At 39.6% G+C, this 70772-nt stretch overlaps 6 protein-coding genes and 1 long non-coding RNA gene across 13 annotated transcripts in view; 5 read left to right on the top strand and 2 right to left on the bottom strand.

Moving 5' to 3' along the window:
- Positions 1-2556, bottom strand: part of LOC121799855 — a 4014-nt gene extending 1458 nt beyond the window's left edge. The window contains exons 1-7 of one of the 5 annotated variants that reach the window (XR_006050378.1): positions 2003-2272; positions 1845-1910; positions 1484-1563; positions 1102-1182; positions 870-911; positions 730-771; positions 473-545 (exon numbers count right to left, since the gene is read on the bottom strand). This is a non-coding gene — a long non-coding RNA (uncharacterized LOC121799855). Of the gene's footprint in view, positions 1-472; positions 546-729; positions 772-869; positions 924-1101; positions 1183-1483; positions 1564-1844; positions 2273-2315 lie in introns of those variants that run through there. The other 4 variants (XR_006050381.1, XR_006050379.1, XR_006050377.1 and 1 more) reach the window with 4 other exon arrangements.
- A 6972-nt stretch (positions 2557-9528) lies between these two features.
- On the bottom strand, positions 9529-11382 carry LOC121798407 (stemmadenine O-acetyltransferase-like). The gene is made up of 2 exons (XM_042197394.1): positions 10905-11382; positions 9529-10543 (listed from the first exon to the last, which is right to left on the bottom strand). The coding sequence occupies exons 1-2, from the start codon at positions 11325-11327 to the stop codon at positions 9689-9691; spliced, it is 1278 nt and encodes a 425-aa protein (XP_042053328.1). The 5' UTR covers positions 11328-11382; the 3' UTR covers positions 9529-9688.
- Positions 11383-13409: 2027 nt separating this feature from the next.
- Positions 13410-14747, top strand: LOC121801112 (UDP-glycosyltransferase 75C1-like). Its single transcript, XM_042200570.1, has one exon. The coding sequence runs from the start codon at positions 13410-13412 to the stop codon at positions 14745-14747; it is 1338 nt and encodes a 445-aa protein (XP_042056504.1).
- A 24251-nt stretch (positions 14748-38998) lies between these two features.
- LOC121801110 (UDP-glycosyltransferase 75C1-like) lies at positions 38999-40531 on the top strand. Its single transcript, XM_042200569.1, has 2 exons — positions 38999-39064; positions 39566-40531. The coding sequence occupies exons 1-2, from the start codon at positions 38999-39001 to the stop codon at positions 40529-40531; spliced, it is 1032 nt and encodes a 343-aa protein (XP_042056503.1).
- A 4507-nt stretch (positions 40532-45038) lies between these two features.
- Positions 45039-57672, top strand: LOC121801109 (probable acyl-activating enzyme 16, chloroplastic). Its single transcript, XM_042200568.1, has 17 exons — positions 45039-45355; positions 46898-47089; positions 48380-48494; positions 48793-48880; positions 50999-51210; positions 51872-51990; positions 53057-53206; positions 53332-53399; positions 53907-54012; positions 55048-55206; positions 55305-55358; positions 55440-55547; positions 55791-55941; positions 56293-56372; positions 56535-56680; positions 57112-57169; positions 57251-57672. The coding sequence occupies exons 1-17, from the start codon at positions 45197-45199 to the stop codon at positions 57350-57352; spliced, it is 2067 nt and encodes a 688-aa protein (XP_042056502.1). The 5' UTR covers positions 45039-45196; the 3' UTR covers positions 57353-57672.
- Positions 57673-62456: 4784 nt separating this feature from the next.
- LOC121799853 (protein S-acyltransferase 11-like) lies at positions 62457-66200 on the top strand. Of its 2 annotated transcripts, none has more exons than XM_042199363.1 (5): positions 62457-62658; positions 63530-63779; positions 64420-64718; positions 65177-65675; positions 65855-66200. In XM_042199363.1, the coding sequence occupies exons 1-4, from the start codon at positions 62641-62643 to the stop codon at positions 65660-65662; spliced, it is 1053 nt and encodes a 350-aa protein (XP_042055297.1). In that variant the 5' UTR covers positions 62457-62640; the 3' UTR covers positions 65663-65675; positions 65855-66200. The 2 variants fall into 2 exon arrangements, with proteins under 2 accessions (XP_042055297.1, XP_042055296.1); XM_042199362.1 differs by having other exon boundaries at positions 62458-62658; positions 65177-65671.
- Positions 66201-66897: 697 nt separating this feature from the next.
- On the top strand, positions 66898-69758 carry LOC121799852 (pentatricopeptide repeat-containing protein At4g14050, mitochondrial-like). 2 transcript variants are annotated; one of them, XM_042199360.1, is made up of 2 exons: positions 66898-68815; positions 69224-69758. In XM_042199360.1, the coding sequence occupies exon 1, from the start codon at positions 66960-66962 to the stop codon at positions 68796-68798; it is 1839 nt and encodes a 612-aa protein (XP_042055294.1). In that variant the 5' UTR covers positions 66898-66959; the 3' UTR covers positions 68799-68815; positions 69224-69758. The 2 variants fall into 2 exon arrangements, with proteins under 2 accessions (XP_042055294.1, XP_042055293.1); XM_042199359.1 differs by having other exon boundaries at positions 68888-69758.
- Positions 69759-70772: the final 1014 nt, after the last annotated feature.

Genomic DNA, 70772 nt, shown 5'->3' with positions numbered 1-70772 from the left:
GAAGAATCAAATCAATGCTCACACGTAATTGTTTTTCCCTATTTATCCTAATGCATTGGTTACTTTTAGTTAGAAAACATATAAATAAAGACATTTGGGTTTTACTCTCTGCAAAAAAATCTCATTTCCTTTATATATTTACTGTTTTCTTTGCATTCTTTTCACTATAATTTCCTGTTTATTTTCCCTTTAAGGCTCCAGCACCTCAATTTCTGCATACAGTTGAGAAAACATGCAGAAGATGGATAGAACTTACCGAGGAGACTAAGAAGAAATCTTACTGCAGTTATACCAAGCTGATTAAATTTCTTTTTTACATCTGATAATTTCATTTGCTTTAGGAAAAAAACATCAGCTCTTTTTAAACATCTGTAATCATTAACACTTATTTATGATTTAAACGAAATCAGATGTTTATATGTATATATGTTTATTTTGTTTTTATTACAGAAATAATAAAAAAGTTAACTACCTGGTTATTCTTAAAGGGACAAGTTAGGTCACCTCACCATGACTGTTGGTATATCTCTCACGTATGCAGATTCCTGACAATTTGAAGGTAGTCCACAATTTAAAGTAATGCTGATGATTCAGTACAAGATTAAGTAGAGAAATAGAAATTGCTCATTAACTGCTCATTCAAGAAACAGAAATTGATCGTAAGATGACATTTATATGCAATCAAAAGAAATTGAATCTGTGATTTAGTATTTTTATTAAATCATTTACCCAGAGGTACATTTCTTGATTCACGTTCTCCATCAGCACTTCCTATAATCATAACATCACCAACAAAAGTTATCTCTAAGATGTGTGTGTGTGTGTGTGTGTGTGTGTGTGTGTGTTTATATATATAATGTACTATGTACCATCCTCTTGAGATTCTCGACTTGCTCTTGAATAAGCTGAAACTAAAATAAGAACTAATAATTAGTTAATAAGATGGATATTTATAATTATAAGTGATGTGGAAGAGAAATAGTATTCAGTTTCACTTTTCGAGCTCAGACTTTATTTAGCGAGAGCTCGATGTTGTGCTTGAGCTCTCGCAGCTCTTCGTAGCTCAGGAGGTTGAATCGACTATAAGGTAAGAGAAATTACTTCACCAATAAGAGTCTTCCCATTCCAGTCAACCTCGGCTGAATCAATCTCCAAACATGGACTTTGAGAATCAATCAAATTCTGTAACAAGCAAGTAGAAGTGAGATACTTCATGGACCTACTATGCACTAAGCTGTGTTCTCACACTGCAGGTCTTTCTATCTACTATTGAACCAGAGTGAGACTGTGTTATTTTTTAAGAAATATTAGCAGAGTCAATTAACACAATTACTAACTAGATTTTCATCTCATAACATGGGAAGGGCTATTAAGATCATAGCTCACTATGTTGACAAGAACTGCGGAGAATCAAAGAAGTACAATTAGGTAAAGGTCAATTTGAGTTTCTCTATTAGCACCAAATCCTGCTGAAAAAATGTACCTGTAGTGTACAGTTCCACCAATTCTCTGGAGTATTTCACTTATACCAGGATAGCCAGATCTATAAGCATCAGATAGTGGCTGCAAGGTATTTCAATACAAGATCATTTAGTATTTCTAGACTGTTTTACAATTGAAGTTTTTGAAAACAAATCAGAAAATGATTTAACAAAGAGAAGGATTGATAACATAAGAGAAAGTATTGCAACATTCTAGTATAACGCCATTTACTGGAGATGAAACTTCACTGCAGGAATGTGAGGCTACAAAATACAGAAATGGTGAGGAAATAAGCAGAGATATGTACGGCAACTTGGTAGGAAACAACCATGATCACTTCATAACACATTATCTAGACTTACACATTGATGGTGAAGCTAACTCCCTAGTTAAGTCGGAGCTACAAAGTAAGGCAGTAGAGAAATCGCCTAGGAAGAGTTAATAGACACTTGTTAAGGAAAGTGTGAAAAGAGAAGGAAAAGGAAGGTTTGAAGTAGGATTGGAGCCGGTGGACATTTACATGAATCCCAACATCAAGACGAAGATCGGGAACCAGGTGAGCTACAGGCTAATAAATGGGAAAGCGGCAATGTCATTGTTGGCTAATGATGACTTCCCGCAGAGAAGTGCTATTTACACAAAGTATCAAGTGTGGGAAACTCGCTAAAAGGTCGGAGAGATGGGCCGGAGGTTCTGCACTGCACTGATAGGAGCTGCTTTCCAGAATTTCACAGACACACAAACAATAAAAGCCCTAATTCAAACGAAATAAAATCCAGAGCACACATAAACAAACTAGTAAGCATTAAATTGAAAAATGAAAAAGTATATACTTAGGGTGTCCACTATAGGGGGCGGACAGCCCCCTCCCACCGCCGCCCCCCTTCTCGAACCGCCGCGCCGCCGCGTCAGCCGCGGCTACTGCAATAGACAGCCGCGGCTATAGCCCCACTCCTTCTCTCTCTGCCACCCTCAGCCGCGTCCTCGCCCCGCACGCGGCGATTCCGCGTCCGCCGTCCCTCCCCTCACCCGCCGCGTCCACCCCCGCGGCGGACACCCTTCCCACTATAAGCCGCCCCGCCATCGCCCCGCTCGCGGCTATAGCCGCGTCCACGTTATAGTGGACGCTCTAAGCACCTGAGTTGGAATCACCAATAAGAGAAATCGGCGAGTGAGAAAATAATAGAGAGAGAGAGTAATCGAGGCTTCTTCGCGACGTTCCGACACAAGCTTCGCCTGGGCATCTCCAGTGACTTTCGCCCATCAATAGCCCAGCTACAAACTCCTTCTGCCACATCATCAGCACTAAAAATCCTCCTGTCACATCATCAGGATAAGCAAATAGCCCAGCATATTGCCTAGCCACATCACCTCTAATTATATAAAACAAATAATTGACAATCACACAAAATACGGAATTAAATTTACGACACAGATACGGGAAAATCCAATTATTTTATTTAAATTTTAAAAAAAGTACATTTAAAAAAATTACATAATTAAAAAAAATAACGCCGTGCAATCCTCCGCGCCCACAACTCTTCAATTAAATCCTTTTGGAGTCGAATATGAGCATCCGTTTGGCGCATGTCGGCATGTGCTTGGAGTAGGCCGGCTTCATCGTGCGGGACCTCATTTCGTACGTTGGGGGCGGCTATGCCGTGGCTTGGACCGGCTTCATTATCGTCGTTGGCCCAACTAGTCAGTCGTACACCTTCATCTTCGACAATCATGTTGTGCATGATAATACAGACGTACATTATATCAGCAATGCAGTCGATATTAGTGTTGCCCACGGTTCACGAACCGGCGGTTCCGGTTCGGAACCGCCGGTTCCGGTTCGGTCGAAGGCGGAACCGGAACCGAACAGTGAGGCTATTTCACGGTTCCGGTTCCGGTTCGAAAACTGGCAGTTCCGGTTCCGGTTCGGAACCGGCGGTTTCGCGGTTCGGAACCGGCGGTTTCGCGGTTCAGTTGTATTTTTTTTTTTTTTTTGAAATTTGGATTTATACAACAAATTGGAACAAGACAATGTATAATTCAAATAGAAATATGGAATAATATTTTTTTTTTGTTTTATCAATTGAGAAAGAAAGACAACTTATAGAACTACGGGAACAAGTATAAAGTGTATAACAATGCTTAATAAGAGTAGCACTTGAGTAATTAAATGGAAGCACAATAGCACAAATGAGAAATTGGAGACAAAGAGAGAGAATTGTGAGATTGAAGAGAGAAACTCTTATTAACACAAGAGTAGGGTAAATGTAAATGAGGATAGAGGGGGGTATTTATAGATAAAAATGAGGGGGGAAATGGAAGAATTCGAATTTGAAATTTGAAAAAAAAAATTGAAAATTTCGGAAAACCGGTGGTTTTGGCGGAAAACCACCGGAACCGCCAAAACCGCCGGTTTCCGGGACAAAACCGCCGGTTCGGTCAACGAACCGTCTGCAAAAGCTGCGCCATTGTCGCCTCGTGTTCCGCGCCGCATCGAAAGCCACTGAACCGGCGGTTAACCGCCGGTTTTCACGGTTAACCGCCGGTTAACCGACGAAAAACCGGCGGTTCAGGCCGGTTTTGCCGCTGAAAAGCTGCCACCGGCGGCCCCATCCATGACACCTTGTTTTACGCGTCCGAACCGGCAGTTTTGCCGGTTAACCGGCGGTTCCGAACCGTCCGGAACCGGCGGTTCGGTGACGGTTCCGGTTCGAAAAATCTTGAACCGGAACCGGACCGCGGTTCCAAATGCGACGGTTCCGGTTCGAGAAAATTGTCACGATCCGGTTCGGAACCGGAACCGGTGGGCATCTCTAGTCGATATGCCACAAATGCGTTGGACCCCTAATTACCGCCCATCGAGACTGGAGCACACCAAATGCGCGCTCCACGTCCTTGCGCGCCGTCTCCTGGCGTTACGCAAAGTAGGCATTCCTCTCATCCGATGCGCATCTGATCGTCTTCACAAAGACGGGCCACCTAGGGTATATCCCACCGCCAAGTAGTAGCCCATATCATGCTGGGTCCCGTTGGCGACAAAACTGATGACCGGACCGACGCCCTGGCACTGCTCGTTGAAAAGGGGCGACGAGTTGAGGACGTTGAGGTCGTTGTTCGACCCGGCTATCCCAAAATACGCATGCCAAATCCATAGCCGGTAGTCAGCAATGGCCTCCAGGATCATCGTGGGATTCTTTCCCTTGTAGCCGGTCGTGTAGAACCCCTTCCAGGCAGCGGGACAGTTCTTCCACTCCCAATGCATACAATCTATGTTGCCTAACATACCCGGGAACCCATGCTTCTCCCCGTGCATCTGCATCAGATACTGGCAGTCTTCGCGAGTAGGGCTTCGAAGGTACTGATCACGGAAAATTTCAATCACGCCCTGACAGAAATACTTCATACATTCAAGGGCAGTCGACTAACCGATGTGGAGGTACTCATCCCACATGTCTCCCACGCCTCTGTAGGCCAACTGCCTGATTGCCGCAGTGCACTTTTGAATAGGTGTGTGGCCGGGTATGCTAGCCGCATCGTGCCTGAAGCGGAAATACAGATATCGCTGCTCCAAGGCGTTAACAATACGCATAAACAGGGCTCTGCTCATCCTAACACGGCGCCTGAAATGGTTGTCGTTGAACCGCGGCTCATGTGCGAAGTAGTCTGCGTATAGGCGCTGATGTGGACCTACGTGATCACGTTCAATCACTGTTCGGCGGTGGACAACTGGTCGTGGTCGAGGTACCGCCGGCTGCAAGACCCTCTGCAGCAGCCGATCAATCACATGGTTCGTATAGGCCTCTAACGCTTCGTTCATTCGACGATCGTACTCCTCATCATCCCCACCACTACCACCACTACTACCACCAACGTTGCTCAATTCCCGTTGTTGATCTTGTACAGAAATTAATATAGAGAGAGTACTCGTTAAAACAAGTGGTGCGAATGAAAATGACGTGCAAATCGCGTATATATAGTGTTTCAAAATTAAAAAAAAATTAAATTCGCTCGACGGTCCTGAGCCTACAATGGCGGCGAGCAGACCAGTGAGTGCATCGGCGAGCGCTCGCGAATCGGCCAGAGCTCGCCGATTTTTTAAGCCGAAATGCCGCTAGCCGGTTCCAATGGTTCGGCGAGCGGACCGGCGAGCTAGCCGGCTCGCTCGCCGCCATTGGAGATGCTCTTAGCACGAGATGATTGTCGGCGGAGAGCTCAGTGAAGCTGAGCAGTGATCGAAATTGAATGACGAAAAATTCTGCCATTAATTAAAATACACTAAAGTCCCAATTTGGTCCTTAACATATTGCGTTTTTTTTATTTTGGTCCAAAACATTATCTTTTGAATTATTTGGTCTCTCACATTTGAAATCGGATCACATTTAGTCCGAAATTGACGGATCCGTTAAAATGTAACAGTCAACGAAATTTAAATCAATTTTGACCGGGTTAAGAGTTATAATTATATTTTATTAATGGCTAATATCTAATTAACCTAAACTAAAAAATCTAAATTATAAATTAATTTAAAATAAAACAAAAATTCAAAAAAAAAAACTAAAAATGGATAATGCTCAGCGAAGAAATCGTGGCCTCAATCTGCCGGCGTCGATGTCGGAGACGTCTCTGCAGCTGAAGACGCTCTCATCCGTATCGCCGATTAAGCTCGCGTCGCCGCTGAAATCGAATATTGGTCGGTGTATCTTGTGGTGCAGTCCTCGCCCAAGTTCATTGTGGGTGTTGAATCTGGCTGGCCGAAGCGAACGAAGATCAGCGCATCCGGAGAGTACAATAGCAGTGTTGGTTCCGTGGAACTCCCCCCCTCCGAGGCAGAGTTCCCCACACCCACATCGTCGGCCCGCCGCCATCGCTCGGTTAGACAAAAGTCCGCGGCATGGATGTCGAGGGGAAGCACCAGCGGATCTGCCGAGGCCCAATCGACAGCACCCCCCAAAACGACCCCGAGAACCCCTCATTCGCCCGCATCGCGGCACATGAAACCTTGTTACGTGCGATGGTTGAATGGTGCCAAGCGACCGACCCCCATTACAAGCGGAAGCTTAAACCCCTCCTCAACAGTATGCGGCGCGATTTGGGGTTCGACGAGATGGTGATAGCGACAACGAGGGGCGGCGAGGGGACTGGCGACGGGGAATCCGAGGAGTGAGAAGCCAGTTTTTATTTTAATAAAAATGTACTTCTTTTTAGTAATTATGTATTTTTTTATTATGAAGTATTTTTTAAATAAAGTGGTTGCATTTTATCCGTATTCGCGTCGAAATTTTAATTCCGTAAATTGTTTAATTCCGGAAATTGTTTAATTTGTGAATTTGTGAATTTTTTTATTGTGGGAAGTCCGTCGGGAATTCCGCTGGAAATTCCGCCACTGTGCAGTGGGAAGTCCATATGACGTGACAGGAGATGTTTTTGGGAATTCCACAAAGGATTTCCGCGCCACTGCTGATGCTCTAAGAGAACATATACGCCTAGGCTTTAATAAATGATCCCTATAAATTTAAAGCAAGATGAGGGATAGGCTGAGGGTTCTTGTGCCTTGTCTAATTTCCCTAGGTTTAGCGTGCATCTTATGATTCTTATCTATGTACAACATTTGCAGCAGAAAAGTCTTCGCTATTGAGCATTGATATCACTAGTAAGAAGTTACACTGTTAAGGCCTTAATGTGTTAGAAAAACTGGATAAATATAGGTAGTGTACTCTGAATTTATTAGATTTGCAAGTCGAATAAAAAAAAAATCGGAAAACAGCTTATTAGCATGCTCGACTCAATAAAATAAATTAATTGTTCCACATATTATGAAATAAAATATAATGTATTAGATCAAATATAATCTATTTGACGCGTTGGAGCGTTAATATTGTGGCAAGGCCGAGACGAAGGTTGTGTCAAGGTCACCCGAGCTGTTTTTAAGTTTCGTGGGGGCGTGGGCTCAGTATTGGCTGTGATGTGAAAGAGGCCAGCAGATTGGGGTTGCCTCCAGTGAGAATGAGAAGAAGGAATGGAAATCCTTTAATATAAATAAACACATATCTATTCTTCTTAAATCATCTCTCTTTCCTCTCCAATTTTCATATCAAATCACCTCTTTTATTCTTCTACCAAAGTTAATCCATTCATGGATCCATTAGAGCAAATGGGTTGAATAATGGAAGAATCACTTGAAGAAGATCGACGTAGGGAGGCGGAGGAAGCCGCGCCGCCCCAAAGACGATCCCGGACTTACATCCATCGTAACCGGGAGGAAGCCGCTGCAAGGTTAGTACGCGACTACTTCTGTGATAACCCGGTATGGGGAGATACCTACTTCCGTCGCCGTTTCCGCATGCAGCTACCGCTATTTCTCCACATCGCAAATACATTGGCAGCCCGGGAAGAGTTCTTCCAAGAAGGGTTTGACGCCGTCGGCCGTCCCAGCCACACGACACTGCAGAAATGTACTGCAGCAATCCGTCAGCTTGCGACTGGACAAACGACGGATTTGTTCGACGAATACCTCCACATTGGAGAAAGCACTGGGAGAATGTGCTTGATGCAATTCTGCAAAGGCGTCCGGGTAACGTCAAGCACGACAGATTGTCAGTTTCTGCTCCACCTTAACGAAGAAGTGCACGGATTCCCCGGGATGCTTGGCAGCGTCGATTGCATGCATTGACAATGGACGAATTGCCCTGTGGCGTGGAGGGGGTCATACACGAGCGGACCCAAAGGCACCCACCCCACCGTTATACTCGAGGCCGTTGCCGACTACCGGCTATGGATTTGGCATGCGTACTTCGGGATCCCCGGATCGAACAACGACGTCAACGTGCTCAACCAATCCGACCTCTTTGCCGAAGTTTTGGATGGTAAAGCGCCGGCCATCAACTTCATCGCTAACAACCGGCTGTATAAAATGGGGTACTATCTTGCCGACGGCATTTACCCGAAGTAGCCAACCTTCGTGAATACGTTCAACAGGCAGGTGAACGAAAATCAGGCTCTTTTTGCGCAGAAGCAGGAGGTTGCTCGCAAGGATGTGCAGAGGGCGTTCGGGGTTCTCCAAGCGCGCTTCAACATTATCAAAGCCCCGGCTCGTACGTGGTTCATGGAGAGTATGGTCGACATCATGTATACGTGCATAATCTTGCACAACATGATTGTCACCGACGAAGGACCCGAGGCGGGAAATTGGTTCGACCCAGAAACCCCCGGAAGCTCTACCGCACGTAGTCCGCCTCGCAGTGGAGTGCATCCGTCTTTGCAAGATCGGTTGTCTATTCGGGCAAGGACACGTGATTCTACCGCCCACGTCCAACTCCAAGATGGTCTAATGGAGCACATTTGAGCAAAATTTGGCAACCGGTAGACGCACATGATCTTTCTTCTACTTCTTTGCGCTTTAAGATTTTGAATTTAGAGAGAGTGAGCGGAAGAAATTAAATTATGTATTTTTAAATTTTTTAGGATTTTTAATTATGTTTTTTTTTATTTTTTAAGAATTTTAAGTTGTAATTTTATTTTATTTAATGAAGTGTGTTTTTATTAATTGAATTTGTTGGAAATAAAAATAAAAAAATGAAATTGAATGAATAGTTAAGGGATGAGATAAGAGACGGATAAGAGATGGAGGGTTACATGTTCTGTCTCTTAGTTAAGAGATGGAGTGAAAAGTACAGTGGGGCCCATGAATAGTTAAGGGATGAGACGGTTAAGAGACGGATAAGAGACAATGTTGCAGATGGCCTAATGTCAATCAAATTGAATTCTAGTTTATCACGTTTATTTCATGCATTGTTTGACTATGAAGATGAACTAATTATGATTCATTCAGGTACATGGCTCGTAAATAAAGGATATGGCTCGAGTGCGAAGGTCGAATGACAGCTCACGGGATGCAAAAGAGGAAGCGCAATAAAACTCGTGCCGCGCCCAAATGACCTTTTATGAGTTGGAAGAAGTATTAGTTTCATAATAAAATGTAAATAAATTTGGTTAGTAAAATGTAGGGTCTACATATCATTGATACTAAAAGTAAACCGAGACTCCTAATTCAATCTCGATAATTTTTTTGCCAATTCAATCTTATATAATCTTGAACCAGTTTAATACTAATACCAAATAATAGAACGCCTTCACAAGCCATGACTACATTATAATTGGATTTTGCATCGGAAATTATGGAAAGTAAGCTATGTAGCCTAACAAATTACTAATTATTTAGGGAAATGAGTTTGATTTGTGCCCCAACCGCCTGCACCACCTCCGGCAGCATGGTGACTATTGCTTCAACATCATCTCCGCCGCTATTGACCAAAATCACCAAATTCTTGATCGGCATGGACGGCGTCGCGAACCGGCACGGCTGGCCCCACCCATAATCCACCTTGTACGTAGAGAACCCCCGCCAGCTGGTGAAATAGCACCACTCCATTTTCCCCGTCACCATCAGCACGGCGAGCATCACCATTTCCTTCACGTAACACTCTCTACTCATCGTTTTGGTGATATATCCATCCCTCACTCTTCGTATCGCCTTCCTCAGCCTGCTCACCAGATGGTGGAACTCTCTAGAAGGATCCCCGAACGCCAGCGGCGACATGAAGCAGTTTCCGAACACGTTTTCCAGAATCCCGGGCGGGTTCGTTCTCTGCCTCAGGCTCACTGCTATCTGTGCGGCGAATATCTTATTCTTCGGTCTCGCTGCAATGAAATGCTTCCATATGAACGCCGATACCAGCTCCACTCGTGACGGGTCTTTTGTGGCGGATTCCGGCGAGGCCGTGACGGTGTGTCGAAGGATCTCGATCTTCTTCTTGTCGAAAACGAATCTCTCCGTCACGAATTCGTCACTGGGCTTATAATACTTCATCAACGGCGAAAACGGGACGCTCCTCAAGGGCCGGAAATACGGGTATGTGCCCAATATGGGTGGAGGGATATCTGTCTTTTCGCCTCGGCATTTTGCCGCCCAGGCAGCGACGAAAGAAATCGCAGAGGCGAAATCGGCGATCTTGTGGGAGACGCTGATGGCGATGGCGAGCCCCCCGCAGTCGAAGAAGGTGGCCTGTATTGGAAAATTAAACAATAAATTTCATGGACTACTACTAGTAAAACCAATAAATTTTATCCTATCATCAAAGCAGGTCGTCAATTATAGACTGAAACTTTAACTTGCCCATAATATATCTTGGCCAAAGCATAATAATGAATAACCAGATATATATCCCACTCAGCTCATTAGAGAACTATGATAGAAATGCACATGGTTCCATCTTAAAACCAATTGATAACTGGGAGAGAGACTCATAGAGTTATAGACTTATATAGCGTTTTCAGTTCATTAGAGTACTGGTCCAACCAGATGAGTTTGAGGTGGCTTGTCAAATGAAATAAATAAATATAACAAATATCCCAAGTCGGTGTACCTGCACGATGAGAAGTGGTCGTCCAGCATGATCGAAAGTTGTACAGTACGAAGGGAGGAGAAGCTTCATATCTTTCACGGTGGATCTTTGCAAGGTGGTTTTGAGTTGAGCGTGAACCTTGGCTTCAACGAACTCAAAGCCGGAGGCACTGTCGTTGCAGTCTACGTACGTATCGTGTTTGAGCTTGCCGGCCAACGGGTAGAAAGAAGGCAGAGTAGCTAAGAGAGAGTGTTTCAAGATTTGAGATATTTGGATATGGTTGGAGGTGTTGAGGCCGGTTGGTTCATCGGCGTTGTAGAAGAAGATGAAAGGAATGTAAATAGATGGTAATGATCTGTCTATGTATGAAAGCTTGAGGTTTTTGAAGGGATGAGGTGTTGGCTTTATCAATTCCTTAGATATTATTTGTACACCACCTTGCATATCGTTTATATTTGCAGAGATATACTAAGAAGTAGTTAGAGGGATCTATTTTGATTTTTTTTTATGACGAATCATGTTCATATATAGCAACACTTCAAAAAAGAGGAATCCTTATTGTTTGTGCAATCTTACATTTGAAACATGCATTCTACTTTGACTGTGCATGTGAAACGTGCAAGGGCTGTGTTGCATCCAGTTGTATCCCAGAGCACGCTTGGTAGCTGGGGCCGGGTTTCCCCGAGTTCGTGCCATGTGCATGTGCATCGCTTACAGTTACGGACCGCTTGCCCAATAAGAAGAGTGTGTGCTGCTCATGCGCAGACGCAACCTAATTGAATAGTAATGTTTTTTAGGGGGTGTTCGGTGTTGTGACAGAATAGAGCAATTGTGTAATCGAGACAAACATAAACATAAAGAGACACAGAATTTACGTGGTTCACTAACGTTGTGTTCGCTACGTCCACGGTCATGAAATGGAGAACATATTGTTTTCAGATTACAGAGTTGTGTGCCCTATATCTATATAAATAGGCACGCAGACGACAGGCTAGGCCCAATATAACAATTAGGGCCTAAAACTTTACAGATTCAAGGCATACTAACATTCGGTTTGCAAGATTGTATCCGAGATTAAATATATATTGCGTTTGGTTCATGATATTCAACCTCACAACTCAATCCTAGATGGATAATCATAGGATAATCAGTCATAGCTAACCTCATATAACTAAAATAATCTCACAACTCAATCCTAGATTATATTTTGGTATTATTTTATCTAGAAAACTGAACATCACCTTAGTATATTATAGTGGAACGGTGGAAGTAGTTTCTTATTGCGGTTCGTAATTTTCCTTTGCGTACAAGAGGGGGATTAAATCCAATTGTTGTAGGCCTTGTATTGTCACATTATATATATAGTCCAAATATCTACAATTATTAGTACAAAACAAAGGATCCAAATTTTTATAGGCCTTGTATCACGTTATCTGTATTTCAAATCTTATCTACTCTCGATATCCACTCATTTATGTATGTTCTCAAATTTATCGTACTACTTGTCATCTCATCTTTAATATGTATGTTCTCAAATTTCTCGTACTACTTGACATCTCATCTTTAATACTTCCTCCCGTTCCAAAAAATATGCACTTTGGATTCAGTATGAGTTTTAGGTAGAGAGAAAAAATAATTAAAGTATTGTTAGTGGAGAATGAGTCTCACCTCATTAGAGAAAAAATAATTTCCAAAATTAGATAGTGCATATTTTTGTGGGACGAATGGAGTAATATTTTAAATTTTTAATTGTCTGTAATCTTCTACTGTTTAGCGTTTGCCATGAATTTTGGTACATTCATCTATATTTGTACGTTGGAGCTATTCATTCATGTATAGTTAGAAAATTTAAAATATGTGTGGTTTATTTCAAATTTCAAAAGTTGTTTGCTAAACAAGACTTCGTCCATATTTTGACGATTTTTCTGTTTTTGTAATTTTGACTGGATTATTTGCTCTACATCCATGGGTGGACCGGGTGGTTATAAAAACTTCGATTTTGTTGAGATTTAAAAAATGTTACACAGTTGGCTAGAAATTTGCTAGATTTCGTAACTATGTCAATTCTAAATGTTTTTTTTTTGTGAAAGAATCAAATCAAATCGATCATTTGTCAGCTATATCATGCAGGTTACAATGTTCTTCACAAAAAAGAATAGTAACCCACAGAATTATTCTTGACTAAAATATAGTTCCAATTGGAAAACACGTCATTGCACAAAACAACAAAAGCAACTCTTTTCTTCTTCTCTTATGAGGAAAACAAAGAAATTCTTGTTTCGTCAGCTGCAAAGTTATACTCGAACAGAATAACGCACAAAGAAAGCTGTAAATACACAATGCAAAGATTTATTAATTTCTCTTGTCATGACTTGTTCTGTCCATTTCCATTCATGCATAGTAAAATTACTAAACCAACATAAATCTTGTAAAAAAAAGATATATTTCTATAAAAATGTAACATCGATAATTCTATATAAATATCAAATGCATCAAAGTGTATGACATGCTTAGTTATCAAGAAAAATGAAGCAGCATCACTACCTCATCACATGCTTCCCTGTCCAAGGCCACATCAACCCTACTCTCCAGCTAGCCAAAACCCTGGCCTCCCTCGGCGCCACCGTCACGTTCGCCACCACCGCCGGCGGCCTCAAACTCGTGAAGGACCGCCTCCCCTCCCCGGACGGCCTAACCTACGCCTCCTTCTCCGATGAGGACGCCCCCGCCAGCGACACAACGACCTACATGACAAACATTAGGCTGTGTGGGATCGAAAACCTCACCAAAATTCTCCAAAACTCGCTTGACACAGGGCGGCCGGTAACCTGCCTGGTCTACAGCCTCCTCATGCCTTGGGCTGCTGAGGTGGCGCGTGACATGAACGTCCCGTCTGCCTTTCTTGCAATACAATGCGCCGCAGCCTTTGCCATTTATAGCCGATTTTATGGAAGCGGCGGCATTGATGGAGGAGGGATTGATTCATCGGTTTGTGTTGAGATAAAAGACTTGCCTACTTTTACTTTGTGTGATTTGCCAACATTTGTATTGCCTCAAAACTATATGAATTCTTTCATGGGGCCTATGATGACAGAGCACATGAAAGAGCTCGAAACCCTACCTAAACCGCTTGTTCTTCTAAACACATTTCAAGAACTTGAGCAAGAGGCGATCAAGGAGCTGGAGAGCAAGCTAAATGTCATTGCGATCGGGCCGTTGATCTCTGCAAGCAACTCATTTGGCGGTGACTTGGAAAATGAGGAGAAGAATTATCTTCAATGGTTAGACTCGAAGCAAGAAAAATCGGTGGTGTACATTGCATTTGGTAGTTTGGTGGTGTTGAGCAATGAGCAAAAGGTAGAGATTTTGCATGGACTTGTGGAGAGAAAGAGGCCCTTTTTGTGGGTAGTTAGATCACTAGATAGTGAGGAGGAGGAAGTGAAGAAGATGTTTGAAGAAGAAATTCAAAATTGTGATGGTATAATAGTGACATGGTGTTCACAAACGGCAGTGTTGAGTCATAAGTCCATAGGGTGTTTTGTGACGCATTGTGGATGGAATTCGACTCTTGAAGGTCTGGTCAGTGGGGTCCCGTTGATCGGATGCCCACATTATTCTGACCAGACGACGAATGCTAAGCTTGTGGAAGAGGTGTGGGGGAATGGGGTTAGGGCGAGAATGAATGGAGAAGTTGTCATGAAAAGAGAAGAATTAGGGAAATGTTTGGATGTTTTGATGGGTGAGGGAGAAAGAGGTAAAGAGATTAGAAAAAAGGCTTGGTTGTTGAGAGGCATGGCCATGGATGCTGTCAAAGATGGTGGGTCTACCTACAATAATTTGAGGAAGGTTATGGACACTTCTTGAACGAGAGGTTTGAATAAATAGTTTTTTATTAGTATTCGTTTGTTTATTAGACATGCTCACATGCATTTGATGGTTTAGATTTAATGTTCACTTAGAAGGGAAGCGTCAATATAATCTATTGTTTTGATTATTTGTTAGTCTTTTGAAATTTATAATTATTCGTGACTTTATGGTAATGAGTATTATAGGAGTCGTTTGTATTCAAACTAAGTTGATATTAATCATATCCAGTTTGTATTCAAACTAAGTTGTGACTAGGGATGGGTTGGTATAAGTATATTGTATTGAAATTATCATACTGTAAATTTCGTAATAACAATCTGATATAGATAAAAATCATATCTTTACCATACAAAAATTTTGTATGCTACCATGTCCAATATAGATATCGTACCTCAATTTTAACTATTTTACCCATTTTATTGCTTATACTTGTGTCGTCTAGAGACTTATTTTTAGAAGACGGGAGGGATTATTTGTTACTATAAGGGATGATATTTTCCAAATGGCATCTTGTTGTGAATTTTTTTTAAAATAAATACTTCCTCCGATTCCCATTAAATGTCTCATATTTGACCGATGCAGATTTTAAGAAATTGTTTGATTTTGTGAAAGAATGTGTTAGAAAAAGTTATTAGAATGTGGACCCAACTTTTATAGTATATTAGTTTTATAATTATTCGGAGTAGTATGAATTAGTGAATATGAGGTCCATTTACTCAAAATAGTAAAAGTGAAATGATATATTGTATTTATTGGGATTACATCCAAATAAGAGAATATGGGACATTTAGTGGTGACACACAGGGTAGATTATTGGGATTGGCCATGAGCCGCATTATGATGTTCTTCAAAAAATGAACTCTAACTAATGTTTATTAAAAAATGAAATTTTTGACAAGCCGTCCTAACATATATATAGATTTTTGTTTCATCAGCAGCAACGTATATAATCCAACGGAATAACGCTAAGGCCGTAATTAACACACAATTAATTCTAAGGTTTCTTTAGTTCTCTCGTCTTGATTTAATTGTTTGGCCATTTTCCCTTGGACTATATTTATAATCATAAAGTAGAATCTTAGATGACGGCCGGCAGAGTAAATATATAGCATAGTCCCATTTTCCTAGTATGGTAGTAAATCAATCTTGTCGCATGATCAATAATCTGTTATAGAGAGTAGCTAAAACTAACGTATCTTTTGCAAAAATTATATAGTAGTAGTAGTATTAAATTATTTTTATCCTTAGATCAAAAACCTACGGCAGCTGATTAATCATATAGGAGTATATAAATACCAAATACAAGCATTTAATCAGAGTGCATAAAAAAAATTACTTTTAGAAAAACCTTCTACATATATTACTATATCAAAGAAAGAAAAGAGACATATAATCAAAACCAGAAATGAAGCAGCATCACTATTTGATCACTTGCCACTACAAAAAGTGTCGGTTTACTAGCGAAAAATTTTGTTGCTAATTCTCATAATTCCGCTGGTAATATGGGTTAGCAGCGGATTAGCAACAGATTTACGCTGCTTCTAATTTCCTCGCTGGTAAAATTTAGCAACTACATAAATTGTGCTACTAATGTTTTAGTAACAAATTAGTAGCAAAATGAGTCCGTTGATAATTGTTGGCATCAATAGGGGATCGAAAATTTTAGCAACAAACTTAGTACGTTGCAAATTGTTAGCAACGAATTAGCAATGCACCAAATCCGCTCCTAAATTGTTGGCATAAAAAAGGGATCGAAAATGTTAGCAACAAACTTAGTATGTTGCAAATTGTTAGCAACGAATTAGCAATGCACCAAATCCGCCCCTAAATTGTTTGCATCAAAAAGGGATCGAAAAATTTAGCAACCAATTTAGTTCGTTACAAATTGTTAGCAACGAATTAGCAATGCACTACATCCGCTCCTAAATTGTTAGCATAAAAAACGGATCGAAAAAAATACCAACAAACTTAGTCCGTTATGAATTGTTAGCAACAAATTAGCAATGCACCAAATCCACTCCTAAATTGTTAGCATAAAAAAGGATCGAAAAAGTTAGCAACAAATAGTCTGTTACAAATTGTTTGCTACGGATTAGCAGCACACTTATTCCACTACAAAACTTTCAGCAATAAATACGAATAGAAAACTTTAGTAACATACTCAGGTCACTACTATTTATTAGCAATGAATTAGCAGCAAGCTCAATTCGCCTCTAATGTGACAATTTTTATAAAAAATCACCAATTGGTATCCCGCTACTAAGTTCAGTTACACATTATTGTTTCAATTATTCGTTTGCTTATCCAATTAAAACAAACGGCTTACAACAAACCAACAATTATCAAATAAAGGAAATAAAGAACATTAATTTGTAGACAACAATAATAATTGATAAATTAATAATGCATTTTTCCAAAAAAAACATGAAGTCTAATACTGTTATGAGTTTAAATTATAATGGACTATAAATTAAAAAGAAGATATCAATCCCAATCTCCTAATTCTGTAGAATCATCACGACCAGACTGAGCAGTAGAGTGACTCGAGTGCTGGGACTGCTGGTGCATGTACCGATCCATCCTTTCTTTGTCAACTTCACTTCTTCTAGTTTCATTCGCATCTCATGCTCTGCATTGAATTTCTGTTCCATCTCAAATTGCCACTGACAGTCTACTTGTTGGCTCGTCCCTGCTGCAATGTGTGCAGACAAATCCTCGAGGTTTGGTCCAAGGTCTCCCGTTCCAACCATCCTTCTCTTCTTTCGAGACGACCTTGCATAACCTCATTGATAAAGATTTCATTCATATTGGCATCTTCACCTTGGGTGGCAGCAATTTCTTTCACTCTCGCCTAGTTAATGTGAATGATAATAAATGTTAAACGCATAATAAGTGAAATATATAATATACATACATAACTATAATATAACTTACATCTATATCCGCAATTGAGAGATTTCGGAAAAAGAGTCTCAATTCGCAAGCCTTTTGAAATTAGGGATTAAATTCGCTGACCTTTCGGAATACGAGATCGTGGCATGCAAATTTTTCCGAATAAGGGATTTTTGAATTTTTATCTATTTCTCTTTTTTCTTATTATTTATACTACAGTATTTATAAATGGACCTAATTACCCCTAATATTTTTAACACACTTTTAATGGAATTTTACTCCAATTTTATTTTCACACAATTCTGTGTAACACCTCTGATCACCGCCGCCTCCAATGAATTTAAGCAGCAAATCAAGAATTTGATATTCATATCTCCATTGCCAATCTTCTCTGAGCTTCTTCCTCCGGAATCGGATCCCCTACAAAACAGCATAAAATACCATTCTCCTTTCTCTTCCTCTTCTTCTTCCACGACCTCTCTTCGTCCCTTTCGCTTACCTTTTCTAAGCGCACTCTTAGCCACATTCTGTTCCAATTGAAGTGATGATGTGGCGAATTTTTGATGGGAATAAATGCAAGTAATAAACGATCACAACACGGAAAATTACGTGGTTCGATTTACTGAGGTAAATCTACGTCCACGGGAAGAAGAGAGGGCAAATTTGTATTGCTTGGTCTCGCTTACAGATTACAATAATGATTTGCTATAAGATTCAGGATCTAGAGAGCTTAACCCTGTCTATCTGATCTAAGTTCTATTTATACATTCGAACTAAGATCGTGGTTTGCAGCCCTGGTAGTGGGGTTGATAACTGCTTAATACCACTAAATAGATCGTGGGTGTAATGGAGGTTGTGGAGATCCTGCATGGGTCCACTATCTCCTTGTTCGGTCGAATACTGAGACCGAACTGCTGAACTTTGCCGATCAGCTTTTGCCGATCTGAGAGTTGAGCTCGATTGGTCGGCTTTTACCGAGCTATGGGCTGTGACCGAACTCTTTGGTTGTGCCGATCTGAGAGTTGAGCTCGATTGGTCGGCTTTTACCGAGCTATGGGCTGTGACCGAACTCTTTGGTTGTGCCGAACTGATACTCTTTCTTGGGTTTTGGGCCGATGGGCCGTCACTGCTATTGGGCTCGCAATTAGGGCTTAGTTGTTTAGTTCGTATCCCATCACCACCCCCCCCCGAAAAGCGAAGTAAATCACTTCGGCATTTTGTAAGGGGGTCAGGAGGCGTGCTCTGCACGTGTCTGCATTAAATGTGACAGCAAGTCCGGCCAGAGAATCCAGAAAAAGGGGGATTTGAAACGGTGCGACGAATTTGAAATGCCTTTGCGAATCTGATAAATATTTCCTCTCTTCATCATTGGAATACTTTTGCGATTATTTCTTCTGTATTCTCTCTCTTTTTCGTAAAATTTTCTTCCGCTTCTTCAAGAATTTCTTCAGAGACTTTCGACCATCAAAGAGTAAGAATCATGTCTTCTTCTTCTGAATCTGTTTCTGAATCAGGTAGTGGTAGGAAGGGGGGTGAGGGGTCTTCTGGCCGGAAAAGGTCCGGGGAGAAGACGGTAGAATATTTTCACAGCATTTTGAGTAAGGATACTGTGATATCCTTACACGGAAAATATTTTCTTCCTGGGGGGTTAGTGGTGATTCCCGACGACATTCATAGGGCTAACTCGCCGCCGGAGGGTTATGCCACCGTTTACGAAGCCTGCTTAGAATGCGGGCTTCGTTTCCCTCTTCCCCCTGCCTTTGTAGAGCTTCTTGATTTTTTTCAACTTCCTTTAGGTCAGGTGACTCCAAATTCTTGGAGGCACTTATCGGCCTTTGCTGCCGAGCTGCGTAGACTAGAAAAGGATCTGTCTCTGAGGGCAATCCTTAATTTCTTTCAGTTTAAGAGGAAGGGATCCTGGTTTTACTTGATCCCTTTACAGCCCTTCAGAGCATTCTGTAAAACCAAATGGCCGAAGTGGCAAAATCGTTTCTTTTTTTACAATAGGACAGCGGCTCCGGACTTTTCCTGGAGAGGGCCGAAGTCCGTAATTCCTCATCCTCGGGTAGAACCGTTGGACGAGCTCGAGGGCGAGCTCAATAAGATTCCCATGATTAGGAAACAGTATTCGGAATCTGAGCTCGTCAAGGGTGACTTCGTGTTCGATTCCTCGTCTTCGGACGAAGAGACTGAGGGTGAGGATTTCTTTTTTATGCTTTACTGCTTTAGCGGCGAAAACTAACTTTGTTTTCTCGCTTTTTGGCAGTGAACATGCTAAGCAGGCTAGGTCGCAAATCCTCCGAATCCAAGGAGCCGGAGAAACAGAGAGCCACCAGCTCGGCGTCTGATGCCGAGAAGAATCCGAAGAGGCAGAAGACCTCTTCGAGTCAGTCTTCGGATCCAAAAAAGCCGGAATCGACTTCGGCAAAGGGGAAGGCGAAGACGCAGAAACCCCCAAAAGCGCCACAGAGAGACATTGTCCTGGGGGGTTGTGGATCCGGAGCGGTTGCGGCCACTTCGGAACATATCTCTGAGCCCTTTTTATGGCCAAAGGACTTTGCGGAGGTGAATTTCCTTCTTGATTTTCTGATTTTGCTTCTTTCCTATATTTTTTGTGGCCCCTCTGTTGACTTTTTTCCTTTTTCCATTTTCAGAGGAACAATATGCTCTGCAAGCTCGTCACAGTTGAACTCTCTAAAGCGTCCAGCGATTATGATGAGATGCAGAGGAATTTGAATGCTGCTCGTCACCAGGCCGAACAGGCTCGGGCAGACTTTGAGGAGGCAAGGGCCGCTAGGATCTCGGCTCAGGATGAAGCCCAGCGTGCCAAAAACCAGCTCATCATCCAGAGAGAGCAGTCGAAACAGAGGGAGGCTGCTGCCGTGGTTGCTCAGGGGGAGGCTCTCCGTGTTTACACGGAGAAACTCTTTTTGAGCAATCAATTTTCGGCCCTTATCGGCGATCTGCTGAAATTGATGACCGATAACGCTGAGCAGGAACCCGAAGTCGTTTTGCCGCTGTATGGCCGAGAGATTGCAGCGCGCCTCCAGAGTCTGCCGCTCCTTGAGGAGCTTGCGTCTTCATCGGTCCTGCTTTCTGCTGAACGAGTCCATAATTGCCGTGCTGACCGTGACGAGAACATGGAGGCCATCTTTGCCTCCTTGGGGCCTGTTTCACCCGCTTCAATTTTCAAATTGGGTGAGCAGGAAAATGAGGCCGGCAAGGAGACCGAGCAGGAGGATCAGCAGACCGGCGATGGGGGCGCCGAACAGGAGGGAGGGAGTAGGGAGGCCGAGGCTGAGACCGAGGTAGACAAGGAGAAAGAAGCTGAAACCCACAGAGAAGCCGGAGACGAAACTGGCGGAGTATGATTTCGTCTCCCTTCTCTTAGTTTAGTTTCTTTCTATTTGTAAAATGGCCTTGAAGCCCTCCTTGTGTAAATTTTTTCTTTGAATGAAAAAATTCTCCTTTCTACACTCGTGTCTTCTTTATAGCTTTTCTTAATCTCTTTTACTCCTATTGTGGTTTACTGCCTGCTCGGTAAACTGAAATGCCGAACTGACATAGCTGCTTCGTATTCTTTACTCTAAGGAGCTGGAGGTACTTCACTGGAAGCGGCTATACTCTTCGGCTTTAAATGAAGCTGAGAAAAAAGCTATAGATGACCAGATGAAGTATGATGAACTCTTGGCTCGTTTAGTGGAGCTGGAGTCCAACAATAAGGACTTAGAGTCCATAAGGAGAGATCTAGAGGCCGAGCTGAATACTGTCATCGCTGAGAGGACTGCATATGAAGACTTCATCAGCGTGCGCGGGGGAATGACTATATCCGAAGTTCAGAATCAAGTTGATGAACTGTGGGAGAAGCTTCATGTACTCCGGAAGAACAATGTGCTGGAGAGCTCGGCTTGCCAACAAGTTGTGAAATCATTGCGGCGCTTGGCTTCTCTGTACGACATCATTCTTTCCCGGCGTCCCGCGATCGAGAGATTCCTTAGCCGTTTCCCGCTAACAGACGCTCACGCTCCAACTCAAACCTCGGATCCACTTACTCAAACTTCTACTCCAAATCAGCACCGGACTCAGGAGCAACCGGAAACGTCAAGACAAGAACGTACTCCAAGTCAGCAACGGACTCAGGAGCAACCGGAAACGTCAAGACAAGAACGCCCTGAAGTTCGTAGAGGAGTGGTGAATATGAGTGAGCAAGATCAGCGAATGCTTCGTGAAGAGACTCTTCGCCGCCGAGGTGCTAGAACTTCCCGGACTCAGAGAAGAGGCGGTAGGTCGATCAGAGCATCTCGTCCACCTACTGATTCTTCAACTGCTCGGAACGCCCGAACTCAGCATCATGAGGACTTTTTGGATAGGTGGCTCAACTTTAGCAACCGTAGACAGTAGAGTAGTCCTTTGTAATGGTGTAACGCATTCTCGTAGGGCAGCGGAATTGTATGCCCAACAAGACGTAGTAAATGAAATTTTTTCATTTCGCTTCTATCACTGCGTATTTACAGTTCAGCGATTTTTTATTTCATTTATTGTACTCGTCCTCGGTCTTATGAAGTAAACTCTTCTTTGACCGGACTTAGTTTGTGTCCTTATTTGGCGAGTTTTATCGCTTGGATTGGACTTTCCCTGTACTCGTCCTCGGTCTTATGAAGTAAACTCTTCTTTGACCGGACTGAGTTAGTGTCCTTATTTGGCGAGTTTTATCGCTTGGATTGGACTTTCCCTAGTTAACCGAAGTGGTTTTCGGCTTATTGCAGTTCGTTTCAGACGAATTGCTTGTTTCTTAAGCTGAATTGTGGAGTCTTGTATCTTCCTTAGAAGCTTGGACTCACAATTGTCTTTAATAATTGATCTAAAAAGGGGATCAGCCTTTAAAGAACAATATACCTCAGTAACATTTATAAGAGACAAAACGCACATAGAGAGACAAAACGCACATAGAGAGACAAATAAAAAGGACGAAAAAGATTTTAATCTTTTAAAAAACGACAAGTATAAAGAACAATACAAATATGAAAGCACATACCCCTAGGACCGAACTAGACACGAGACTGACCGGACCTTGTCTCTTACAAATAGAACTTCTTGAGGTTGGAAATGTGCCATGTTCGGGGTACTTGTTCTCCTGACATGTGAGTCAATTTATAAGACCCTTTTCCCAGGACTTCTGACACCCGATACGGACCTTCCCATGTGGGTTCAAGTTTGCCCAGCTTTTCTGCTCGGCTTACTTCATTGTTTCTCAATACGAGATCTCCCACTTGAAACTGCAGCTTTTTCACCCTTTGGTTATAATACCGGGTTACTTGCTCCTTGTACTTGGCTTCTTTTATGAAGGCCAATTCTCTTCTTTCTTCGGCAAGATCTAGTTCGGCTCTCAGCCCGTCGTCATTCAGTTCTGTTGAGAAATTAAGAGTTCGGGGGCTGGGTATGCCGATCTCAACCGGAATTACGGCTTCAGTGCCGTACACTAGACTGTACGGAGTTTCACCGTTGGAGGTTTTTGGTGTAGTTCGGTAAGACCATAGGACTTGAGGAAGATTTTCTACCCATTGTCCTTTGGCTTGTTCTAACCGAGCTTTTAATCCTTTCACCAAAATACGGTTTGTTACTTCCGTTTGTCCGTTTGCTTGTGGGTGAGAGACCGAAGTGAACCGCTGTTGAATATTCAACTCTTGGCACCAATTCTTGAATGTTTTGTCAGTAAACTGAGTCCCATTATCCGAAATGAGGATATGGGGTATGCCAAATCGGCAAACTATGTTCTTCCAGACAAAATCTAATGCCTTTGAGCTCGTTATCGTAGCTAATGGTTCAGCCTCCACCCACTTTGTGAAGTAATCCACGGCAACGATCAAGAATTTCATTTACCGGGGAGCTTGTGGTAGTGGTCCTACTATGTCTATGCCCCATTGCATAAAAGGCCAAGGGCTTTGCATAGCACATAGATCAGTCTGCGGCATCCTTGGGATATTTGCATGGATTTGGCATTTCGTACATTTCTTAACTAGCCGTACTGCTTCTTGTACCAAAGTTGGCCAATAATATCCCCATCTCGGAACTTTTTTAGCTAATGCTCTAGCTCCGATGTGGCTACCGCAAGATCCTTCATGAACTTCTCTAAGGATGTAATCCGTCTCTTCTGGTCCTACACATCGCAATAACGGTTGAAGGTAGGACTTTCTATATAGGACTCCTTCATGAAGTTCATACCGAAGTGCTCGGCATGTGATTTTCCTTGCTTCTCTCTTATCCTCGGGCAGTTGTCCTTGATCTAGATACTTTAATATTGGCGTCATCCAGTTTGGTGAACTGGTTACTGAGTGTACTTCAGCTTCATCAATGCTTCTGTGCGGTAATTCCTCCACCTTTGAGCTCGGATATGAGGCCAACTTACTTAAAGTATCTGCCCGGCTATTTCCCGCTCTGGGAATGCGGATTATCCAAAAATAAGAGAAATTTCGGCTAATACTTTGCGCTTTGTCCAAGTATTTTTTCATCCTTTCATCACGGGCTTCACTTGTACCCAGCATGTGATTCACTATGACTTGTGAATCACAATGAATTTTGAGAGATTTGACAAGTAGACGTTGCGCTAACTGAAGTCCGGCAAGAAGGGCTTCGTATTCGGCTTCGTTATTAGTGGCTGGGAATAAGAACCGAAGTGAATAAGTAACTTCGTGTCCGTCGGGAGGGATAAGTAGAATACCAGCTCCACTTCCTGTCTTATTCGAAGCTCCATCTACGAATCCAATCCAACAGTCCGGCGGCTCTACTTCGGGTTTCTGGGGCTGTGTTAGTTCGTCATTGGTAGGATTTTTCTGTTCGGCAATAATAGGGATTGCCTGATCGAACTTTGCCTCTACAAGAAAATCTGCCAAGGCTTGTCCCTTGATGGCTTTCCGAGGTAGATATTCTATTGAATGTTCTCCCAACTCTATGGCCCACTTGGCAATTCTGCCTGATGCTTCTGGCTTAGTCAAAACTTGCCGAAGTGGAAGATCGGTTAAGACGCATACTTTGTGAGCATAGAAATATGGCCGCAGTCTCCTTGCTGCATTTACTAATGCCAGAGCAATTTTTTCCAGAGGTTGATACCTTGTTTCGGGACCTCTTAATGCTCGGCTGGTGAAGTAGATAGGACGCTGTTTTAGGCCTTCTTCTCGTACAAGCACCGCGCTAATGGTTTGATCTGATGCTGCTAAATATAAGAATATCACTTCGGCATCTGTTGGAGCAGAGAGAGTAGGAAGTTCGGTTAAATAACTTTTGAGTTCGTCAAAAGCCTTTTTCTGTTCGGCCCCCCACTCAAACTTTGGTGCCTTCTTCAAAACATTGAAGAACGGCATTTGCTTTTCGGCTGCTTGGGAAAGGAATCTATTCAGTGCGGCTAGACATCCAGTTAGCCTTTGCACATCATGTATGGACTTCGGCATTGCCATGTTCTGAACAACTTGAACCTTTAGGGGATTTGTCTGGAGTCCTTCCTTTGAAACCCAATAACCCAGAAATTTTCCCGAATCTACCAAAAAGGTACATTTTTGGGGATTGAGTTTGAGATTGGCTTTTTTGAGCACGTCGAGAGTGGATTTGAGATTGTTTTCGTACTCCGAAGTGCTTCTGCTTTTAACAACTATGTCGTCAACATATACTTCAACCTCTTTTCCGATCAGGTGCCGAAATAGCTTATCTACCATCCTTTGATATGTGGCTCCGGCATTCTTTAAACCAAATGGCATCTTTTTATAAGCGAAAATACCGAAGTCAGTAATGAAAGCCGTTTTTGAAGCATCATTCTCATCCATTAAAACTTGGTGGTATCCTTTATACAAATCAAGAAAACAGAAAATTTCGAAGCCTATCAGAGCTTCTACTTTTTTATCTATGTTGGGAAGGGGGTAGCAATCTTTAGGACAGTGCTTATTTAGATCCGTAAAATCTATGCACATCCGCCATCCTCCTTCTTTTTTCTTGATCATCACAGGATTGGCCACCCAAGAAGGATATTTTACTTCAAATAATACATCCGCTTTCAGTAATTGGCGGACTTCGTCATGGATGACTTGATTTCTTTCTGCCGCAAAGAGTCTTTGCTTCTGTTTTACAGGCCGGACTGAAGGATCAATATTTAACCGATGTGTAATTACCTCGGGAGACACTCCAGTCATGTCCAACGGAGACCATGCAAAGACATCTTTGTACTCTTTGAGGAGCTGGATGGTCTTTTCCCGGAGTAGAGGTGTTCCCGCGAAACCGATCTTGACCGTTCTGGATGGATCATCTTCGTATAACTGAACTTTCATCGAGTTCGGCTCCGGTGTGACTTCGTTCATTTCGTCTGCCTCTGACTCCGGCTGCTGTGATTGCTATGCTTGATGGTGCCGATCTGATTGTTCGGCACTTTTAAGCGCAATCTGCAAACATTCTTTTGCTCTTTTTTGATCACCTCGGATGACTGCTATCCCTCCTTTAGTGGGGATCTTGATTGTGAGGTGATAAGTAGAGCAAATGGCCCGAACTGTGTTGAGCCAGTCTCTTCCCAGTATAATGTTATACGGGGATCGAGCTTTTACCACAAAAAACTCGATCACCGTACTGGAGCTCGTAGGCGCTCTTCCTACCGTAATCGGAAGGCTGATAATACCTTCAGGGCGGGTGTCCTCCTGGGCGAAACTTTTCAGAGGAAGTGGGGCCGGACTGAGCCGAGCTGGATCCACTTCCAGTTTATCAAAACATTCTTTAAAAAGAATGCTAACTGACGCTCCTGTATCCACAAACACTCTGTGGATCAGTTTGTTTGCCACTCCAGCTTGAATGACAATAGCGTCTTGATGAGGAGAAATGGCCGGGACAGGATCTGCATCTGAAAATGTAATTACTTCCTCCTTCTTCAGCCTTTTATGTGTTGGCTCCTCTCGATTGAAGCCTCTGCGCTCTGATTTTAGAGACGATTTAGTCTTCCCGGCTGGGAGAGCGTCAATAGTCTGGATCACTCCATCATATTGCGGCTCGTCATCGTCTTCGGGATCCTGTTGCCTTTTAGGATCCTGAGGAGCGCAGTTCGCACTTCTCTGTTTCTTATTCTTTTTCGGCGGCTTGCTTTGGTATTTTTTTAACGTCCCTGCTTTCACAAGAACATCAATACCTGCTGCCAAATTTCGGCACTCCTCGGTATCGTGACCGTGGTCTTGATGGAAGGAGCAATATTTATCCTGACTTCGGCGCGTGGCCGATTTCGTCATCGACTTTGGTTTTTCGAACATATCAGAATGTAGTTCGAAAATTTCCGCTCTCGACTTGTTCAATGGTACGAACTGAGCGGGTGGTTTCTCAGGATTGAGACGTGGTCCCAATCTGTCTTGTACCGGTGCCCTTTGAATTCTTTCAAAAGAAGTTCGGCGAGGATGTCCCTGATCGCTATGATCGGGCTTCCTCTTGTCTCCTCTGGAAGAGCTGTCTAAAGACCGTTTTCGACGGTCTGCCTCATCAGCACGAGAAAACTGGTCCGCAATGTCCCACATCTCTTGAGCTGTTTGCGGACTGCATTCCACGAGCTTTCTGTAGAGAGCTCCTGGCAGAATTCCATTTTGGAATGCCGAAATGACAAGTAGATCATTGAGATCATCTACTTGTAGGCATTCCTTGTGGAATCTTGTCATGAAGTCGCTAATCTTTTCATCGCGACCTTGACGTATAGAAAGCAGCTGAGCCGAAGTGATTCGGGTTTCCGCTTTCTGGAAGAACCTCCTATGAAAAGCATCCATTAGATCTCTGTAAGATCTAATGCTGCCTTGAGGGAGGCTATCAAACCACCTTCTTGCGTTCCCGATGAGCAGCTCGGGAAACAGCTTACACATGTGAACCTCATTGAGACCTTGGTTCGCCATATTATACTGATAGCGTCCCAGGAAATCATGAGGATCCACTAACCCGTCATAAGTCACTGACGGAGTTCGGTAATTCTGTGGCAACGGAGTTCTGGTGATATCATCCGAAAATGGAGTCTTCAGCGCTCCATACATAGCGAATCCGACATCTCTACGGTATGGTGGGGATGGAGTTCTCCTGTGATTTCGGTAACAAGGAGAAGAAGGAACATATCGGTGGTGAGGATTCTTTCTCCTGGAAGATACGACACTACTGCGGTAGTGACTTTCATGTCTGGAGGGGGAGGGAGAATCCGCCGTTTTCTTCTCCGGCTTCTGGCTCTTTTGCAGGAATGTTAAGAACTCATCCTGCTTCTCAGCCAAGAACAACTTGACAGCCTCATTCAAAGCGAGCTGCTGGGGAGGCTCGGTGCGATGACTTTTTGAGTGGTTTGTTCTTTCACCGTGAGAACTGGAGGCAGATTTCTCCCGAGGCTGTTTTCCAGACCTACGGGCTGGACTAGCTTCCTCACGTTCATCACGGACGGAAGTATGGGTATTATGTGATCTGGTATGCATTTTTTGGTGGAAGAGGATCAAAAACTCGCTTTTATCACAGTTTTGGTTTTCTGTCTTTCCCACAGACGGCGCCAGTGATGATGTGGCGAATTTTTGATGGGAATAAATGCAAGTAATAAACGATCACAACACGGAAAATTACGTGGTTCGATTTACTGAGGTAAATCTACGTCCACGGGAAGAAGAGAGGGCAAATTTGTATTGCTTGGTCTCGCTTACAGATTACAATAATGATTTGCTATAAGATTCAGGATCTAGAGAGCTTAACCCTGTCTATCTGATCTAAGTTCTATTTATACATTCGAACTAAGATCGTGGTTTGCAGCCCTGGTAGTGGGGTTGATAACTGCTTAATACCACTAAATAGATCGTGGGTGTAATGGAGGTTGTGGAGATCCTGCATGGGTCCACTATCTCCTTGTTCGGTCGAATACTGAGACCGAACTGCTGAACTTTGCCGATCAGCTTTTGCCGATCTGAGAGTTGAGCTCGATTGGTCGGCTTTTACCGAGCTATGGGCTGTGACCGAACTCTTTGGTTGTGCCGATCTGAGAGTTGAGCTCGATTGGTCGGCTTTTACCGAGCTATGGGCTGTGACCGAACTCTTTGGTTGTGCCGAACTGATACTCTTTCTTGGGTTTTGGGCCGATGGGCCGTCACTGCTATTGGGCTCGCAATTAGGGCTTAGTTGTTTAGTTCGTATCCCATCAAATTGAATACTCTCTTCGTTCCGATCACGCTTCCTAACAGCACTCTCTTTGTTGAATTTCGTGATTCTGTGTAGGCTTGTAAGGGAAAGTTGGGGCTTTTGGATGATGAAGAAGTTCAAGGAACAAATCGATCAAAGGAATTACTGATAGCATAAAGTGTTAGTAGATGATTAAGCTCTACTATTGATGATTCCGCGAATTTTTGATGTTAGTAAAAGCACGTAAAAATAAATTACGACACAGAGAATTTTACGTGGTTCGATTTACTGAGGTAAATCTACGTCCACGGGGAGAAATGGGGGCAGGTTTGTATTGCTTGATCTGCGAATTACAGCTTACAACACAGACTTGCTATATGATTATTTCTCTAGAGAGATTCCAACCTCTTCTATCAGATCTAAGTTCTATTTATATAATGAATTCAGATCATGGCTTGCATCACCACCCTAAGTCGTGGATGTCGTGTAGGTTATGGCCTAAGATCGTGGGTGAAGCGTAGGTCATGGCCTACGATCGTGGCCTGAACTGACATCACGTGGTAGTGGGTGTGTTGGACATCCGGTATGGGTCCACTAACTCCTTGTTCGGTCGAATACCGAGACCGAACTGCTTTGGTTGCCGATCTGAGAGTAGAGCTTGATGCCGACCTGAGAGCAGAGCTTGATTGGTTGGCTTTTACCGAGCTGTAGGCTGAGGCCGAACTCTTTGGTAATGCCGAACTGAACTCTTGGGCTTTGGGCTGGCCGAGCTGTCACTGCTATTGGGCTTGTTTAGTACGTACCCCATCACTACCCCCCCCGAAAAGCGAAGTGATTCACTTCGGCGAAGCGAGTCACTTCGGCATTCTGGAAAAGGGTACGGGGGAGGCTGAAGTCAGGGGACGTGCCCTGCGCGTGACTGCATTAAATGCGGCATTAAATGCGACAGTAAAATCCGGCCGTTGAATCCTGAAAAGGTGGGATATGAAACGGTGCGATGATTTGAAATCTTTTCCAAATCTGATAAATACCGTCTTTCTTCATCATTTGAACACCTTTGCTATTGGCTTCTTCTGCACTCTCTATCTTCTGCGTGAAAAATTTCCTTCCGCTTTCAAAAATTTCTTCAGACTACCTTCACCTTCAAAAAGTAAGAAAAATGTCTTCTTCTTCTTCTTCGGAGTCGGGTAGCGTTAGGAAAGGGGGTAAGGGGTCTTCTAGCCGGAAAGAATCCGGGGAGAAGACCGTAGAGTATTTTCACAGTATCTTGAGTAAGGATACTGTGATATCCCTTTACGAAAAATACTCTTTTCCTGGAGGGAAGGCGGTGGTACCTGACGGTGATCACAGGGCTGACTCCCCGCCGGAGGGTTACGTCACCGTGTACGAGGCCTGCTTAGAATGCGGGCTTCGTTTCCCCCTCCCTTCTGCCTTTATAGATTTACTAGATTTTTTTCAGCTTCCTTTAGGCCAGGTGACTCCGAACTCTTGGAGGCACTTGTCGGCCTTCGCTGCCGAACTCCGTAGGTTAGGAAGGGATTTGTCTTTGAAGGCGATCCTTAAATTCTTTCAATTTAAGAGGAAGGGGTCTTGGTTTTACTTGATCCCTTTACAGCCCTTTAGGGCCTTTTGTAAAACGAAGTGGCCGAAGTGGCAAAATCGCTTCTTCTACTATGATAGGACCGCGGTTCCTAGTTTTCCCTGGAGAGGGCCGGAGTCCGTTATCCGTCACCCTCGGCCTGAACCGTTGGACGAGCTCGATGGCGAGCTCAACAAGATTCCCATAGTTAGGAAACAATACACGGAGTCTGAGCTCGTCAAGGGCGACGTCGTGTTCGACATCTCGTCTTCGGACGAAGAGGCCGAGGGTGAGGATTTCTCTTTATCTTTATGCTCTACTGCTTTAACGAAGAAAATCTGACTTTGCTTTCTTGCTTTTTGGCAGTGTTCATGTTGAATAAGGCTATCAGAAAGTCCTCCGAGCTTGTGGAGCCGGAGAGAGAGAAGGCTACCAGCTCGGCGCCTGATGCCGAGAAGAATCCGAAGAGGCAAAAGACCTCTTCGGGTCCAAAGAAGCCGGAGTCGACTTCGGCAAGCAAGAAGGGGAAGACCCAGAAGCCCCCAAGGGCGCCAGAGAAAGACGTGGTCTTGGCGCCTCCTTCGGAGCATATCTGTGAGCCATTTTTATGGCCCACGGACTTCGCCGAGGTGAATTGTCTTCTTGATTCCTTGGCTTGGCTTCTGTCTTGTATTTTGGGTGCCCTCTGTTAACTTTTTTCCTTATCCATTTTCAGAGGAATGATATGCTCTCCAAGCTCGTCGCCGTCGAACTCTCCAAAGCGTCCAACGACTATGCCGAGATGCAGAGGAAATTGGCGGCTGCTTGTCACCGGGCCGAGCAGGCTGAGGCAAACTTTGAGAAAGCCAGGGCTGCTAGGATTTCGGCCCAGGATGAAGCTCAGTTTGCCAAAAACCAGCTCGTCATCCAGCGAGAGCAGACGAAACGGAGTGATGCTGCCGCCGTGGTTGCCCAAGGAGAGGGTCTCCGTGTTTACACGGAGAAACTCTTTTTGAGCAGCCAGTTCTCGGCCTTTGTCGGTAGTCTGGTAAGGCTAATTGCCGATAAGGGCGAGCAGGGGGCCGACGTCGTGCTGCCTCTGTACAGCCGAGAGATAGCAGCTCGGCTTCAGAATCTGCCGCTCCTTGAGGAGCTCGCTTCATCCTCGGTCCTGCTTTCTGCAGACCGAGTCCGGAGTTGTCGAGCTGATCGGGACGAGAACCTGGAGGCTATCTTTGCCTCCGTGGGACCCGTTTCACCCGCTTCGACTTACAACGGAGAGGGTGAGGCCGAGCCGCTGGAGCGGGAGGCCGAAGTCGAGCGGGCCGGGCATCCGGAGAAGGAAGCCGATCAGGAGACGCAGCAGATCGGCTACGGTGGCGCCGAGCAGGTTGGGGAGAGCAAGGAGGCAGAGGCTGAAGCTGAAGCAGATAAGGAGAAGGAAGCTGAACCTCACCGAGAAGGTGGAGACGAAGCTAGCGAAGTATGATTTCGTCTCCCTTCTCTTAGTTTAGTTTCTTCCTTTATGTAAAATGGCCTTGAAGCCCTCCTTGTATAGAAAAAATTTTTTTCTTATGAATGAAAAAATTCTTCTTTCTGCTCTTGTGTCTTCGTATAGCCTTTCGTACTCTCTTACTCCTGTTGTGGTTTACTACCTGCTCGGTAAGCTGAAATGCCGAACTGACGTAGCTGCTTTGTATTCTTAACTCTCAAGGAGCTGGAGGTACTTCACTGGAAGCGGCTGTACTCTTCGGCTTTAGACGAAGCTGAGAAAAGAGCTATAGCTGACCAGATGAAGAATGACGAACTTTTGGCTCGTTCAATGAAGCTGGAGGCCGATAATAGGGACTTAGAGTCCGAAAAGAAGGATCTGGAGGCCGAGCTGAATACCGCCGTGGCTGAGAGGACTGCGTATGAGGATTTCATCAGCAGGCGCGGGGGAATGACCATCTCTGAAGTTCAGGAACGAGTTGACGAACTGTGGGAGGAATATAATGTACTCCGTAGGAACAATGTGCTGGAGAGCCCGGCTTGCCAGCAAGTTGTGACATCACTGCGGCGTTGGGCTTCTCGGTACAACATTGTTCTTTCTCGGCGCCCCTCCATAGAAAGATTCCTTCGGCATATCGTGCCAACAGATGCTCGCACTCCAGATCAAACCTCTGGTTCCCTTGTTCAAAATCCTACTCCCAGTCAACAACGAACTCCGGAACAGCCGGAAACGTCGAGACGAGAACGGGCTCAGGAGCAACCGGAATCGTCAAGACAGGGACGGACTGAAATTCGCCGAGGAGTTGTGACTATGAGCGAGCAAGATCAGCAGATGCTTATTGCAGAGACTCTTCATCGCCGAGGTGTTAGGACTTCTCGGGCTCGGGGAAGAGGCGTTGGGTCGAGGATGGCATCTCGTCGACCTGCTTATTCTTCATCTGCTCGGAACAACCGAACTCGGCTTCCAGAGGATTTTGCAGATAGGTGGCTTAACTTCAGCAACCCTGGACAGTAGAATAGTCCTTTGTAATAGCGTAACGCCATTTTGTAGGGTAGCGGAGTTGTATGCCGAACAAGATTTGAAAATGAAATTTTGTTTTCGCTTCTAACACTGTATTTACAGCTTAGCGAAAAAATTTCATCGTACTTGTCCTCGGTCTTATGAAGTAAACTTCTTTGACCGGACTTGGTCCTTGATCTTATGAAGTACACTTCTTTGACCGGACTTGGTCCTTGGTCTGATGAAATAAACATCTTTGACCGGTCTCGTCTTTGGTCTGATGAAATAAACATCTTTGACCGGACTCGTCTTTGGTCTGATGAAATAAACATCTTTGACCGGAATCGTCTTTGGTCTGATGAAATAAACATCTTTGACCGGACTCGTCTTTGGTCTGATGAAATAAACATCTTTGACCGGAATCGTCTTTGGTCTGATGAAATAAACATCTTTGACCGGACTCGTCTTTGGTCTGATGAAATAAACATCTTTGACCGGACTCGTCTTTGGTCTGATGAAATAAACATCTTTTGACCGGACTTGGTTTGTGTTCTAATTTGGCGATTTGTTGCCGGGATCGAACTTTCCCTTGTCCTAATTCGGCGAGTTTTATCGCGTGGATCGGACTTTCCTAGTTAACCGAAGTGGTCTTATGCAGTAAACCTCTTTGACTAGACATGGTCGTCCTCGGTCTTATGAGGTAAACTTCTTTGACCGAACTTGGTCGTCCTAATTCGGCGAGGTTTATCGCGTGGATTGGACTTTCCCTTGTCCTAATTCAGGCAAGTTTTATCGCGAGAATCGGACTTTTGTTGCAGTTCGTTTCAGACGAAGTGCTTGATTCTTAAGCAGAATTGTGGTCTTGTATCCTCTTTAGAAGCTTTGACACACAATCGTCGGCTTGTTGCAGCTCGTTTCGGACGAACTGCTTGATTCTTAAGCAGAATTGTGGTCTTGTATCTTCTTTAGAAGCTTTGACACACAATCGTCGGCTTGTTGCAGCTCGTTTCGGACGAACTGCTTGTTTAAGCTGAATTGTGGTCTTGTATCCTCTTTAGAAGCTTTGACGCACAATCGTGGGCTTGTTGCAGCTCGTTTCGGACGAACTGCTTGATTCTTAAGCAGAATTGTGGTCTTGTATCTTCTTTAGAAGCTTTGACACACAATCGTCGGCTTGTTGCAGCTCGTTTCGGACGAACTGCTTGTTTAAGCTGAATTGTGGTCTTGTATCCTCTTTAGAAGCTTTGACGCACAATCGTGGGCTTATATGTTCTAAAAAGGGGATCAGCCTTTGAAGAACGAGATACCTCAGTTATATTTGTAAGAGACGACACTCACATAGACAGACACAACGCACGGACAAAACGCACAGAAACACACAAAGACCAAGCAAACCAAAGAAAGCACATTGACCGGACTGTCTCTTACAAATGGAACTTTTTGAGGTTGGGAACGTACCATGTTCGGGGTACTTGTGCTCTTGACACGTGAGTCAATTAGTAAGACCCTTTGCCGAGGACTTCTGACACCCGATATGGACCTTCCCATGTGGGTTCGAGTTCGCCCAGCTTTTCTGCTCGGCTTACTTCGTTGTTTCTCAAGACGAGATCTCCCACTTGAAATTGCAGCTTTTTCACCCTTTGGTTATAATACCGGGCTACTTGCTCCTTGTACTTGGCTGCTTTTATGCAGGCCAATTCTCTTTTTTCTTCAGCAAGATCCAGTTCGGCTCTTAGTCCGTCCTCATTCAGTTCTGCTGAGAAATTAAGAGCTCGGGGACTGGCTATGCCGATCTCAACCGGAATCACGGCTTCAGTGCCGTACACCATCGAGTTCGGCTTCAGTGCCGGTGTGACTTTGGTCATTTCGCTTGCCTTTGACTCCGGCAGCAGTGATTGCTGTGCTTGATGGTGCCGATCTGACTGCTCGGCACTTTTAAGCGCAATCTACGAACACACTTGCTCTTTTTCGATCACCTCGGATGACCGCTATCCCTCCTTTAGTGGAGAAGGTGTTCGGCGAGGACGCCTCTGATCGCTATGACCGGGCTTCTTTTTGTCTTCTCAAGAAGAGCTGTCTAAAGACCGTTTTCGACGGTCTGCCTCATCGGCACGAGAAAACTGGTCCGCAATGTCCCACATCTCTTGAGCTGTTTGCGGACTGCATTCCACGAGCTTTCTGTAGAGAGCTCCGGGCAGGATTCCATTTTGGAATGCCGAAATGACAAGTAGATCATTGAGATTATCTACTTGTAGGCATTCCTTATGGAATCTCGTCAGGAAGTCGCTGATCTTTTCGTCGCGACCTTGACGTATAGAAAGCAGCTGAGCCGAAGTAATCCGGGCTTCCGCTTTCTGAAAGAACCTCCTGTGGAAAGCATCCATTAGATCTCGGTAGGATCTAATGCTGCCTTGAGGAAGGCTGTCGAACCACCTTCTGGCGTTCCCGATGAGCAGCTCGGGAAACAGCTTGCACATGTGGACCTCGTTGAGACCCTGGTTCGCCATGTTATATTGGTAGCGTCCCAAGAAATCATGAGGATCCACGAGTCCGTCATAAGTCATCGACGGAGTTCGGTAGTTCTGTGGAAAGGGAGTTCGGGTGATATCGTCCGAGAACGGAGTCTTCAATGCTCCGTACATGGCGAACCCGACGTCTCTTCGGTATGGAGGAGATGGAGTTCTCCTGTGATTCCGGTACCGAGGATTCTTTCTCCTGGAAGACAAGACACTACTGCGGTAGTGACTGTCTCGTATGGAGGGAGAGGGAGAATCCGCCGTTTTTGTCTCCGGCTGCTTTTGGCTTTTTTGCAGGAAGGTTAAGAATTCCTCTTGCTTTTCAGCCAAAAACAGCTTGACAGCCTCGTTCAAATCGGGCTGCTGGGAAGACTCGGTGGGGCGATTTTTGGAGCGGCTTGTTCCTTCGCCAGGAGAACTGGTGGTGGATTTATCCCTAGGCTGTTTTCCAGACCTATGGGATGGATTGGCTTCCTCCTGGTTCTCACGGGCAGGAATACGGGTACTCTGCGATCTGGTATGCATTTTTCGGGTGGAAAAAATGGATCAAAAATTCGCTTTATCACAAATTTTGTTCTCTGCTTCCCACAGACGGCGCCAGTGATGATTCCGCGAATTTTTGATGTTAGTAAAAGCACGTAAAAATAAATTACGACACAGAGAATTTTACGTGGTTCGATTTACTGAGGTAAATCTACGTCCACGGGGAGAAATGGGGGCAGGTTTGTATTGCTTGATCTGCGAATTACAGCTTACAACACAGACTTGCTATATGATTATTTCTCTAGAGAGATTCCAACCTCTTCTATCAGATCTAAGTTCTATTTATATAATGAATTCAGATCATGGCTTGCATCACCACCCTAAGTCGTGGATGTCGTGTAGGTTATGGCCTAAGATCGTGGGTGAAGCGTAGGTCATGGCCTACGATCGTGGCCTGAACTGACATCACGTGGTAGTGGGTGTGTTGGACATCCGGTATGGGTCCACTAACTCCTTGTTCGGTCGAATACCGAGACCGAACTGCTTTGGTTGCCGATCTGAGAGTAGAGCTTGATGCCGACCTGAGAGCAGAGCTTGATTGGTTGGCTTTTACCGAGCTGTAGGCTGAGGCCGAACTCTTTGGTAATGCCGAACTGAACTCTTGGGCTTTGGGCTGGCCGAGCTGTCACTGCTATTGGGCTTGTTTAGTACGTACCCCATCAACTATATTTATATATGTGTCTGTGGTCGTGGTTCAAAATCAGATCAGCAAAATTATGTTGGAGAAAGAAAACGTTTGGAGAAAAAGATTTTTTATCATTGGTGGAACAAGATTGTTGGGGAAGTAGGAGGAAGAAGAGAATTGGGTGAAGAAAATAAAATTGGTGTAAAAAATCTAAATTGTGGTGAAATAGTAGGGGTAATCAAGTCAATTTATAAATATTGTTGGATAAATAATAAGAAAAAAGAAGAGAAAATAGATAAAAAAAAATTCAAAAATCCTTTATTCCGAAAAATTTGCAAGCCACGATCTGTCACCAAATTTAATCCCTAATTTCGAAAGGCTTGCGAATTGAGACCATTTTTCCGAAATCTCTCACCGCAGTCTTCTTATAGGTGAATTCTCCATTTTTATTGTGGTGTACCATGAACGTTTCATAACCTATCATTGATAGGTCGCTAGCACATATATTAGCAAAAAAAGTTAAAACTGATTACACTTAATGTGAAAAAACCAAAACAGTTACAAGGTAGTTTATATAGCACAACGTTTCCACATCTTAAAACTTTTTCAAGCTTTTTATAGTATAATAATAATAATAATAATAATAATAATAATAATAATAATAATAATAATAATAATAATAATAATAATAATAATAATAATAATAATAATAATAATAATAATAATATGCTATTAACTTTTAAAAGGTGTAGTCTTCTTCTTACTCAACAAAAGGACAAAAGCAATTAAAATTCATAACCACATGTGTATGATATTCATATAAAGCAATCAAAATTCACAACAACATTGTATATATAATGCTTTAGCAAAATCAGAAGCGAGATTTAAGAGAGAACCGTGAGATTATCAGAAGCAAGATTAAAGAGAGAACTGTGAGAGGAAGGAGAGTGGCGGCTGCGGCAAAATGATAAGAATTCTGTAGGAATTGTGTGCTATTTGAGTTAATTACATACTACGAATATTAATTAGGTTTTAGTATGTCCAAGGGCTATTGGTGGGCTTGCTTAGTAGGTTAAATTAAAGGTATAACATTGAAAGCTTTAATGATTATCATATCTCGTAAATTTAAAGAAGATTATAATTTAACTATGATTTTACTTAATTGATAATCATAGATAGTTTTTTCGTATTAAATGAATAAATATTGTTGCCTAACGCTGCTCCAAGATTTTGTATTAAGGAGTATTACTAAATTAAATAAAAGGAAATAAATATTGCGTAGTACTAAATAAGGAGTATTACTAAATTAATATTATAAGTAGATTACACTAATCACTTCTCCTCTTAACAATGATTTATTAATTAAATATTTTAGTTTATTTTGTCATTAATTTGTTATATTTAATTTTTAATAATTCAGTGACTTTAAGGATATAGTTTGAAGGATTGTTATTTATTCAATGATTTAAATATTGCAGAATATGCGCTATACAATACAATAATGGTGTTGTTTGGCTGCCATGACAATCCATCTAGGATTAAGTTGTCAACCGAATAACCCCAATGCATCAATTTTAATTTACATTAATGTAGATCATTAATCTAGATCAAGCTTTTTACAATTAGAAAAAAAATTATAGTATAAATAAAACAATTTCGAAATTTAATTACAATTTACACAAATATTAGTAAATTAAAGATTGGTCACTATGAATTAAGATAATATATACATATACATAATTAACTTACTAGTTTTATTCAAAAAGCTCAATAATGAAAAATAATGAGAATATATTACTAATAATTAACTAATAGTAACAGATTTCATAATATTAATTTCATTAGCGACATGTCCTGTGACTATTATAATAAATTTCAGTAGCAATGTCATGTGACTATTATAAATGATTGGTTTCTCTTGGAGACTAGATTTTAGAAAATCATACTATTGAATTAAATGAGAGAGAATATAAAATAATTAAGAAACAATATTAATAATATCGTTTTTTGTGAAATAGGAAAATCAATCATTAGTGGTGAGACAAACATAAAAGGGAAAATCAATCACTTGTATACTGATGAGGGAGTATAATTAAAAATTTCTTCTTATTATTAATATATAGTAATTTATACTAAATTAAGGCACATAATAATTATAATAATATAAGCCGGAGTTATTATTAAGTGCTACCTACGTATTTTAAAGATTGATGTTTATGGGCTTAAAGATTTCCTAAAATAGAGAGTTTGAAAGTTTATATTTTTAAGAGACGGACTAAAACGGAAAAGGTTGCTATTTTAAAATACGGAGGTAGTAATATTTTGCAACTTTTTGTTAAATATTTATTACCAGTGCAATTTTTTGTTGTTAACTAGTCGCAGACCATTTACCGTCGCTAATTTGTTGGTAATTTAATACCAACGACATTTTGGCTGTTGCTACTTACTAATTAAAATTGTTCTATTGTAATTCCATTGGTAATGTATTACCAACAACATTCGTTGTTGCTACTTGCTAGTGAATATCAATCCGCTGCAATATTGTTGGTAATTTATTACCAGTGACATTTCTTCGTTGTTACTTACTAGTGAAAATTAGACTGTTGTAATTCTGTTGGTAATTTATTACCAACGACATTTTTCTGTTGCCACTTCCTAGTGAATATCAATCCGTTGCAATATTGTTGGTAATTTATTGCCAACGAAATTTGTTTGTTGCTACTTAGCAGTGCAAATGAGTCCGTTGTAATTCCATTGGTAATTGTTTACCAACAACATTTGTATGTTGCTACTTATTAGTAAATATCAATCCGCTGCAATATTGTTGGTAATTTATTACTAGCAACATTTGTTCGTTGCTATTTACTAGTGACTATCAATCTGTTACTATATACGCTGCTAATTATGACCCGTGATTGAGAAATCAAAATCCATCATAAATTCACTACTAATTTCGCTAGGACAATTACTAGCGGATATTCCGCCCCCAATCTGCTACTAACAGCAGCATACTATATCTGCAACTAATTTTCGCTGGTAAATTGACAGTTTTTTGTAGTGTGCTTCCCTCTCCAAGGCCACATCAACCCTACTCTCCAGCTAGCCAAGAACCTCGCCGTCCTCGGCACCACCGTCACGTTCTCCACCGCCACCAGCGTCCTCGAACGCCTCCCTGCCTCCAACGGCTTGTCCTATGCCTCCTTCTCCGACGAGAACTTCTCCCTCACTGCCGCCTACCTCGCAAACTTGAGGCAATGTGGCCCCGAAAATCTCACCAAGATTATCCAAAAGTCCCTCGACGACGGCCGGCCGGTGACCTGCCTGGTCTACAGCCTCATGGTCCCCTGGGATTCAACGGTGGCGCGTGACATGCACGTCCCCTCCGCCTTCCTCGCGATACAGTGCGCCGCCGCCTTCGCCATTTATAGCCGTTTCTTTGGCCGCGGCGGCGCTGAATCGGATGGAGGAGGGACTGATTCATCAGTTTGTGTTAGGATACAAGATTTGCCTACTTTATCTAGTTGTGATTTGCCAACATTTGTATTGCCTGAAAACGCCATCAATCCAGTCATGGGGCCTATGATGATAGAGCACATGAAGGAGCTTCAAACCCTTCCAAAACCACTTGTTCTTCTAAACACATTTCAAGAACTCGAGCAAGAGGCCATCAAGGAGCTCGAGAGCAAGCTAAATGTGCTTGCAATTGGGCCGTTGATCGCGACAAGCTACTCATGTGGTGAGGAGAATTACATGGAGTGGTTGGACTCGAAGCCGGAGAAATCGGTTGTGTACGTTGCATTTGGTAGTTTGATGGTATTGGACAACGAGCAAAAGGTTGAGATTTTGCATGGACTTTTGCAGAGCAAGAGGCCGTTTTTGTGGGTAGTTAGATCATCGGATAGCGAGGACGAGGAGGTGGAAGAAATGGATGAAGAAGAAATGAAGAAATGTGATGGTATGATAGTGGCATGGTGTTCCCAAATGGAGGTGGTAAGCCATAAGTCCATTGGTTGATTTGTGACGCACTGTGGGTGGAATTCGACTCTTGAAGGTCTAGTATGTGGGGTCCCGATGATCGGGTGCCCCCATATTTCTGACCAAACCACGAATGCTATGCTTGTGGAGAAGGTGTGGAGGAATGGGGTCTGAGCGAGGGCGAATGGAGAAGTAGTGCTAAATAGAGAAGAATTAAGGGAGTGTTTGGATGTTGTGATGGGTGAAGGAGAAAGAGGTGAAGAGACTAGAAAAAGTGCTTTAATGTTGAGAGGCATGGCCATGGAATAAAAAGATTATGTTGGAATAAAAAGAGCAAGATGTTGGGCTGGTCCCATTATGTGGGAGCCCAACTCAAGTTGGCCCAAATAGATGGGCATTTTTTTAATGCTAATTAGTGTGTGTATTTAATTAGAAATTGACACCACATCTTTTGATTTGGGTGAATCACAAAAACTGAAACGGTGGTGCAGAGAAAAGAAGGAAAAAAAAAAAAAAAAAAAAAGAAAAGAAGGAGAGGGTCAGCTGCTGTTATCATCAATTCAGAGTCAAATTGAGAGATTGAGTGGCAACGTGTAACTCCATTTTGTGAAAGGTGAGTGCAGATTTTCAGCTTGGTGCAGTTCTGTTCGAGGCTTCGATCGGGTATTCATCCGTGGTTTGATTGAGCTGAAATTCGGACAGTGGGTAGTCGACTTGAAGATCTTGATATTGTACGGTGGGATTGTTGATCCGTGAACAGTAAGGTCAGATTTTCTGGTGTCGAAGTCAGCCCCTGTTTTGGTGATTTTCTTAACTTGTTTTGGGTATTTTGCTTAAGATTGTTTTATCAACCTAGTTGGAGTTCATACTTGTTGTAGAGGTTGGATATTTGATCTTGTAGCAAAAACATATTATAGTGGAGTTTTTGAGTGGACTCTCAAGTCCCGTGGTTTTTCCCTTTTGCTTCGAAAGGGTTTTCCACGTAAAAATCGTTGTCTCAGTTTATATTTCTGCTGATTGTTTGTCTTTGATATTATCGTGCCATATTGTGTTTGAAATAATTATCGGACTTGTGTTATTGGGAGAGAAAGAACACCGTTTGTGCTTCCGCAGGCTTTGGTTGTTTGGTTTCTTCCCAGCACAAGACACAATGGAATAATTAATTTTACTTTCAAATTTATCTTATGAATTAGTCCAAAGTATAGGGAGGTTGAACCACAAAAAAATGCTAAACAATATCTCCAATATGACTTTCGAACTATGTTGTTATCTAAGAAAGTCCAATTTTATTTCCTACCAGGTTGTAGAGAGTTTATGGATTACCGAAACTGTATCATTTTGTACCATGTATTTCTAAAAAATAATTACACAATGGAATCCGATTAATCATATTAAGAAATCAGGCATAAAAAAATAAAGCCAAGAAATTTTTTATACAAAAGCAATAGTTTCACTTTTAACTTAATATTTCTTAAAATTCAAAATCTTTTAAATAAAATGGATATAATTTGGGTGTAAAGTGATATTTAATCTATTTTTATATAGACTGACTGAAGTATGGTCTTAATAGAGTGAACTACATATTTATGCCATATACTATTCATGACACACATTTACGCGTACGCTCTCTCCACTTTTAAATGCAATTTTGTGATCACTTGATATAATTAGTCTACTTTTTAGGAAATAATGGTGTATAAACTTCTACTACTTGAAACTTGAATAATAATTTTCTTTTAAAACCACAAATTACAAAGAGTGATGTTAAATGGCCATATTAGGGCCAGCCATAATTTGTCCTTTAGCTGAAAATTAAATGAGTTCACTTAATAATTAACTCGACTTAAAAGTATTAAAACTGTTAAGACAACTCTACCATCTACCTTAGTTTATAAAGTAAGTACTTTATATTCATCCATCCAACAGTGTTTTTATTACTTTTAGAAGATATTTACGTTTTATTAAAGTACTTTATATCCTTTTGCTTTTTATTTAGATTTTTATTTAAAATAATATTACTCGACATCTACTATAATCTTAAGAAATATTTTTATCATTACTATTACTCCCTCCGTCCCTCAAGAATATGCACTCTTTCCTTTTAGTCCGTCCCATAAAAATATGCACTTTCTAATTTTGAAAAGTTTTTTCTCTCTAATGAGGTGAGACTCATTCTCAACTAACAATACTTTATTTACTTTTTCTCTCTACCTCTCTCTTACTTTACCAATTTTACATTAAATCCCGTGATGACCCTAAAGTGCATATTCTTTGGGACGGAGGGAGTATTATTTTTATTTTTAAAATTATGTATGACGAAAAAAGCTATCATAAATTCATAATTTAGTTATAACTTAATATTAAGTTTCAATACTATGTTATAATAATATTTTATAATCTAATAATCGTATATCATATTACAGTATAATATATTATTATTCGATTATAATACACCAGTGTTTAATACATAAATTATTAACTTGTGTAATATGATATAGTGGAGAATGTATTATAATCATAATTAGGGCCCGTTAAACCTAAATATTTGAATAAAATAAACCTAAAATAAACCTAAATATTTGAATAAAATAACAAGTTAGTAATGTCAAGATATAGATATTTATCTAGTCATTTCTAAATATTTGGTATTATAGATAAACCACCATACAAGCTTGTGTTTTTCCTAAGGCCCGTCTAGAGCCCGCGGATAGAGCTTCAAAATAAGGCTATATGTATCCTACAAAATACGTAGGATAGCTTTTTGCTTCAGCTTGTGTATGGAGAATTATATTTTTCTCTCTTTCATACCCTTTGTCATTAATCTTCCTACAAACTTTTCATCCAACTCTATTTAAGTAAATCACAGTTGTAATATGCAAAAAAATAATCTAGTGAGTGTTCATTCATTATCGTATCTTCTTCTATTTCTCTCAATTCTTCTTTTTCATGATGAAATTCTTAGTGAGTTATCAATTCGTTGCCTATTGCTATTGTTTACTGTTATTTTTTTTTTCCCCAGTTCAATATTACTGATGAGTGTTGTTGGGTAAGGTTGATTGGGAACAAAAGAAAAAAAATAGATTTTTTAACAGCTCTGTTTGAGGCTTAAATTCTGCACTAGTGACTTGAACTCTTCTTCTAGATGAATTGTGCAAAACAAAATGGAACTAGTATGTATTTGATTTTGTGAAAAGATTGAACATATGTGTATGTTTGAAAGGGAACATGTATGACAATGGGAAAAAGGTGATCATCTGCTAAAAATCAGACGGAACTTGGTAAGGATCAGAAGTTGCATTCATCTTTGAAAGGAAGTCAAAAGGTGTTCTTAGATGCAAATGATCTTGTGTGGCTTAAGTATAAGGAGATTTTCCCCACCATTGATTTGAACACCATGAATAAGAAGTGGAAGATGAAAAGTGTTTTAAAACATTTGAGATTTGACTGTAGCACACAAAAATGGAAGGAAAAAATCAATTGTCAATACTTCTTCAACCCCTATTTTGTGGCCACACGAAGAAGATACCTAAGTTCTTAGCTTTATTTAATTTTCTTCGAAGACTTTGCTAAGTGAGTAGTAATAGAAAGGCATATTGATAAGGTCAAATATGTCATTACAAATTATTTCTGATTTCATAATTTTCCTATCAAACAAAATAGACTTTATAGAAAAAATATTAACTAGAATATCAAACGAATGTTATTAAAATAAAATATTTCCTTAACTTGATCCTAAATCTTGATCACTAACTAACCTAGGCATATCCCACATTACTTATCAAACGAGCCCTTAATGTATATACTACACTAATAATTACTACTATATATATACGAAGTAGTATGTCACAGTAAACTTATTATTTACTAGTATGTGTTTTAATGTGCCATTATTATTAGTATTACATTCAGTTGAGTAATCGGGGTTGTCAATTAATTTTCAATTTAATTATGTAACAAAAATCTATAAATCGAATAACAATTTGCTTTAATAAATTCAGTGAAATATTTGAATAAAATAAACCTACATTATATTAATATACTATTCACTTCGTTCTCTTATAATATAAATTCTTTCGATTTTCAAATTTTATAAATATATGAATTAAATTCAAACTTAAAATAATACTCCCATCTTTTAAACAAATAGCAAAGGGTAATAGTGTAAACAAACTTGATCATTAAATAACATAATTAAGTAGTTATTGCTTTTATGCTATATATTATACCCTTTTATTGCTTTTAGTCTACTTTGAGTTTGAGCTACGGCTATAAATTGTGAACCTAAAAAATGTCCACAATCGGTCATTAACTTTTATATTCCCTCCATCCCAAGATATTAGACTCATTTGATATTAGACTCATTTATTTTTCTATAAGAATTTATGATGTGTTTTTTAGTGATATAAGTGAGGTTGGTAATAAAGTAAATTTTTATCATAAATAAAAATGGTTCTAGGATATTGTGACACTCAAAATAGTATACGAGTCTAATATATCTAGGGACTGAGGGAGTAATCGTCAAAAAATGGAATATTGTGTCCACCAAATCAAGAGACCCTCTTGAATGCTGCATAATTTAATGGTCAACAATTGAAATGATTAATTAACCGGAGATTTCAATGTCGTTTCTCTTACTTCTCCAATGCTGAAAATTCACAGCGAGACATACTAAGAAATCTGGTTTTCTACTTTTGAGCTTTGAAGATGATTGCGAGCTCTTTTTCCGCACCAATGTCCTGCAATTTAATGCTAGCTTCGAGTTATTCGCAATTTAACCAGCATAGGTTGATCAGCTGCCGGTTTTTCTTCGACAGAGGTGGCAGATTCGTTAGCAGAAGTCAACGAGTTTACTGCGGGTCTGAGGTATTTTTCATGCGTGTGTGTGCGTGTCGCGATTTTCCTGCACTAGTTAAGAATTGTATTTGCTTGTTTGGTTGATGTTGTTTAGTTTCTGTTCAAGTGATCTGTCTGCTTAATTGGAACTTTTTGCTTTTGGTTTTGGAACTGATGATCGTAGTTCCTCTTTTTGTCAATTTCATTATCACTTATCAGTATCTTGAATTTCAGAATTGGCTGATATGTAGCAGTTTCTGTTTATTTTGTTTCACGTATGGAAGTGTTTTTATTGTTCCAGTGAAGAAATGTATAGTGTTGAATCAAGTTGATTTGAGTAAAACTGAATTTGGTTGATCGATCATGGATGTTCGGAGCTAAGAATATATAGGTTGAAGTTGGTGGATCATGGCTGCTTGGATTTAGGGCATATGCGATTGGTGTTGATCTGACAAGAGATACAAAAGCACAGAGATGAGTTTCATCACTTTATGATGAGTATGTAACAATGGAGTGAATTACAACAAGGAATGTATTTATCAATGTGATTTACAATTTAATAGGATATGGAGGCTAGAAGCTCTAAAAGAAGCATCTCTTGCATTGTAATATAAATTTTCAAACTGACTATCAAAATTAGCTTTTGTAAATGAATAGGGTGTCAGTGGCATGGCATACACAATCACTAGAAATTTCTCTATGATAAAATTGTAAGTTGATTATCATATTGCAAAGGGGGGTTAGAGTAGGAGCTATGTCCGTTACATATGTTTAACTAGTTTAAGTGGAACTGTATGGTTGGCTCAGCTGAAAACTTTTCAAACTTCTTAAGTATTTGCTGTGCAACACTCTGATAAAGTACTATTGAGGTTCATTGTCAGACTTGTGGTAACATAGAGAAAATATATGGGCTCGACAAGGGTGTTACAAGATCTGTGCTAAAAGTAACCTCACAAGAGTATTGTGATTTCAAATTGTTAGTTACAAAAGCAACAAATGGTAGCGCATGCCTTTTGATATAGATATCTAAGTGATGAGTTCACATGATCTATCATATCACACCAAAAAAACATTGTAGTGAAAACTATAATATCATAACTCTGAAAAGATGTATTGCATGGTTCAGATAAGCTTCTTTGATCAAGGACTTATATCTGCATCTTTCTCTTACCCTTATGATGATTTACTTATAAATGCACATTCAAAGCTGGTTGTTGGCGGGTATTAGCCTGTTGATAGTAAACAGCTGCATGACTTATAAAGTCTTTCTAGAAGACATTAACCTTGGTGTATTGTTTTGTCTAAAGCTGTCTTACCAACTTGCAAAGTACTATCAAGAAAAGATTTTTGATTTGATAAATGTAGAATAAAATGAGAATTTTATGTGCTTGCTGCTGCTAGTAATTTCCACTTATGTGTTGAAAAATATGTCTTAAATAAGAGGCAGTGGAGCTTATAACAGTTTATCATGCTATTTTTCTTCAATTACCATGATGTCACAGAGTGGAAATTTCCACAGAAGACAGAGGAAAAATATTTTAACATCTTGATTCCTTTTCAATGATTTTGAAGATAAATGATGTGCAGATCAGAAAGTTTGCTCCTGTTTTGGAATGTGAAATAGCATCAGGAAATGGGATCCTACAATCTAATGAGTGGAAAACAGTTCCTGATATTTGGAGAACATGTGCTGAAAAATTTGGTGATCGTGTAGCACTGGTGGATCACTATCATAACCCTCCAACAAATATGACTTATAATCAGGTTAGTTTGGGTCCTTATTTCTTATTGTTTTTTCTCTTTCGATATTTCAGGTTTGTGTAAATTACATGTATCATGTGCTCCTTGAATAACTTTGAAACGAACTTCCTTGTAGTGCTTCTAACTTTTCCATTATATCACTGAGTGCTGGATTCGAGCCATTAGCCTTTACCATCAATCTATTAATTGAATTGCATCCTCATTTATGCATCGGACATTAAGATTGTTCCCCAGCTACTTTTATTACTGATTTAAGTTATAATTCACCAAACAGTCAGTTCTTTAATTGTATGCTGAATAAATCGTAAATAATAAGGTGGTGCAGCTGACAGCTGTTAAGACATCTTTGTTCAAAATGCATGTATGCCCTACCAATGTAACTTAGCCTTGTCTTGATGTAGACATGTGCATGTTGTACTATTAAGAAAAGTCTAAAGTTCAATTTTGGTCCTCTACGTATGACCATTTTTCTATTTAAATTCTAAACAATATGCTAATGTCGCTTGAGTCTTGTACAACATGATTCAGGCCATTTTTGGCCTTTTCAATTTATTCATATGTTGAGGACCAAAAAGATCAATTTAGTCAGTGCTAAGGACAGAAAAAACACCTATAATTTAAAAAATGACTGGATTCAAAACCAAAAATTCATCAAATTTTCGGTGACATTGATGATACAATTGTAACAATCTTGATTTCAAAATGAAGTAAAGACATTTACAATAAGGAATCCTGCAGAAAAATGGATGGATTGACGGAAAAGGAACACTTTTAGTGCAAAAAAAGAATTTCAGCTTATTTTTCCTGGAGTTTGCAATTCCGGAGGCAATGCCTCAAATAGGACCAGATCCTGCTCGCTCCTCGCCGGCGGTGAGGTTTGAAAGGATGCACAGATGATGTTTGATTTGATGCCTTTGAGAGGCATTGACATCAACGTTGATGGCATTGATTCAGCTTGACAGTAATTTCTCCATTTTCTCTCTCCGCCGGTATTCTATCGCTGTCTTCATCTTCGTCCTCCGTCAACCAATCGTCGAGTAAAATTTGGTAATCTGTATATAACAGCTATGAGGCTGTGAACTTGTAGAACACTTAAATAGGAATTGTCTAAATTGAATTTGATTTTTGCTGTTTAGTAGGGACAGATGTAAGAGTATGAGAAAGGTGCTAGATGTTTTACCTCTTCTGTGCTGCAAACAAGTTAACATGATTTCTGTAAGATCTAATTATAATTTGAGGAAATCTGGTTTCTTGGACCAACTTCTTCTGAAGTATTTCCTTGATATATATCAGCTAGAGCAAGAAATTTTGAATTTCTGTGAAGGCTTAAGGGTCATTGGATTGAAAGCAGAGGAAAAGCTCGCCCTCTTTGCTGATAATTCATGCCGGTGGCTTGTTTCAGACCAAGGTATGCTGTTGAGAAACTCCATTTGGATGTGATGACCTGAAGAATGCTGGATTTTCCATAATCAAGCATGCAATGATTAAGATCTCCAGTTCAAATTTTGCATGACAGTCTGATTGTGCTTCCATTAAAGATGACAGCAAACATTTTTTTCTATATGTAAAATTGTAAATCAGATCAAGACTACTGGCCTTGTATTTCATTTCATATTTCAGTGCATTGCGGCATATCTCATCTCATGGCATAATCTTATACTTCTTGACTCAATCACTCTTTTTGTAATATGTTAAGTTAACCTCAGGTATTATGGCCACTGGAGCAGTCAATGTTGTCAGAGGTACAAGGTCATCCGTTGAAGAGCTTTTGCAGATATACAACCACTCTGATAGGTGAAAAAATCATTCAAAAGATTTGATCTTCTATTTTCCATGATATCTATACTAGCCAAAAGGACTTTAATTGAGCTGCATAATTGGGAGATCCTTTTTTTTTTGGATGCCGATCGCTCTTGAGAATGACCAAACATATGGGTGAAACGAAACCAACTGATAGAGAAACTCAAGTTTCTAATTCTTGTTTATTAAATTTTCCAATAAATCTACCATTAACACTAACAATAAGGCCTTCCTATAGGCAACAAAGAATCCTAATACTAATTGGAAATGAGAAGATAAACTCAACTTCTAATCCTATTTGGAAATGAATGCAAATAAATTAAATCCCTTTTAAGAGGATAGAACTTGACACAAACTAGAAAACAACTAAAAGATAAACTCCTACTACAAGTCTTCATCTTTATCGCAAGAGGGCTCACGCATGCATCAATTTCTTTTTATCTTCTATTTTGGTATATTAAGTTATTTGGTTTATATAGTTATTATAAAACTCAGTTATTTAATACAACTCATTAATCATAGAAAAGAGAGGGATTGCCTGATGAAAAATCTGAAAAAATACCAATTGTAGGGGTGACTGACCACCTCAGATGCTTTCACAAATAATGAATTTGACAAAAACAATTAAGGCAAATTCAAATCATATGGTAGTTGTCAGCAGCCCAGGCAAAACATTGGAATGACGATTCTGTAAATCAATTTTGTCGATGGAGGTCTCTAGATTTTAATACTACATCCATCCACGGAAAAGAATCTTGTTTTTCCATTTTGGGCCGACTACCAAATTAGTCTCTCTTACTTTAGCAAATTTGCATTAAAACCCGTGACGTTCACAACCAAGATTACTTTTTCTTTCTGACTCTCTTTACTTTATCAATTTTACATTAAAACCCGTGCCGTCCACAACCAAGACTACTTGTTGTGGACGGTGGTAGTACTAGAAATGAAATGATAGTGCTATTTGAAATCCCTTGGAAATTTATCACATGATTTTACCCGATTTTCTTTCTTCAATAGAGGAGGGAGTGATGTGGGGATTTTGAAAAAATATTTGGGTTGGGAACTGTTCTTCTGTAAAATTTCATATCTGTTCATATAGGGGATTTCATCTTCATAATGATCCTATGATTTTTTGGCTATTCCAACTCCAGCCCTTCACATGAGTCCTCTTTTTCATTTGACCTGCAATTTTATGAAATTTTAGAGAATCCAAAATTAGTGGTTTTTCTCTGTACTAGGTCAGGTGGAGGAGATAGATTGAGGCAAGACTTGAGGATGTTAAAAGATGTTTTTAGGGTGAGGTGTTCTCTTGTCAAGCTAGTTTACATTTCTCTTACCCTTAGGGATCCAAATTTCCTTCCCGTTGTTCAAAGATGTTTGGAAAGCCCCTATCATAGGAAGGCTCGATTTTTTTATTGTTGATGGTTTTAGGTCAAACTCCCCGCTTTCCAAACACTCTGTTATGCCCAAAATTGGTGTATATAATGCAGCTGTGATGCAGAAGAGTTGGACCTCATCATTTGCAGGCCCCTTTTAGTTTAGTTTATGGTATAGGATGCTAAATGAATCCTGATTATTATGATTCAAGCCATCCTCTGCTTGTTTTTTTTCCTTTAAAATTTTGAGCTAGTAGCTGTATAAGCAAAATGGTCAAGTTTTATTATGGAATTTATTCATTAAGCAGTGTGCTGGTAGCTTTGAGCAGACACGAGATGGGATTAAGGTTGTGGTCAGTATTTTTAAAAAGGCTATAGTCCAAAATTGGTCCTCTACATCTGCCCGGAAAAACTTTTTGGTCCTACACATTAAGTGTGATAGCTTCTGGTCCTAAACAGGAGGCTATCACACTGAATATAGAGGACCAAAATTTTTTTAGGGGGCAACCAAATGTAGAGGACAACTTCTGAACTTTAGTCTTAAAAAAAACTGAAGCTTCCTTATATTTGAACTTGTTTAAGCTATATTGATTTGCACATCACTAATATCATATGCCCAAAATTACTTTTGCTTTAATTTGTCTGGTATCACATATTAGTAGATGTTACATCATTATCCATTGGGCATGATATCTTTTCTTGAGTTAAACTCTGGCCTTTTGTTTGTTAACTGCAGTGTTGCTCTTGTGGTGGATAATCCTGAACTGTATAAACGGATTTCAGAGGCCTTCTGCTTCCGAGCCACTGTAAGGTTTATCATTTTGCTTTGGGGAGAGAAGACAAACATAACCAGTGAAGCTGCACCGGAGGTTCCTATATATACTTATCAGGAGATAATAGATATGGGTTGTCAAAGTCATGAAGCTTTACGCCATTCTGGAGATGCTAGTAAGCCTGTTTTATCTGCCATTACATAATCCTAATTAATTTATATTTTCCTTGATATTTCCTTAATAGAATGTAACCGGAAGTTAGGTTTACTGTTTTATGAAAGCATTAATATGTGATAAATTTTCTTTTTCATTGTTCTGCAAATAAGCTATATCAACATGGATTAAATTGGTCTCCATTTATGTACATCTGTTCTTGACGCGGGAAATAGTTCCTTTTTACATTTAAAAGTAAATTAACCATACTGTACATCAAATTTGTACAAATAAATTATTGTGTAATGCAGAAAAGTATAGAGACAAGTATGGAAAAGTATACAGTATATTCCATGGGAGTAGAAAACGGGGAGATTATAAAACTAGGGTTACAACTAGGGTAATCTAAAGTTCCAAACCTAAAATAACAACAGATATACAAGGAAACCTAGATGCAAATATAATCTACAAGCCAATGCTACTTTGGTCTTCAATTATCTATCTTTGTATCCCAAAAAGAAATGTTTGTACTTCCCCAGTTTGTGAAGGCCAGGGGTTGTAATGAGATTGGAAGAAGTTGATTCAGGATTTAGTATGTGAATTTATTGCTTACTTCTACTGTTCCTGAGTTTTGATTTACCCCACCCAAATTATAGTTGCTGATTTGGGATCATTGGTTTCAGGGACAAAATTTACTTATGAAACTATAAGGTCTGATGATATTGCTACACTTATATATACAAGTGGGACAACTGGGAATCCTAAAGGTGTTATGCTTACGCACAAGAATCTGCTGCACCAGGTAGGCTGCTTTGCTGTCTATTAACTTTCTGTCAGCTAATAGATATCTTTATGTGGTTAAAGTACTTCTGGTTATCCTTCTAGTTTCTTCAAAGGTGCCATTAACTGGACCCAGTATGCTTCCACAGACCATGCAAGAAAATTTAAAGTCAAAACTGTTTCCAAACTTAAGTTCAGCCAAAGATAGGTTTAGTATATTCATAGTGAATCAAGAATTATCCATGTCAATCACCAATAAAGAAATATGTTAGTTACCATTCTGCTAAAACAGGCTTCTGTTACATTGGAGAAAACTATTTCTGCTACTTGGGAACAGCAAACAGATTAGAGACAGACCATAATGAATTCATTCTTATGTATTATCACACAAATTTCTCTAGTCAATTATGCCCCACTCCGTTTCCTAATAACAAAATCAAGTCGCTTTAGCAGTAATAAATTTTAGGGTTGTGAATTTCCTTGACAATTCCCTAGTTTCTCAAACATATATCTTGGCAACATGGAAAAAGCGTGCCCAGGTCACTTGTGCAGTTGAAATTTTTTGGATGTCTATTTTACTACGATTGAAAGATGATAATATTATTGCAAGATGTAAATAAGGTTACAGTTATTTTATTTGAGCAATAAACCCTGATTTTAATGTAATTCCGGTGATGATCATCTATCTTGAAATGGGCACATTAATATTCCCGCTCTACTATGGGGCAGTTCCTTGTTAGTTTCCATGTATGGAGTTCCATTTCTCAATTAGAATTAATTATTTTTACGTGTGACTATTCTACACCTTGTACCTTGATATTGATGGACATAAGCTATAAGTCTTTGGAAAACTTGTTGCTCGCACTTTGTTATTTTTCTTCTTCATCACAATTGTGGTATATAGAGTGAACTAGAGGATATGATATCATGTACCATATCATACAAATTAAATGATTTCAGGTTTAGGATGTTGTATCATTCAGTTTGATGTTCTCATTTTCTGTATCTGGTTCTTACTAAGATTCCGGAGTTTTTTTTTTCCAAATCATACCATCTGTTCTGATGAGATATTTGATTGTGCTACATAGGTTGGAAGCTTCTGGGACATTCTGCCAGCTGTTCCTGGGGATAGATTTCTGAGCATGCTTCCACCTTGGCATGCATATGAACGAGCTGCTGAGTATTTCATATTTACTCTTGGAATTGAGCAAGTATATACAACAGTCAAGAACCTAAAGGTATGTAATTTATCCTTCATTTCACCAAATGCTATAGAAATATCATGTGGCCATTTTCTGATTACGTCAGGTTAACTATACAACTACTTTCTTAAGCGAATAATTTGATATTTTGTTTTTTGCAGGATGATTTGTACCGTTATCAACCTCATTTTGTAATTTCTGTTCCCTTGGTATATGAAACACTTTACAGGTGAATCCTACCACAATTGTTTTCTTTTCCAATGAGTTTATCTAGTATTGGACTCATTCAAGTTGTCATAAGCCCATGCTAAATCCACGTTGCCATAACTGAAGATGTACATTCATGAGTTTCTCGAAGCATTTGACTTTGAGAAAATCTACTAAAAATGGTGATATAGATTTGCCTCCATGTCTTGTTTTTGTCAGTATCCTCTGTTGATATCTATCTTAACTCATAAGTAGATGCTTTCACTTTGGTTTGGGATCCTGATGAATAATCATTAGCTAATTTAGAATTTCCTATTCAACTTGGAACATTTCTGCATAATAATTTTCACTACCAAATAAGATTCTGGTAAGCATAAATGAGGGAAAATCTGAAAATGTTCATGTTAAACTAGGACTATTAACCAATTTTTCTATAATAATTCTGCATTTTTCCAACTGTCTGCCATTTTAGCTCAACAAATCCCACTCCTTTACATAGATGATCAATCTTTGCTTGCATATACTGCAGTGCAATCCAGAAGCAGATCAGAACAAGTTCTGTTGTTCGTAAAGTTGTTGCTCTTTTATTCCTAAAGATCAGTTTCACATACATGGAGGCAAGAAGAATTTATGAGGTATCTTAAACTGGTATTACTTTTCATAACTTGTTGCAAGTATGTCAATGATAACTCATTTTGGTACACTTAATTTGGGAATCTATTTCAGCTGCTCAATCTGATATTCCTAATTCAGCCGACTGGGTTGCTACAAATCATGTGTGATGTGTATTGCTTACTTTTGTTTAAATTTTTCTAAGAATTGTAAATGTGCATATTATATCTTATAAGATTAATGTGATCATCAAATATGATATCTGATAAGTGATAACTACTTGTTTTCAGATTCTTTTTCTTTCCCCACCTTAAGGTCTACATCTGAAACTGCAATATTGTCTGATAGCTAAAATACAAATTGATGGTAGCTATGTTCTGATGAAGCAAAAGATCTTAAACTGAAGTTTTTGCTATCTTCTCAATGGTCTCATATGCGTCTTCCATCATTTAGCTTAAGATTTGACCAAAGATATGATTTTTTTCTGATTTAAACATTAGTTGTTTAAGCTTGTGCTTTCGACCGCTATTAATTTTTTATTTAATATCCACATACCTTTTTTTTCCCGAGTTAATCTGCAATATCTGTTTTCAGCGCAAATTAAGCATGTATATGTGCCTTATAAGTGGGTGATGTAATGCTTTAAAACATATAGGCTTCTAATGCTGATATACTGGTCTTTCACTTTCCTACGATACCTGCTCAAAAAAGTAATGTTAGCTTGAATGAAGGGAATGCTCTATGATAGTTTATTTTCATGTCCATTTCCTCCATATTACTTAATTCCAGCTGATTCCTTCTTATCAAATCACTACCCCAATAAAATCCCTTATTGTTCTGCAAAATGTGTTTGTTCATTGAAATCGTTCTATTGCTATTGTTGTTACTCGATTTGTATTTTGTGCTGTTACAAATGTTCTGAGAGATTCTGTTTCTTTTTTGTTTTGGAGTTGTCAGGGGTTCTGTTACTTGATAAAGTATGTTAAATAATTTTCTGATTTGTAGTGCTGCATTCTGATTTTCAGTTCTGCACTATTTTGTTTGTTGTCTGTTCCTAGGGGAAATGTCTGACCAGAAATCTTGAACAACCTTCCCACGTTTCTGCAGTGTTTGACTGGTTATGGGCAAGGATCATTGCTTTAATATTGTGGCCACTACATACATTAGCAAAGAAAATTGTCTATAGTAAGATTCATTCCGCGATTGGAATTTCAAAGGTTTGTGTTCATATAAGACTTTGTAGATCTTTTCTCTAACATGTCATCAAGAAGGATACATTCAAATTCCATTTTTATAAGAACTTCAACATTGGCAGGCTGGCATAAGTGGAGGCGGCAGCTTGCCCCCACATGTTGACAGGTTCTTTGAGGTGAGATGTGTGTGTGTTGTTTAGTCAATGATACCATGGATCTTGATCAGATTTTAAATTCACTACGTTTTATTGAGCCAGGCAATTGGAGTAACAGTTCAAAATGGATATGGCCTAACAGAAGCGTCACCTGTTGTAGCAGCTCGAAGACCAAACTGTAACGTAAGCAACATGATTCTTGCACTAGAAGCAGATGGAATTTAGAATTGCTAAATCATTATAAATGATGAAGTTCAACCTTTTCTGTTTCATTATTCTGTGAAGTGATTTGAAATAAGGTTGCCACTGGAGTGGAGGACGTTCCATTTAGTATACTTCTTTCTGTGACCAAACCTTTTTTGTTTCATTATTTAGTATTACTTCTTCCTGTGTGACACCATATATGTTTCTCATCCTTTGACCCCCTCTCTTTTCCCCAGATTTACTGTATAAACAACTGAACTGTTAAGATTTCTAGTTTATAGAGGATTATCTCTTGTTATTGGCTGGATTTGTCCTCCTCATTCTATAGGTCGAAGCCGTCGATCTAGTGGTGTTATTGTTCTAGAAGGACGTGCAAAAGATACAATAGTCCTTTTGACAGGTAAACAATAAATTTTGAAGGTTGAATCTGTTTTGCCTTCGGTCGACGTGCTTCGTTGAAATTAAACTGCAGTAAAATGAAGTATACCATATCCAGAAAACAGGAAGAAACATTGCTCAAACAAGTTTGACTTGTAGGAGTAATTAGATAAAAATCCAACCCTTCCTTGTTTCCAAGAGTTACTAAACGTATGTGCTAGTTATGTGTCAGTTTTGCACAGCCTTAATTTTCACTGATCTTACATCAGAATTGAAACTGTTCACTATTCCTTCTGGAACATTCTAATCATTTAACACTTACATAGTTCATAACTTCATATTCAATCAAACTCATAAGTAGTGGTTGTGGCAGGTGAAAATGTGGAGCCGGCAGAGATTGAGGAAGCTGCTATGAGAAGTAACCTTATTCAACAGATTGTCGTCATCGGCCAGGTGACAGCAATCATTTCATACAGATAGGATATCTTAGCCATTCATTCCCTCTTGATCAAACATAAATATTCGTGCAAACGAGATTTGTATCTGAGAACATTATAACTCGGCATACATATAGGATTTGTATTCAAGGGCTTCTATGGTATTCATGTTGTGTAGGATCGACGACGACTTGGAGCTATTATTGTCCCTAACAAAGAAGAAACCCTGTCACAAGCTAAAAAGCTGGCTATAGTGGAAGCTGATGCTGTAGAGCTTAGCAAGATGCAACAGATTAATCTACTGCACGAGGAATTGAGAAAATGGTGAGAAAATTGATTCAGCAAAGTTTTTATTTCATTTTGGGGTACCAGTTTTTTAAGAATGATTCTCTTTTGATCACATCTCTATATCCAAAGTAAAAGATTTTTTTTCGTAATGTTTAAAAGTAATATTTTCTGCTCCAACAGCCTTGGTCTCTGTTTAAACTATAAATTTAAAAGAAAATAGTTATCTACAGTTTCACTTTTCCACACAACTGAAAGGGCTGCTTGTATGGCCCTAACTTTGGAGAATATATTAGAACACATGATGGATTTTATGAAGGATTACATGATCAAACAGTATAATTATTCGTTCCATCAAATATGGAGTGGATTAGGCTACATTGTTTTGTCTATCAGAACTGTCAAAGTAAAACACACCCTAATAGTGTGAAATTGAGTCATGCAAGTATGTAATGTTGCTTTTCTTGCAGGACCTTGGACTGTTCGTTCCAAGTTGGACCAATCCTGGTGGTTGATGATCCGTTCACGGTAAAACTTGCATCACTATCGAGATTTTAATCTACCGTTGAATGCATTATTGATCATAGCTTGCTTCTGGATCCATTGCAGATTGATAGTGGTTTAATGACTCCTACGATGAAAATTCGAAGAGATCGAGTCGTGTCTTTGTACCAAGAGCAGATAGACAACTTGTACAAAGGAATTGCCTAAAAGAATTGGATTTTGCTATGTACTTATAGCTGTGTGTGCGTGTGTCAGTGTGTGTGGTACTGTGGTAGAGTGAGAGAGACAGAGAGTCAGGGACCTCAGCCTTCTGGACTGGTCTCAGAGGGAAGAAGATCAGAGACATAATCAGAAGAATTTGTAAGAATGCTTCTGCTTCAAACTGACAAAGTATGTTGTGAGTGTGTCATAGTAAAGAACATTCTCCAAAATAACTGGAGTTGCTAATAAAATGTTGTGATGCATCTGCTGCAATAGTTTCGACTCTGTATGTAATTTTGACACAGAAGACCTAGTCATAAACTAAATAATAGGAGTGCTCCCCTCCCTCCCACTAAAACTGATTCGTATTTCTTTTTGAAGGGTCCATCTAAATTGACTCATTTTCATAGTCTCTCTAATTTTATTCTCTCATATTTTATTATTTTTTCACCTCTCCATTTTATTCATTCTTCTATTGTATTCTCTCTACATTTAATTAATCAAACATCATTTTCTTCATCATATTCTTAAATTTTTGTGCCTAAAAAAATTGCATCTCTTTTAGTAGGAATATTACTTTGCTTTTATATTACTCCTACTATAGTATACTCCGTAATTATAGCATACATATGAATTTAATTTCATGTTGTTTTTATAAATTGGTGATATAACTTTTTCTACGAATGTTATTATTATTATTATTATTATTATTATTATTATTATTATTATTATTATTATTATTAGTAGCAGCAGCAGCAGAGAACATGTAAGTTGAGGACTACTGAAGCTCCATAAATCTCAGGACTACTGAAGCTCCATAAATCTCAGTACTACTTAAATTTTAAAATTATTAATTATATAAACTATTAATATTTCAATAATTAAAAATCTTTATTTATCTATTACGTGAATTATTTAATCCAGTTTTTATGCCCTGCAGGCTGCAGCTATTTCTGACAAAAAATTAAAAATTCAAACACCCTTAATTTTTGAGAAATTTCATTATTAGGGGGGTTAATTACGCCGACCTTTCGAAATTAGGGGTTAATTTCGCTGACCTTTCAGAATATGGGATCGAGGCATGCGTATTTTTCAGAATAAGGGATTTTTTATTTTTTTTCTTTTTTCTATTCTTTTTTCCTATTATTTATTTCCCATCATTTACAAGTGGACTAAACTACCATTTTTATATTTTTATCTAAATTCTAATAAATCAATAGAATCACCTTTCATATTTTTTCCGTATATTCTAATAAATCAAACAGAATCACGTTTCTATTGAGAGACGCCAAACTCTCATCTCTTTACTCTAGAAAACCAGACTTGCCTCCACCTATTTCCTATACCGTGCCTCCACTCTTCACCCTTTGCTGCTTCTTTTCCTTACTCTAGACCCGTCTCCACCCTCCTCGATGGCCGCCTCTGTCGTTCGCCGCCTCCGTCTCCACCCTTCACTTCCCGTCGTCTCTTCAATCCAAAATAATTGTGATTCTGTAAGAAACCTGTAAATACATGTATTCATATTTTCTGTTTTCGATGCATATGTAATATACGCATATGAATATTTATTGTGGATGTCCACATATACAGTGTACATATCACATATACACATATAAACTGTCTCAAAAAGTGAAGAATACATGCATATATACATACGTTAAAATAGTGTTATAGCTAATAAGTTTAAATTTATTTGTGTTTTAAAATCACTTGCTTGCTTACGCAATTGAAAAATCCAACATACATTTATTTGAGGTTTTGTGCTAGAGCATAATACATCTATATATAAATATGTTTGTTTGTGCTAGAGTAGAATGCATACATATATACATTTGTTTGTACATATATATTTGTTTGGAATTTTGTATAATTAAAAATTTTGATATATAATTCTTTTATTATTCGGTAGGATGGATCACATGGATGAAATTGATATTATTGACTGGGACAGTATAGAAATTACTCCACTTGAAGAATCACAGATTGGTGCTCCTGAGAGCTTGATGGATGAAGAAACAATGTTTGCATTTGTTGGTCTAACCTTAGAGAAACATAGTGATGCAGCAGTAGATGGAATGAATTATGGTCCAATTGTTGATGAGGTAATGGATATACCAGTTGATGACTGTATTCCTAATGAAGAGAATGTATTTTATGATATGGATGACCCTCCGATGGATGTTGGAACCATATACACAAATATGAATGATTTTAGGAAAGCAGTGAAGCAACATGTTATTAAGACTCAGTTTGAACTAGGAACAGAGAAATCCAACCTAAATTTGTTCAGGGGCTTCTGCAAAGCTGAGAGTTGTCCATGGTCAATTGTTGCTAGGTGGATGAAAAATGAAAAGCATGTGAATGTATAATATGCTAACTTGTTAATAATATGTACTATTGATGTAACTAATATATTTGCTCATTTTAATAAAGTGTGCATTTTGTAACTAATATTTTTGTGTCCCTGGGACACAGGTTTGTTTGAATAAAGGTGAGCATTTTTGTTCATCCACTGGCAGAGTAAGGACCAAGATGGCATTGTATCATTGGGTTGGAGAAAAGGCAATTCCTTTTTTAAAGAAAGATCCAAACATGGGAGCAATTAAGTTGCAAAATGAGTTGCAGGAGAAGTATGTCACCACAATTCATTATTCTACTATATATGCCGGTTTGCAGATTGCATTTGAAAAATTGTATGGAACATGGGAGGACAGTTTTGGGAATTTGTTTAACTTTAAGGCAATGGTTGAGCTTAAAATGCCAGGGAGTGTGGTTGGGATAGGGTTGAAAGAGACTGAAGACAGGGTGTACTTTCAAAGATTTTTTTTGTTGCTTCAAACCTAGTATCAATGGCTTCCTAAATGGGTGTAGGCCATATTTAAGTGTAGATGCAACGGCTCTTAATGGTAGATGGAATGGACAGCTAGCTCCAGCTACTGCATTAGATGGGCACAACTGGATATTTCCACTTGCTTTGGATTGTTTGAAAGTGAGACCAATGAAGAATGAATTTGGTTTATGGAGCAGCTAAAGAGGGCAATTGGAAGTCCACCTCATTTAGCTATTTGCTCAGATGCATGCAAGGGGTTGGAGAATGCTGTGAAGGCGGTGTTTTCATTGGCAGAACATAGAGAGTGTTTTATCCACTTGATGAAGAATTTTTCTAAGAGGTTTCAAGGTCCAATTTTTGGACACATGTGTACTGTAGCTAGGACATTTTGTCCAATTTATCATGAAAAACTAATGCACGAGATGTACGAAGCAAATGATAGGGTGCAACCATTCTTAGAGACATATCACAGCCTGCTTTGGATGAGGAGCAAATTTTCCGAAGACATCAAATGTGACTATATTACAAACAATATTGCAGAAGTATGGAACAACTGGGTAAAGGATCTTAAGGACCTTCCAATAGCCGAGCTAGTTGACAGTCTGAGATCAAAGTTCATGGAGCTCTATGCAAGGAGGAGAGATATAGGTGAAAGATTGGAAGGCCATACCATGCTTCCAATTGTTGTTCGTCATCTCAATGTTCTTAGTAGACAATTGGGCAACTTGAAGGTCAAAGTAGGTGGTATGGGTGAGGCAGAGGTGACTGAGATCACATATAGACACAAGGTAATTAGACATGTTGTGAATCTTGCACAACACACTTGCTCACGTAGGGAGTGGCAAGTCTCAGGGAAACCATGCCCACATGCATTAGCAGTGATAACTTCACATAGAAATCCTAAAATGGAAGATTACCTACGTCCTAACTTTTCAGTGAGTCTATTTAGGCTAGCATATACATGGGTAATTAGCCCATTTCCCGACAAGTCTCAGTGGCCTAGCATAGACCTTGGCTTCAAGGTGTTACCTCCTTTGAAAAAAAAGCTCCCGGCAAACAGAGGAAACATAGGATACCTGGATGCTTAGAAGGCAAAGGAAACAAATCTAGAACAAAAGGAATGTGGCAGGTCCAATGTAAGCAATGCAAAGAGTTTGGTCATAGGGAGTCATCAGCTAAATGTGTCTTTAATGGAACAAAGAAAAGGTAATTATTTGGATTGCATCTCCTCTTCATTTTGTTATCTCAATCTTATTTTTGTTTTGCTTACTTGAGTTGCAGGAGGAGTCGTGCAAAGGGACGACCTTTAGGTGGGATGCACGCTAGCACATGTCAAAGGCGGGGGTAGTTGATGAACCAATGAGGTATGAATAATTAAATATGTATAATTGTTACATTGAGCCAACTGTTTTTTATAACTTGACATTAATATCAAATATTTTCAGCCAAGTGAATTGAAGCATTGAGGTGGAGGAAAGCCTAAACCCATAAGACGTACCAATAAAAATATGTACGAAGAAGAAACTCACTTCAAGGAAGTTAATTTATTGACAATGTATTTTGAGGAACTAAACTTTTGAAGAACATGTTCATGAATGACCTATGCTTTTGTGGAAGTATTTTGTGGATGATCTATGTTTTTGTGGAAGTATTTTGTGAAATTATATTTTTGTGAATCCATACTTTTGTGGATGATATATGTTTTTGTGGAAGTATTTTGTGAAACTATGATTTTGTGAATCCATACTTTTGTGGAAGTAGTTGTGGAAGCGGAGTTTTGATGGTTGCTTTTTTATATAAACATCTTTTTTTTGGATTTTTAAAAAAATATTCATTAGCAAATAAATGATTCAGGATGGTATACGATTAAATATTGTCTACTTTTTCACATAGCTTGTTAGTTAATAGGAGTAGTGATGATAAATTGTTTAGCGAACAAAATTGTTATTTAATAGACACTATAATAGTTCACGCACAAACACAATATGGAAAAGAGAAGATATTCAAATCTATATTTTAATATTATTATATTATTGTATGTGGCAAAGATTAAAAGAGAAGATATTCAAAAGATTGACAAATCTCGTAAATGATTGGCCGATTTATTAGAGTTTAGGTGAAAATATGAAAAGGGTAGTTTAGTCCATTTATAAATGATGGGAAATAAATAATAGGAAAAAAGAATAGAAAAAAGATAAAAAAAAAATTAGAAATCACTTTCCGAAAAATACATACGGCTTGATCCTATATTCTAAATGGTCACGAAATTAACCTCTAATTTCAAAAGGTCAGCGTAATTAATCCATAATAACCAAATTTCTCCTAGTTGTCAACGGTTTGAATCCACAACAGACTAAAAGTTGTAGGAGCTCTCTCCCGAATTCGTAATCAAACCCTTCACGTCTATCGCTGTGGATTTTGGCTGCCTCGATCTTTGATCCCACGGAATAAGACGTCGCAACTGATGATATCTTCTTCGAAGGTCCGTTGAATTTTCACGAATTGATCATTTTCATGGTTATGAAGAGCTATTTATTTCTGTATTTCCAGTGCCTGATGAAATAAAGTTCTGTTCCAATTTGAAATTCGTAAATTTTCAACCTGAATCGGAAATTTGTCATGTATGTATTGTTCCGAAAGAAGTGATTTTCGCTCAGGGGCTATTGCTGTCCCTAATTGAAACCTTCGTTATGAATAACAACTAGCAATCTTCATGCCTGGTTATTCGTGATCGTTTTAGGATGTTAATATGCTTAATTGTTGGAATTGAAATCTAAATTCTTATCACAGTTCTTCCTGTTTTTGTGCTTTGAATATAACGGATTTGCAGTATATTTATGTGTTCACTTAATGATTTTGTTTTGCTTTTATGCTTAGCTCATGATAATTCATTTCTGGATTTTGATGTATATCACTTATCTGCTGGTTAGTTTTACTTTTACGCAATTTAGTCTTTCATAGGGAAAGAATATGAGGATATCTAGTAGCTTTCTCGTGTTATGTCGTGTAATGTGCTTGCTTAACCATTATAGACCTCTTTTCTCATACTAATTGAAGAAGAATGCAAAAGAAAATTGAGTAATTTAGTTTGTATATTGTGTTGATTCCAATCCAATAATGCTTTTGTTGATGGGAAAAAGAAAATTCTGTTTTATAGACGATGGGGCTTCCAATTGTATTTTTATTTTTGTTTCATCTGAGCAAATGAATTAAAGTTTGCTCTAAAGTTTTTTTGGATATTCTAGGGCATTATAGTGACCTTGCCATATAATTTACTCAAGATACACAATTATCAGCACCCTCAAACACTTAAAATCCTCCCCCCTAGACTCATGGTTGCTAATGCTGTGCAGGAGGAAGATCAATCCACATCTACTAATGAGGACCGTGATCAATCCACATCTGCCAATGAGGACCGTGAAACAAATTGTTGGGGTTGTGGGCTTCGTGTTAGCGTTGCTACTTTTGCCTCAGTTTTCAAATGCGGCTGGTGTGGAGCTATAACTAAGGAACATGTGGTGAAAAATGATAACATCCGATTGAGACGCTGCCTCGACCGTTTTTTTGTTATCATTGTCATTTCATTCATGTTATTCTTTATATGTAAGCATGGATATACTTGATTAATATCATTAAAGCCTTCAACCTTCCCACCCCAAGTTGCTAAATGCTCTTAAATCTTATATTGGTAACTATATTTAGAGTTGCTGAATAATTTATCCACTCTCACGGACATTAACATCCTATGCATTATTTAACTGTTGCCCGCACAACAAGTGAAAATTTAATTGCATGTCCTAGCTGATACTGTGGAAGTTTGAAGCTATCTAAGTAGCTGTTTTCCATATTTATGCATGTCGACAATATGGCACATGACTCCTTAATAAATGGCATGGATGTTACCTTTTAAAAACTTTATTACTTGGAAGCGTTTCCTGATGTTGCACCCGTGCAACTGTAAGTTTAGTATGTGCATGCTTCACTTGGAACATAATATTTTCAATTTTTGGGGGTCTCTTGAAGTTATTGACTATTAGCTGAGATTAATTTTATTTAAGAGTATGATTTATCAGACAGAAAGAAGTAAGTAGTAAAGCCCCAATCATAAGTTAGTGTTTTCACTGACGAATTGATTGTTTCATGCATCTAATGCTCACTATATAATCTATCTTAGGCTATGAACAAGTTTTTTGTTCTTGATTTTTGGATTGTAATTCTGTATTTAATGAAATTGGTGATACAGGTGCTGGTGTTTGGGCTGTTTATCCTATCATCTTCTCCGTTAGTTACTTCCGTGGTGTTTTTCACTTGGCCATTATAGCGATATTGTCTATATGTACTTTATCGTCATTTTTCCTTTCGGCATTTCAACCTGCTGGCATTCCACCACTGATAATCTGGGGTAGCTTTCCAGCAGTGGGGCAAGGTGGACTAGACAATTATACCTTCTGTCATTATTGCTCAAAGCCAAAATCACCTATGGCCCACCATTGCCGTTCGTGTGGGACGTGTGTATTGGACATGGATCATCATTGCCCTTTTGTAAGTTCTTGCATGGGTTACAGGATTAGTATCATTTAGATCTCATGCTGCAACAACATATGGTTTCCATAATCAGTTTCATATATTGAGTGGCAACTGTCAAGAGAACTCAAACTTTAGAAGTGCTAACTGATTGCTTTTACTCCTGCTCATAATATCATTCGTGTATGAAGTTTGGATATGGTCTGAAGACATTGAGAATAAATCAAACATCTTGGGATGTCATGGGACATATCTGTTGTAATCTACTGTATTTAAACTTTGAAGTTATGTGACCATCTGTTCATTGAGCAAATTTTGAAGTTTACATCTAATGCAATACGATGTATTGCTGCTCTGCCTGGGATACTTTGGTGAAATTATTTTGGAAATGAGCTTCACAGATACATTTTTTTTTCTTTTTATGATTTATTTATTTATTTATATGCATAATCAACACTTTCGTCGACTTTATGCAGATTGGGAACTGTGTTGGTGCTGCAAATCATCGGTGTTTTATTCTCTTTCTTTTGTTAACAGTAATAAGTACATTTTATGTTACTATTATGACTTCCTATTCTGCACTTCAAATCTGGCCGCATCAAGAGAATGAACCTGTGATCCGATTGAGTGGATATGCTAACCGTGAGTTAATTTTTGGAGTTTTGAAAGAGACGATTTTGGCCTTCTTGAGATCAGCAGTGTTTCTGCCTGTGAGAGGACTTGTTCTAGTTTATCTATTTCTTTCTAGTTTGTCAGTGAGCATTGGTTTGAGTGTGCTGTTGTGGCAGCAGCTTAGTTACATATACGTTGGAAAGACTTACTTGAGTCATCTAAGAGCAGTAGACAGTGAAGAAGTGATGGAAAGAGATTGCAAAAATATTGTGAGATTTTTTGGCTGCTCATCTATGACAACAGCATATTTGCCAAGTTATTGGAAGTCAAGGAAAGCTCATACGAAGTGAAGCTGAGAGGTAGGTTAGTTTTCCATTACATTAATTTTCTTGAATTTTCAACTCAGGTTCCTTTACTTTGATTATGCATGAAAATGATTAGTACTGTAGTATATTTTTTGTGCTTAATCTAATTAAAGATCATCTACATACTGCTTGAAGTCCTTTCTTCTGCTTATTTAGTTTTGGTATATTTTTATATAGGTAGGAGAAAAATTGTATCTGTTTCTGGTAGCTCTCCATATCTTATTCTGCTCTCCACACCCAAGATCGATTTAATCAGTATATGTCCAACTCTCAAACTCAGTAATTGCAACTGAGTTTGGGCGACAAGGACAAACCATCTCTTGTCCTCTCTTTAACCGCATGCTTCAGCTGAGACAATCTTGACTGCAGACTACTTCGTGGCGTATGAAGGCTTCTCTGTGTGTGTGTGTGTCTGTCTGTCTATCTGTTCTGTTTTGTGATAAGATAATACAGAGCTCATTGCAAAACAATGTATGAGATATCTATAAATGGTTGAGCAAGCTTGTTTTCAGTTTATGTTAAACTTTAATTCCACTATACCCCTCCTATTTGTTTGGCAGGAAAGCAAACCTGTGTTTTCAAGTCTGTTTTATGCTCAGTAAATTTTGTTTCAAATAGCCATACATATTATCTTCTCCCCATCATGAAACGAGAATGATCATGCATTATCTGCCAGTGAAACGACATCATCAAAATTCTCCAAATTTATCAAGAAAAAATAAATTCTAAGAATGAAATAAAAACCCTATGTATAGATGAGACTACTTTGGGAAAAAAATAATACTACCACTACTACCTCCTATATTGGAATGAGGAAAAAGAACTTTCTAATTTTATACAGTACAATGATTTTTTCTATACGAAGGAGTTTCGTTTGAGTTCGAAACAAATTTTAAGAAATGTAAAGGAAAATTGGTGGAAAAATGACAATGGAATGTGTGTCTCACTTTCAAAAAATTATACTCCATTAAATTAAAAAATGATTTATTACAAATCAGATTAATTGTTAAGAGCATAATCTATGTCAAGTAACAAGGCCAAAGTGTTATGTACTTTTAGTGATTCATATCACAATAGTTTCCACGAATTCAATTTAATAACTACAGTATATTCATAGATTTAATTGCTGAATCAAATATAAAAACTAATTTGAAGTGTAAAAAAGTGTAAATTCGAAATTAGCAATGAAATTGTAATGTGAAATAACAACTCTCATAAAAAAGAAGCAGTAGAAAATAACAACTCTTCATATTTAGAACTGCCTGAAAACGGCGAGGAATGAATGAATCATCATTTTGAGATTTTGCATCAAATAAAGCAATGCATAAAGCTCCGTCTCCCACTAGAGGGCAAGAAACTCCACGCCCATGTCGTCAAATCCGGCTTCGACCTCCACGGCCCCCTCTTCTCTAATACGCTACTCTACATGTATGGAAAATGCGGCTTTCTAAAAGACGGCCTCCAGCTGTTCGACGAAATGCCCCAAAGAGACCTAGCTTCTTGGGCCTCCATTTTCACCTCACACAACCACGCCAATCTCCCCCAAAAAACTCTCTTCTTGTATTCCGACGCCGCCTCTAGAGGAAATCTCCTGCCCGACGATTTCATCTACGCCACCTTGTTTAACGCTTGCGCTGGCTATAATGCTTTGAAAGTCGGCGAGCAATTGCACGCGCAGTTTATTGCGTCGAGTTTTGCAGATAACGATGTTGTTAAGTCGAGCCTGGTTGATTTCTACGCGAAATGTGGGCTCCCTGATAGAGCTCGCAGTGTTTTCAATTCAATTGTGTTGAAGAATGTGGTTTGTTGGACTAGCTTGATATACGGCTATGCAAAGGCGGGAAGGAAGAGCGAAGCGCTTGCTCTTTTACGCGATACGCCTTGTAAAAATTTGCAAACTTGGACAGCTTTGATATCAGGGTTGATGCAGGGAGGACTATGTCTTGACTCGTTCAAGATATTCAAAGGGTTGAGGTTGGAGGGAGCTTATGTAGATGAGCCATTTATTTTGTCGAGTTTGATTGTTGGCTCGGCTACTTTAGCTATGTTGGAGCTCGGGAAGCAAGTTCATCGCTTAGTCGTTGGATTCGGGTATGAATCTAATTTGTACGTTAGCAATGCATTGATTGATATGTATTCTAAATGCAGTGATGTTTCAGCGGCAGAGATGATTTTTGGCAACATGGGTAAGAGGGATGTTGTTTCTTGGACCTCAATTATAGTTGGAATGGCACAGCACGGGCGAGCTTTTGAAGCTCTGTCGTTGTATGAGAAGATGACTTTGGCTGGTGTGAAGCCGAATGGGGTGACATTCACCGGGATAATATATGCTTGTAGTCATGCTGGCTTGGTTGAGAAAGGCCGTCATCTTTTCAATTCTATGGTTGCGGACCATGGATTGAAACCTTCGTTGCAGCATTATACGTGCTTGGTGGATCTGTATGCCCGTTCTGGATTGATTGAAGAAGCTAAGGATATACTTGATACCATGCCATTCACACCCGATGAAGCTGCTTGGGCTTCACTGTTGAGCTCGTGTTGTCAAGGTGGGAAGAAGGAGATATGTGTTCGGATTGCTGATCATTTACTCGAGTTAGGGCCAGAGGATACATCCACGTGCATACTTCTGTCTAACGTCTATGCACGTGCTGCTATGTGGGAGCAAGTGTCGAGAGTGAGAAAGCTGATGTTTTCAATGGAGTGGAGAAAGAAACCTGGTTATAGCTGTGTGGATCTCGGGAAGGAGATCCAAGTATTCTATGCTGGTAAGACGGAACATCCGATGAGGGAGGAGATTTTTGCCCTTATGAAGGAGTTGGATGCGGAGATTAGGAAGAGAGGCTATGTGCCCGACACTTCCTTGGTGTTGCACGACTTGCAACACCAAGAGAAGGAAAGGCAGCTGTTTTGGCATAGTGAGAGATCGGCTCTTGCTTACGGGCTGCTGAAATCAGCTACGGGGGCATCCATACGGATTATGAAGAACCTTCGTGTTTGTGGCGATTGCCACACCGTCTTCAAGCTCATCAGCAACGTTGTTGGTAGGGAACTCATTGTAAGAGATGTCAACAGGTTCCATCATTTCAAGGATGGCGAATGCTCCTGTCGCGACTTCTGGTGATCATCGGACATATGATGGTAAGGACTAAGCCTCTGTTTCAGTAAGGGTAAAATTTATTCAGGTTCCAACATATTACTTGCTCTATGAAGGAAACACTAAAGAATCCCATAGATAAATGGGATTATGACCGAACAAAGGAGAAATGTCGGTATATGTAGTATCAACTATCGACAGTGGCGGCCACCGCCGCGCCGCCTCCGTGGGGTGGACTTCATCCCAGAACCTTACTCATCTCTCTTGCTGCATGGAACACTTCCCTCGCTGCACAACGTCTCCCTCCCCACCTTGAAACATGCCTCATTATCATGTTTTATGTTACCTGAAATTCAGATCATTGTCATCGTCGTACAAGTTAATTGCTGTAGTGATTTTTAGTTTTTCTTCTTTTTTTGTGAAATTATGATGAGGAGTACCACTTGATGCAGATAGAGCTGTGTATCTAGTGTACACAAATTTTGCTTCTGGATAGTCATGATTGAGTTTGTCGACTAGAAGATTGAGTTGTTGGTTAAAAATTTGGACAATGTCGATGATGGTTTGGACGCAGGATGAGGAATTAGGGGAGCCGTACGTAGGCGCCAATGAGCAACGGTGTGCATCCTATTTTGTCAATTCCTACAACAGCTACTTTTCTTGCTCCGTTCTTGTACAGCCTCTGGTGATTCAGATGAAGTGGAATGTAAGTTTGAAACAAAAAAGAAAAGGGAAAGAATGAAAAATTCTTACTTGAAACTGGTTTGAATACTGCTGAATGAGAAGTGTGGCGAAGTGATTTGGGGTATGATTTGTGGCGGAGGAATAAAACTGAGGCACATAGTTTAATAGATAGTCGTTGCTGCCAAATCCGACATAGTATAAACATGAACGCAGGTGTCGTTTTGCAGCTTTCTGTCCTTGTAATAATTTCTGGATTCTGGAAATTTTGATTTCGTGATTTGATATTTGCTTGCTCAAACTGTATACATAATCCCATCCCCCCTGCAATGCAGAGATTTCATGTTTAAAAATAAGGGCAAATTACTGGAAAACCATGAAATTTGGATTTGTTCTCAATTATCCCACAAAGAAAAAAATGACAGCATGCGTGTACTATAGTATATTAATAATATTTTTTCAACCAAACAATGTCGTTTTATATGAATAGACAATACATAGTTTTATTGAATTGTTTTGTTGAGAGAGAGATTTTACAAATTGATGAGTTACAGTTTGATTAAGAATTCCAGCTCCACCGGAGGCATAGTTGAGGCCGCCGAGGATATCATCAGTTGTAATTGGCAAATGGAGGGATGGAATTTTTAAAGCCCAACATTTTTGCTGAAAGGAGATGATGGCAAAAACAAAATTTAAACATGTACACTGATAAAATAATTCTTGCGGGCTGCGGCAGATTAAATTAAGTTCTGGACTCCTGCCTACAAAAATTAAGTTCGTTTTGCCTAACTGGGAAATTGGAAATCTATCCAACTTTTTAAAATTCATTAATTCAATGATAAATGTTCGAATAATAAGTCTCATAGATATATCGTGAAAGATAATAAGTTGATACACATGTACTATAGTACTACGATTAACACGTACTACATTTTTTCAAGCAAGAAATAATTTAATAGATATTGGAAAGATCAGATTCATAACAAACTCAACATGTTTGCCAATCAATTAACAAGGAAAGTTAATTAGGCCAACCATCTTGATTTTTGGGCTAGTTTTATTGATCTTAGGCTATTCTTGGTGCAGGTAAATCAATTTTTTTTGAGCTTAAATAATTTGACCTTAACCTTTATTTTATCATCTATTCGAGCCTACCCAGGTGTAAGGGTTAATAATTTTTCTTTATTTAAAATTTTAAAAGTAAACATTTTTTTATCAAAATTAAAATACTATACAAAGATTATACTACTAGCAATTAGTCTCTTAGGCTACCAACATCGGATATTCGGGCACCTGAAATAAAAATCAGATTAGGTTTGG

This window comes from Salvia splendens, chromosome 4 (genome assembly GCF_004379255.2).
Source record: "Salvia splendens isolate huo1 chromosome 4, SspV2, whole genome shotgun sequence".
Taxonomy (NCBI): Eukaryota; Viridiplantae; Streptophyta; class Magnoliopsida; order Lamiales; family Lamiaceae; genus Salvia; species Salvia splendens.
Note: the sequence above shows the minus strand (reverse complement) of the source record. Positions and strands in the feature narration are given on the sequence as shown.

Coding starts and splice junctions, on each gene's coding strand:
- LOC121801110 (XM_042200569.1), top strand. CDS start 38,999: ATGTATTACCAACAACATTCGTTGTTGCTACTTGCTAGTGAATATCAA. Junction 39,065..39,565: donor AATCCGCTGCAATATTGTTG/GTAATTTATTAC, acceptor GTAAATTGACAG/TTTTTTGTAGTGTGCTTCCC.
- LOC121798407 (XM_042197394.1), bottom strand. CDS start 11,327: ATGCAAGGTGGTGTACAAATAATATCTAAGGAATTGATAAAGCCAACA. Junction 10,544..10,904: donor GACCACTTCTCATCGTGCAG/GTACACCGACTT, acceptor TTTCCAATACAG/GCCACCTTCTTCGACTGCGG.
- LOC121801109 (XM_042200568.1), top strand. CDS start 45,197: ATGATTGCGAGCTCTTTTTCCGCACCAATGTCCTGCAATTTAATGCTA. Junction 48,495..48,792: donor GTGGCTTGTTTCAGACCAAG/GTATGCTGTTGA, acceptor AGTTAACCTCAG/GTATTATGGCCACTGGAGCA. Junction 55,359..55,439: donor ATGTTGACAGGTTCTTTGAG/GTGAGATGTGTG, acceptor TTATTGAGCCAG/GCAATTGGAGTAACAGTTCA.
- LOC121801112 (XM_042200570.1), top strand. CDS start 13,410: ATGAAGCAGCATCACTACCTCATCACATGCTTCCCTGTCCAAGGCCAC.
- LOC121799852 (XM_042199360.1), top strand. CDS start 66,960: ATGAATCATCATTTTGAGATTTTGCATCAAATAAAGCAATGCATAAAG.
- LOC121799853 (XM_042199363.1), top strand. Junction 63,780..64,419: donor ATTCATGTTATTCTTTATAT/GTAAGCATGGAT, acceptor TTGGTGATACAG/GTGCTGGTGTTTGGGCTGTT. Junction 64,719..65,176: donor TGGATCATCATTGCCCTTTT/GTAAGTTCTTGC, acceptor GACTTTATGCAG/ATTGGGAACTGTGTTGGTGC.